A 72,089-nucleotide genomic window follows, 5' to 3' on the forward strand; every position below is an offset into this window, starting at 1 on the left:
TGCTATGTATCCACATATCCACAATCAATGAAGATATAGAATCTTTAGCTCTCTTTTTTCTCTTCTTTAACTCCTCTGATTTAATTCTGCCCTCTTTCACAATCTGGTCGTTGTCGACTCTCTCCAACCCGCAAATGTGATGGATGTTCAATTCACTAGGGATGTAGATAGTTATTTTAATTCTTAATGGTCACTGCTACACATGCAAGCAAAAACGGCCTACAAGTGTTACAAGTTGGCCCACCCCATAAAAAATACACGCGCACTCACTCACTTTGAATGGAGCGTCATTTACACGCGCACAACTCAACGGTTGCGCTTCGCAAAAAGCGCTCGTTATGGCGCACTCTTCCACTTCTCCTTCGAAGAAAATACAAACCGTCCATTTTCGTGCAACATTCCAAACTGAAGAGATAGAACTCGTCGCGAAGATTAGCAGAAACCATCAACACAGGATAGAGCTCTCCATCAACAATCTCCAGAAAAAACGAAGATATATTACTCAAGGTACGTTACTATTTTACTCATCTTGTAGATTTTCCACATTTCAAAATCGAAGAACTAGGTTTTACTGTTCTTCTACGTTTTACTGTTCTTCTTGTTCTAGCTCTCATTTTACTGTTTTTAATGTTCTTCTTGTTCTAGATTTTACTGTTCTTCTTGGTTCTAAGTTTTACTATTCTTCTTAGTTGTTCTAGGTTTTACTGTTCTTCTTGTTCTAGTTCTTCTCGTAACTGATGTTTGGGAGTATATTGCGTAATTTGGTGGGTGTATATGGAGTAATTTATTGGGTGTATATGGCATAATTTGTTGGGTGTATATTTCTGAACTGATATAATGTAATATAATCAACTGTTGCAAGTGTTCTAAATATTGCTTGTCCTTGGGTGTATATTGCTTGACCTTGTATATTTATGCATGTTTGAGTGAATTGGAACATCATTTTGAATTGATCTAATTAAATACTTATAAGAATCCATATTCTATGGGTGTATCTGACTGATATCTATGGGTGTATTTTTCATTTCAGAAAAAATGGCAGACAAAAATCAAGCTGGAAAAAATGTAAGAACAAATATATGTCTTTGATCAAATCAGTTTTTCATAATAGAAATATATCTGACTCTAATTTTGCTTTGTTTACAGCAAACCAAAGACCTTAAGTGTGCAACCCATTTATTAAGTGACAAATTCAGAAATATGAGCGAGGAAAAGAAAGAAATTGTTAGGAATTTGGAATTTGGTGGCCTGATGCACATCTCGCCGCTAAGGGTGCATCACCAAATATTAAGGGAGTTGGCTAACTCCTTTAAATTAGGGGAAAACAGACTCGAAACCGGCTACGGTTCTTTTAAAGTAAGACCAAAAAATAAGAGGCTGTGCTTGGCATCAACGCGTCAGGTAACTCGCTACAAACATAGGTGTATATGAGCCATATTCAGGTGTATTTCAACTGATGCTTGGGTGTATTTCAAGTGATTTTCATACTATGTTATTTTCCTTTTTGAAGGAGATCTATTTTCTCAGAAAGTCAATTATAAGGATCTTTCTGAAGACGACAAACAAATTTTTAGAAGATTTCAGGGGAAGACCCTCAAAAATCTGACAGATGAGATGATGGCTATTGGTGTTGATAATAAACAGGATCGCCTCATGTTCAAGAGGATTTTCATCCTCTATATACAGATGGCGTTCCTGTTACCAACAACAATAAACAAAATCTCCCCTGTGCGCATGGCACCAATTTTCAAGATGGACACAATAACAGAGCGGAACTGGGGAGCACATGTTTTGAATTTTATCATCAAGGGCATAACAGATTACAATCTGCAAAAGAAAAAGGCAATTGATGGCTGCCTGTTTGCCCTGATGATAGTTTACTTTCATCTATCAAAAAATAAAGACAAGAAGAGGGCAGAAAGACCTCCAGAACCCTGGATTGCCAACTGGACTAAAGAGCAGTTAGTTGAAAGAATGAGGGCAGAAATGGAGGAACATATGGTAAGTGAACAAAATATCTTGGGTGTATTTTATTTACCTGAATGCTGCTAACTAAAATTTCTAATGTTTCAGGGAATTGTAAAGATGGCCGAAACAAAGGAGAAAATGAAAGAAATAAAGAAAAAAGAAAAAAAAAAGAAAAACCAAAAAAATAAAAAAGAAAGGCAAGTTCATCATCATCATCTGAGACTGAAACAGCTGAAAGTGAGGTCCATTCTACCTCTGAGTCTGAAACTGAAGAAGACTCAGAGGATTCAACAAGGAAACAACCCACCTAAAAAGCCAAAAAGTAAGTAACATACTTGGATGTATTTTTGTTTATCCAATTGGGTGTATTTTGTTTATCCAGTTGGGTGTATTTTGTGCATTCATTTGGGTGTATTTTATGAATTCATTTGGGTGTATTTTATGAATTTATTTGGGTGTATTTGGTGCATTTATTTGGGTGTATTTTGTCCCTTTTAGTATGTTTATAAATAATAATTGTTTGCCTTCTAGAATGGAGTCCAAAAAAAGAAAGAAGATTAAGGAGGATTCTAATTCAGAATCTGAATCAAATGATGAGTAATGTTCTAAAATTATTACTGCTTTCCTTTGGGTTTATTATCAAGATTTTATGTATTAACAGAGCGTCTCTTATTAACTTTTAGAAGCGAAGAATCATCACCAGTAGAGAAGCAAAAAATAAAGAAAAAGACTTAGAGAACACCACAAAAGTAAGCACTTCTTTGGTTAGTATTTTGTGATCAAATTAATTTTGTATTTCTGATTCATACTTATTTTTTCCCCCAGGACACAATCCAAAAAGAAAAAGGTCATTGTTGAGGATTCATCTCCTGAGCAAGCTCAATCCTATCATGGGTACAGTACTTTGTAAGCTATATTACCATCTATCATCAAAATTATATTTGTTAACATGTTCTTTTATGCATGTACTGTCAGATCTGAAATTGGAACTAAAGAATTAAATGAATTCTTAAGGGAAAACAATGAAAAATCTGCTGCACAGGGGTATGTCTTGTCGGGGTGTATATTTTAGATTTTAAGGTGTTTTCATTGCTAATAATTGTTTGTTGTTTTCCAGGGAGAAGGAAGCTGACCTGCGATCGACGGAAGGTCACTATGTCTCATCTGAAACGTAAGAAGCTTTATTTGATAAAATATTCTTATCCTGATTTAATAGTATGGTATTTTTTATGAATAACATGTACTCTATTATGTTTAGAATACCGGATGTAAACTTAGAAAGTGATGATCCTTCATCTCAAGGACACATAGACCAAAGTAGCGTAAACAAACCAGCAGAAAGCATGTAATTTCTCTTTCAAATAACAGTTACTTTTATTCTTTTATTGCCTTCTACTTCTAATTCTGTATATATTTTTTTAGAAAAAAAAGTCCTTTAATGTTTTATTCGAGGAAAAAAAGGCAGGAAAAAAAGCAAAAATTGCAAGTATGTAAGTTCTCAAAAAACAAAACATGTCTTTCTTTTGAATGCTTCAGGTGTATTTTTTATTTTCTTAGGGTGTATTTTAGGTTGAGTCTGGTTGTAGAGTCAGCCAGTGAGCCAACTGAAGAGAACATGATGGTTGTGAGGGAAGAGACACAGTCCGAAGCGCTTGCAATGTGAGTTTTTCAAGAAAATTTCAACCTTATAACCTTTTTATTTTCGGAGGCTTTGTTAACCTTTTATTTTTCTTCTTGTTTAGAGTTCCGATTCAAGTTTGTCTACCACTGTCCCAAACAACCACTATGTCAGAAATTGAACAAACACCTGAGACAGAAAATGAACCAACCCCTGTGCTACAAATTGAAGGAACTAAAAAAGGTAAGAAATAGTCTTGGGTGTGTATTTGGTTACAATTTGGGTGTATATTGCCCCTGTTGGGGTGTATATTTTCACGATTGATCCCTGACTAGTTTTTTTATAACATGATTAATTTTATGTAACCCTGCAGCACTCCCAAACCCCCCCCCAACAACTTGAAGAAAGCACACCCACGCTTCCCCCAACTCCATCTAAAATGTAAGTTCATCAGAGTAAAATCAATGTTTGGTTATCATTCGTATATTCTTATTCTTATAATACGTTATACATGATCATGCAGTAATCCAGCCCCAGAAGACGCTGTTGCGCTGATGATGATGGCACGGACAGCATCGTATGTTCCTAAAACATATCCAATGCCATCATTCAGCCTTGGCTTGACTGATTCAAGCCAAGAAAAAGCAACAACACAGGAGGGAGCGTCAACGCAAGATGGAGGGAGGGCAAAAACTCCAGAAACTCCAAAACTGCTAGAACAATTAGGGGATCTGGTACAAAAAATTACAAGTGGTGGGGTGACAACAAAAGAAAAAAGTGGCGGAGAGAGTTTCGAGAAGTTTGAAACTCCTGCGAGGACGAATGAAGATACTTCTGACATGAAAGAGAAATGTTACCTCTGGACCATACGAGTGAAGACATACGCAGATGAACTAACTAATGAGTTTGACAAGATCTGCACACTCCAAGTCCAAGATAGATACACTTTGTCAAAACTCCACCTTGCATCACTCGCAGCTGAAATGCATATAGAAGCTGAGGTAATATTACAATAACATTAATGTTTTTATCACCAAAATTAACTGCAATGCTGATTGATGTAAAATTGATTTCGGCATCTTTTTCTAGATTGTCTCTGCCATGTGCTTCATCCTAAACCAGCAAAAGATTAAAAGATTTCAAGAAGAAGTATACTGTTTCTCCCCTGATATTGTGGTAAGGGTTGCTTCAACGAATTTTGGGTGTATTTTCTGCATTCCTTCGGGTGTATTTTCTGCATTCCTTCGGGTGTATTTTCTGTGTTAAATCGGGTGTATTTTATGTGTTCATTTGGGTGTATTTTCTATGTTAAATTAGGTATATTTTCTCTGGACCATACGAGTGAAGACATACGCAGATGAACTAACTAATGAGTTTGACAAGGTCTGCACACTCCAAGCCCAAGATAGATACACTTTGTCAAAACTCTACCTTGCATCACTCGCAGCTGAAACACATATAGAAGCTGAGGTAATATTACAATAATATTAATGTTTTTATCACCAAAATTAACTGCAATGCTGATTGATGTAAAATTTATTTCGACATCTTTTTCTAGATTGTCTCTGCCATGTGCTTCATCCTAAACCAGCAAAAGATTAAAAGGTTTCAAGAAGAAGTATACTGTCTCCCCCCTGATATTGTGGTAAGGGTTGCTTAAACGAATTTTGGGTGTATTTTCTGCATTCCTTAGGGTGTATTTTCTGTGTTAAATCAGGTGTATTTTATGTGTTCATTTGGGTGTATTTTCTGTGTTAAATTAGGTGTAAGCTGTGTATTCATTTGGGTGTATTTTCTAGATTCGTTTGGGTGTATTTTCTGTATTCATTTGGTGGTTCACAATTTTTGCAGAACATGGCCATTGCAAATCATCCATAAGGGGTATTCTTACGGCCTAAAACGAATAAGCCGTTCAAGGTGGAAGACTACTCAATGTTTATACCCTTCTTGGACCATAAAAAATTAGCATCGCATCGTTATGTAAGTTTTCATTTCTAAAACTTCTTATTACCATTTTTTACTTATGTGCCAAATAAACTAAAACATTGTTCAATCTGAACATATTTCAGATATTTGCACCTATTTGCCATTTACAACATTGGTGGTTATGGTTGGCTGATACAAGAAAGTGAAAATTTTATATAGTCAACCCATATCACATGAAATCTCCGTCCGATGAGAGAACTGCCCTGAATACATTCATTGTACGTTGGTTCTGTGTTCTGTATTTTAATAGTTGGGTGTATTTATGTTCAATATAAGGTGTAACTTTGTGCTCCTTTGGGTGTATCCCTTTATTGAATTTATTCATGTATTACTGATTTGTTTTGTGTTTTAAGGGATATGTAATTTCACGAATTAAAGTATATGCTGGGGGGCACCTCTGAAGACAAGGGACAAGGACAAGGAAATTGTACCACCATACCTTCACATCTCAGACCAAAAGACAAGGTATAAATCTTTCACTCTGAAAATGAAACTTTCCTATATGTAATTTGTAATTTATTTTCTTGGTTTTCAGCTATGACTGTGATATCTACGTAATGAAGTGGCTTGAGATATTTCAGTCCGCAAACATTAAAAGGAAAAAGTATGAGTGGGACAATTGGACCCAGGTAAATGTGTTTAAAACTAAATAACTTTGTATTACTTTACTCAATTAACATGGTTGGTTAAACAGAATATTCTTTTTAACTGTAGGACGAGGTGGACCACTTTAGAGTAGAATGTGCTTCCCGGATTCTATTCCATAAAATGAATCAAGATAAAGCTGAAGCCATTAGAGGAAGTAATGCAATAAGACTGTCCAAGCCATCCTCATTGTTATTGAGTCCATATTGTCATATAGATTCTAAGGATATTGACACTGATTAATGTAACTGTTATATATAGTCTTGTAACAAATTGAACACATGCTATAAAAATTTGCCAATTATGAGTAAAATTCTCTCTGCTGTATTCAAAATGTCTGAATTACAGGTACTATAATATGAAGGAAAATATCAAACCAAATATACACCCATGACCTGACATTTTTTACACCCAAAGAAAGTTGAATATACACCCAAAATTCTATCCCCCTGATGCTTTATCCCTAAAACCTTGAATCCTAAACCCTAAACCCTAAACACTAAACACTAAAACCTAAATCCTAAATACTAAACCCTAAACACTAAAACCTAAACTGTAAACCCTAAAACCCTAAAACCCTAAAACCCTAAACCCTAAACCTTAAAACCTAAAACCTAAAACCCTAAACCCTAAACCTTAAAACCCTAAACTCTAAACCCTAAAACCCTTAAACCGTAGTAAAAAAAAAACAAACAATATTTTATAACATAAACAATAGATTGTGAAATATATATATGTATATATATGTAAAATGTGAAACATAAGAAAATTCACAAAAATACACCCAAAAGAACAGTGCTTTTACACCCATATTCTGTAACTATACACCCAAAGAGTTATCCGCTGATGCTGGTACCCTGAACTGATAATTCATAACACATCATTGATATTGGCTGGAATTTGAATGCACCACTGATGCGGCATCAAAGAGGTTTAACTGAATATAACAAACTCACATATTAGCTAAACTATTAACGAGAAAATTAAACTTAATTACCACATATTTAAAGAACATCATTTTTACCTCATTTAAAGCTTTCGTTTTCTTCTTCTTTGTGCCATTTGCAATCTGTTTGTCCAACTTTGAACCTAGCTTATTTTTTGGACGTCCTCTTGTTCGAATCCTTGGAGGACTTTGAAGCTCGTTAACGGATTCCAAGTTGGCGTCTTCGTGAGATAAAGAAGATGTCCCCTTCCTTTGATTCCATCTCAACCATGACGTTATCGTACGCATGGTGCAGAATTGCAGTCAGCTCCTCCAATTCTGATGTAAATTCGCAAATATTTTGCGAACGAAAAACCAATTCGTCAAACCTCTTGCTTCTTGGCTCCAACAGTGGCTCGTCGTGGCTACTCTTGATGTGTGTGTGTCGCCTCTTTACCTTCTTGCTCCATCGTTCCAGTATATATCTAGGTGACACTTGGCTTACTCGTTCAAAGCTTAACACGCTTAGTGCGTGACGGCACAATATCCCTCTTGACTCGAATAATAAGCATTGACATTTTACCTCGACTGCTATTGAGTCGTAAGTAACCACAAACTTGTTGAATATTGAGCTGGAAACTTCTTCTCCAACTTCATATACTGAATAGCCTAGAGCGGAATTCGTTAATCTAGTGATGCAATTTGCCTTTCCTCTGAATTGTGCTTGGACTTCCCTAAACTTTTAATGAGTGTACACATCTTGAAACTGAGCTTCAATGGAGGATTTGGTTGCACACGGTATGACCGTATGAAAATCTGCAGCATCTGATTCTCTCTCTGCTTGCTCCCTGCTTCCGAGACAATTATCGTATTGTTTGACAAATTGAATAAGCGAGCTGTTTCGGGTAATAAACTTGTTAAAAAATGAATGCATGTTCTCGCTCCTTTGTGTGCTTCTCATCCCTACCCAAAAGTGGTGATCCAGATAGATTGGAACCCATATATGACGGTCTTCATAGAGATCTGCAGAATACACCCAAAAACAGACTATAAATACACCCGAAAAAAATTCAATTTACACCTCTGCTGTAGATTTTAAACAAACATTACCTGAAAGCCATTTGTTGTCCACAAGACCAAAATTCAGCAGAAAATCATTCCAATTCCTATCAAATGAGTCTTTACTATGAGAGTTCCAAACAACTTGGCTCATTTCTTGTTCAATTTCTGCATGTCCCTTGTACCCGTTTAATTTGCTTGGAATCTTCTTCATGATGTGCCAAATACACCAACGGTGAATTGTTGTTGGCATACAAGCCTCTAAAGCCCTTTTCATTGATGCGCATTGATCGGTGAGAAACCCTTTCGGAGCATTTCCTCCCATGCAACGAAGCCAACATTGAAATAACCATTTGAATGATTCAATTTCTTCGCTTTTCATCAAAGAGCATCCAAGAAGTGTTGACTGACCGTGGTGATTCACCCCGACAAAAGAACCACAAACCAAATTATACCTGAAACAAATTACCATAGTGCAGAATGAAAAATTATTACGTACACCCAAAAAATGATTTTATACACCCAATATACACTTCTGCGGCAGATTCATAAAAAAACATTAATTTAACATCATAAACAGGGACAGTTTATTACCTGTTTGTATTGTACATGGTGTCAAATGAAATAACATCTCCGAAATACTCAAAGGAAGCTCTACTTCTTGCATCAGCCTAAAAAGCCAACTTAATCGATTGATCCTCCTCGAGTTCAAGCTCAAAAAAGAAATTCTGATTCTTCTCTTTCATTCTTAACAAATATTTTCCGAATTCCTTCACATCTTCTTGTTCAGAAACATTTCGCACTTCTCTCGTAATGTAATTCCTCACATCCTTTTCAATAAAATTTAACTCGCGGTGACCCCCAGCTGCCACAACAAATGATTGGTAAGTTTTGCTTGGTCTAATACCAGCCTCCTCGTTATTCTCTATTGTACGATGAATGGACATGCTTAGTTCCCTGTGCTGTTTGAGCATCTCTGCTTTAATTGGACAGCAAGGGTGTGAATGATGCAGCACAACTTTTGAAATGATCCAAGCACCAACATCTTTCAATGTGTGTATATAAATTCTTGCTGGACAGTTTAAACCGGCTGTCGGATTTATCTTCTCGGTCGGAGATATTTTAGATTTCTATTTTTCTTCTCTGCTACATGTAATCAACTGATTCTTAATCTCGTTTCCCTTTCTATTTGTGCTCCGAACTCTTGTATAAAAACCTGCAGCCTTGGCGTAGTCCCTGTAAAATTTTCCAGCATCTTCAATGGTGGTAAAGGTCATTCCAACCTTCGGAACAAACTGGTCATCAACAACACAGAGAGGCTGCAGAATACACTATGTCAAAAACAAAAAATACACCCAATAATGTCTGATCTACACCCGAACAACAACTCAACTAAAATAAAAAAAAGCGATAAACTGTAAATACACCCAAGCTTCCCCTAAAATACACCCAAAAAATTCTTATCTACACCCGAGCATCTGCTATAAATTGCAGATAATTAATCAAAACTAATACATTAGATTCAATCCACAGATTTATGTTCACGCATTAATTTCACAGTCAATGATCACCAATTATTCATCTAGACAATCATAGACGAATAACTGCATCAAAATTCAGAGTAATCGTAATTAGCTGAATGTAAATCAAACCTCAGAAACTTCGTTAAATTGAAATTCATAATCCACTTCGCCCTGATTCAGCTGACAATCTAAGGTTGAATCATCCATTATCTTCAAAACGAGTTCAAAATTTGATTTCAGAAACCAGAAAATCGAAAAAAATGAAGCTAGAGTTACAGAGAGAGGAACTCACATCAATGACGAAGAACAAACCAGTGATAAATGAGGGAAAAGAACGATAAAAAAGGCAAGGAAAGACACGCGAGAAGGAGAACGAAGAAATTTGGCAAGAAGGAGAACGAAGAAGAAAACGAAATCTTTTAAAATTGGAAGTTATATATTCGCACGTTTTGTTATATAGCGCGTGAAACCTACGTAATAGTAGCAGCACGTTTTGAGCGTTAGTTTTAATTGGACTTGTAAGGCATACAAGCCTTAATCGCTTGTGTGCGAAGAATTTCTATTATTTTAATAACGACGTGGATGGTTGTTTGTTGACGATCTCACAATGGTGATGGAGGAGGGGATACAGGGTGGCTGCTTATTGGGGAGAAAGAGCGATGTCAGGGTGAAAACGGTTACTGAATGAGAGTTTTTGGATTTAGGGTAATTTGTGGAGTGGTTTTTATTTTTTACTCCTATTTGGCTTAATAACCAGTCTATTGTACACATTGTCAAGATTTCTCATTATCTCTCTAGCAGAGTTCAATTAATATTTTATCATATTAAAAAAAATCAAATTTCACAAATCCTTCTCCAAATAAAATTAGGATCATGTACAATATTTTGCATATTTTATTTAGGGCAAGTTACCAAAATAAATTATTCGCAAACTAATATTACCAAATTACAACTTTTAAATATTGCATACAGAAATGCAACTTTTACATATTTATGGAAACTGCGAGAGGAGTTGGGTGGATTAGGAATTACACGTAAACTGCTAGAGAGTATAGTGGTTTACATTAGAACACAGACAAGAAGAAACCGCGACAACCCTCGAGTGATTTCTTCACGAATGCCAAAACTGAATAAATTGTGAGAAGGGTACAGCGATTTACGATGTTCCAATCTTAACCGTTATACCCCTTTAACGGTTTACGTGTAATTCCTAATCTGTCCAATTTCTCTTGTGATTTCTATAGTTCTTCTATCACATTTATTAATAATAAAAAATAAAATCAATAACGAATTAGATCTTCCATTAATCGTAATAATCTTTTTGTCGATCCTAATCTATTAAAATTTTATCTTTGATCCACTACATCCCTATAAAATTGTGAAATCGTGTTTCTTAGAAAAATCAATCGATTGGATTCACAAAACAATTGATTGAATTTCAGGTTTTCCATAATTCAATCGATTGAAATTCTGGTTTCCCACAAAACAATCGATTAAATGTTAAATGATAGTATGATTTTTTCAAAAATCAATCAATTGTAACTTTTACACAATCGATTAAATGATGTTTAGAATGTAGATTTTTTTCTAATTCAATCGATTATTCATGTTAAAAGCAATATGAAGAAACACGAATGTTTTGTGAATATTTTATCTTTTTTACTTCTCCTTGAGAATTAAAAATATATGCATCTTGATTTATCTCTTTATCTTTTTTTTACTTCTCCTTTTAAGAATTATATATATATATATATATATATATATATATATATATTTAGGATAATTTGAGTATTTTATCATCCTTTCAGAGATTGTAATTTAGGTAAAGTTATTACTTAAATATATATTCACTGTTGATTGAAGCAGGATGCACTTTTGATTGAAATACTTTTTCCTGCAACAAAAAATAATTTATCAATGGATTAACCATCAAAAACGCTCCCGAATTATTCAAACGCTGACAAAAATATATCTAAATTTTACTATCTATAAAAATGCCTTCAAATAATTTAAAAACACAACAACAATACTCAATAGTAAATATATATTTTAAAAAAATATCTTAAAGATTGAATTTTGATGCAATTTTTTGCAAGCATGATTATAAAAATAATATATTATTATACATAAAAATTGGTAATTTTTTGTTAAGTATATAATTTTTTATAATTATTTTTGTTAACAACCAATAATACTTTTAAAAAATTACAAAATAATATATACTTAACAAAAAATTACCAAATTTTAAGAATAATAATATCTCATTTTTTTAATTATGCTTACAAAAAATTGCATCAAAATTAAATCTCTAATGTATATTTTGAGAAATACATATTTAATGTTAGTTTTTTTGCAAGATTATCTAACATTAAATATGTATTTCTCAAAAAATATATTAGAGATTGAATTTTGATACAATTTTTTGCAAGCATGATTAAGAAAATGAGATATTAGTATCCTTAAAATTTGGTGATTTTTCGTTGTGTATATATTTTTTTGTTAACAACTAATAATACTTTTAAAAAATCACAAAAAAATATATGCTTAGAAAAAAATTATCAAATTTTAAGAATAATAATATCTCATTTTTTTAATTATTTTTGGAAAAAATCACATCAAAATTCAATTTCTAAGGCATTTTTTAAAAATATATATTTACCGTTGGGTATTGTTGTTATGTTTTTAAATTATTTAAAGGTATTTTTGTCGATAGTAAAATTCGGGTTCATTTCTGTCAGCGTTTAAATAATTCGGAGACGTTTTTGGTGGTTATTAAGCATCAATGGGTGATTCTAAATGAAAAAATAGATATGCATGCGGAAGTTTTATTTGCATTGATAGTCTCAAGCTTGCGCTATGTTCCCAAACTTAAGGCCACATCCAATACTCCTGCTACAACCTTTTCTTTTCCATATTTTCATCTAATTGGGACACTGCTCGAATGTTGAGAGTGACTTGAGACAATGAGATAAAATTTTTCAACCGGTTTGTCTCTTTTGGCGGGGTGTTTGTGAGTTGAGTTTTTACAGCAAAAGTAAGTGAATGAAAAATCTCAGTTATTCTTCAAACCCTTTTCATTCCTTCCTTTTCCTTCTAAAATCTCAACTCAGATTCACACCCTTTGCGAATAACACAGCTTACGGAAAACAGTGAATATATATTAATCCCATGTTCAATCGGTTGAATTATGAGAACGTGAAATTCAATGGATTGTTTTGTGAATCAAATTCATTGATTTTTTAACAAATATGATCTTACAATTCTATACGAATGTAACGGATCAAAGATAAAATTTTAATCGATTCGAATTACCAAAAAATTATTACGATTAATGGAAGATCTCATTAGTTATTGTTTTTGTTTTTGATTATGGAAAAGTATAGGGTACCAATATACTATCTGCCAACTTATTGCCAACAATAATTAATTATTATATTTTAAACACATGTGTAAAGAGACACATCCAAAAAATATATATATAAAGACACTTCCATTAGACACAGCCATAAAAAAGATATTTTTGTTAGACACATGCACAAAGACACTTCCGTTAAATACAGTCATAAATAAGAGTTGGCCAGAAGTTGGCAGAAACGCTGTTGGTAACGTAGCGGGATGAATAATAAAATAATAATTTATAAAATCAAAAATAGATTTTATAATTAAATAATATGTAAAGGATTAATTTATAATTAAAATTAGATAAAGACTATTTAGTAATTATTAAAAAATAAAAAAAACATGTTTTATTATCATACCATTTAATAATCCAAACGTTACAAGATCATCAAATCCTTTGCCGTGTTACATATCTAGTTAATCTGTTTTAAAAAAAAAAGCTAATAAAAAAATAGAAAAATTAGTATTTGTTTGTCAAAACCTTTTTTCACATCATTTATATTTTAAATATTTTATGTATTTATCTTTCATATGTTCATATGTATGATAGGGTAGGTTATGTTAGATAATCTATATTGTATGACTCTAATTTATATATATGTATATATGCATATATATGTCATATTTTATTACTAACCAAATTCGAACCAAATAGAAAATAGAGTTAAATATTTATATTAATGTTTATCATATCTGGATGATATTTTAATTGTTCTTGCAAAAGAAAAAGAAGTTTAATAAAAAAATTCATATAAAAAAATATTGATATAATTTTTAATTGTATAAATTTTTTATTAAAATATGTTACTTTATTATATTTTAAATAATATATACAATTTAAAAGAATATTTAACATTTATTATTTTGTATTAATAATATTATTAAAAATATATTATTAGTTTTTTAAAATAACATTTTCTTTTCTTTGGTTCATTAAATAATATGATAACAAAAATATTTTACATAACTAGGTCTACTAAATAAATATTATATTCATTTATTTCTATATTGCATGCAAAAAAAATAATTAATGTTTAAAAAAGTTAATTACGTAATTTTATCTTAATAAATTATAATAAGTAAATAAAATATAATGTTGCATATATTTCTTTTTCATACAACAAAAAATATTTTTAATTATATATTAAATAGAATAATTATTTATTAGGTTCGTTCTTGTACAAATAAGAATTTCTCTTAGTTTTATATTTGTAATATTTTATACCAATTAGTTTCAAATTTTAATTACTTTTTGAATAAATTAATAAGACAGTAATACCAATAATTGTATAAAAATAATGACAATAATAAATAAATTTAATTTATCTAAACACGAAGATTGCTGCCACTAAGAAGCACAAATGGCCAAACTCTCTTCTCAAGGAAGCGTGTGACTTCAGGAACTTGCTATCTTCCCTTTGTAATAAGGTAGTGCGAGGGTTATCTTTGTTATGTCCGAAAGAATTCTTCAATGGTCCATATTCTGCTTCACCATCATCGCTGTTGATGTCATTTGGAGTATTCCAAATCTGGTATCCCCTTCGCTTCAAGAGGAAGACATTGAAGTAGTAACTCAATAAATCTTCCCTGATCTTTGTAGGAAATGATTTGAAAATTTGTTCCCAAAAACATGTCTATGTGAAAGAGGGTTTGCTTTCACCACATCCTTAAACTTCTTCTCTCGCCTAACATCTTCCCCTGTCTTGTGTAAATTCCACATGTAAAATGCATCACCCAATTCTAGCTTAAGTTTAGCCCTTTTCTGAGCAACATGAAATTGGATACACTCAACAGAACCTTGAAATTGGCAGCCACATGAATCTTTTCTTCCAGCTCCAATGGGATCCCTTTCGATAAGATTGGTATTCACCTTTGCTGCTGGCCATATTTGGTTTCCAAACCATTTTGAATCACTCTCAACAGCCATGCCAGTCCATTCAGGAACTTCAGCTTGATGGGCCGGGCCAATAGGAATGGGCACGGTGGCAGGTTCATCAAGTGACCATTTCTCAGCACTAGAGCCTCCCTTTGTTCCTCCAGCATGTGAAGAGCCATCACCAGATGTAGTTTTTAATCTCTCCCTAAGATTGTAGTTTGCCCCGACCTGATCATCATACATGCAAGGATGCATCCTTTGACCCTGCAAACTACGGTGATCGATTTTGAGAAATACAGCTTCCCGGAACAACAAAGCCTGCTTCCAGATCTCTTCACTACCATATGACTTCCACTTTGACTTTTTGGGCATTGAACCCATTGCAGGATCACAAGGATTCTCAGCCCTATCAAGAATCCAGTGCAGCATTTCTGACATAGACTCTCTCTTCCTCTTACGACCAGAGCTCCCCTTATTAATACTATCTTCATCGCCACTATCACACCTCTTGCCACCATCCGAAACTCTAGTCATGCTGTTTACTGCATCAGATATATCCGCTATTGATGTTTTACTTCCATTCAAATGGTTGAGTCTATCCATTGCATAATTACGGCTGCATAAGTTTCCAACACTAGCCACAATTTTTTTGGAACCACTGAGCTCATTCAAGCACCTAACTCTAGTAGTTCTACACAACTTTCTCCGATCTAGTAAGACGCATACACTCTTAACCATGATAAAATTGTGAAAGAATAGGAAAAGAAAAGAGGAAGAAATTTTATTGATTGTTAATTGAATTGAATTGAATTATGAAGGTAAAACTAAATATATATAGAGCATTAGCCTATGAAAGATAAAAGCAAATAAAGATAAAGATCTTCTAAGAAAAGATCTTTTTTTCGAGTTATCTTTTTTTAAAAGATCTTATGGAAAAGTAAAAGTAATTTTATCTTTGGGTATCTCATGCAAAAAGATCTTTTTATCTATCAATTATGTTTAGATATAACGATATAAAAGTACTTTTTGTTTATTTATTAGATGAAAAACATCTTTTTTTAAGAGAAAAAGATCTTTTAAAAAAAGATATAAATTACAGCTTCTCAAAAAAGATATTTTTTTTTTCTAGTGCTTTTATTTTTACTACTAGAAATTTGCCAAACACGCTAAAAATAAGAACAATTAAAGATAAGATAAAGATAAGATAAGATAATAAATACTAAAATTGTAATTGAATTTATATATTCAGTTGGATTCAAGGTTCTGAGAACCGGACTGGTCACCAAACCGCTCTAGTCACTGGTTCAACTAGAAAAAATCATTTTAAAATAAAATAATAAATAAATTATAAAGAAACATCCTAAAATATAATTATAATCTAATATAAATCTTAAAATATCTTCAAAATTTAAAACACTACATGAAATATCATCAACCAAAACCATATGATCTTGTCAAAATACAAACTAGAAAGTTAAATAGTAAAAAGAAATATCTAAATATTAAATGCCAACATGAAAATTTGTCATCAATTATCAAAATTCCCAAAAATTTGTTAAGTACTCAACATTAGAAGCCATTAGTTTCAACTTTAACAGAATACAAGTTCATGAACAATTAGGGTAACTCCTGGTCTGGGGCTGCACGGCACATTCTTCGCTTTAGTAAATGGTTTATCAATGATGACTTTCCAACATTAGGATATCCAACTATTCCAGCTCGAACCTTTATACAGTGACATGAATAATTCATGTCAACTTAGTTATATTCATTTGAAACAAGTACTAAAGAGTGAGAACTAGTGTAAAACTTAAAAAGAAAAATAAACTTATTTTTGTAAAATGAAAAACACAAGAAATAGCCTAAAGATTATAGGCAGCAATCAGATAGATTATTTTGGTTATGCAATTTACTGATCCAAACTTTCACTCATACAATGTGTTTCACTATATTTATATCATTTAGGAGTTATAAGAATGCTGCAACAGAGAAAGAAGCACAAAATTACTACTCATGTACTCATACGGTTTAAATTATGTTTTCTTTGTATGGATATTAGATAAGGTAAGGAATTCTTTTGAGCAATAAGAGAAATTCTTTTGCCAAATAATTACTAAAGGAATGACACAACTAAAATTGACACTTAATTGTTACATAACCCATTGGACGAGGAAGCAGTCCTTTGGCTTTGTGTTTAATATTTACATCGGCTGCTAATTCCTTTGCTAACCGGCCTAGTTTTATTGTACCCTTTGCAATACATACAACACAGAATTAAGTATGTGGCATGTGAAACTTCCTAACAAGAGGTTAAGAGCTAGAAAGAAATTAATTTATAGCAGTAGCAGCATAACAAATCCATTTTTAGCAATAATTTCAACAACAACACTTACCTATTCCATAGTCAAGTGCAAAACCTGTTCACAAAGCAGAACCTGTTCGATTCATATCAATTTATATTTTTTTATTCATTAGAACAATAGATACTTAGTAATGCAATGCAGCAAACTGAATTACCCATGACATTATCAATCTACAACTTCTATGTATATATCATCTGCAATAAAAGGAAAAAGTGAAAAACCCAGTAAGCAGTGAAAAATCAAGAATGAACCAAGAAGTTCGCATAACATACTTGTCATTCTCATTCCAGCCAAGGTAACATTACTGAACAGATAAACGACCTCCCTCACCTCATCATCCCCGCACTCGCGACGGCGACAATACACAAGCCACCAGATCTGGCACGGCGATCCATCTCTGTAGCGAATATCGCCGGGAATAGCGCCTCGTCGAGCCTTGCAGAGAATGCGAAGTCGAACGCACCGTCAAAGAACGGCGGGTTGTGAGGGTCAGAGCGCTGGACGAACGGCGGCGAACTAGCGGCTGGCGCCGGCGAAAACGCAGGGAACCTTGGAGTAGTTGGATGCGGCGCCACTGTTGTTGGAGAGGAGAAGCAGCAGTTGGAGGCAGGGGAAGAAGGTGAGGCTGCTGACATCTAGGGTGAAAATTGAAAAATGAGGGTGTTTGGCAAAACGGCATCGTTTAGTAAGAACCGGCCAGTTCAACGGTTTTTCGCCGATTCTTCAATTACCGGTTTTCGATATACGACCGGACCGTTGACGTTGCTGGTTCCCAATTGAACCGGTTGGACTAGCCGGTCCGGTCTGATTTTTAGAACCATATTTGAGTTGTATTTGTGGGCCATGAGACTTTTTTATTGTTGTCATGAGCTAAGGTAGAAGAGTAATTTAATAAAAGTGTACATTGGTAACTGTAACTTTCGCTTTTGAGCGTAATTTTGTAATTGGTTCATGTGCAAGTGAGTCATACGTACTTGATTACTGGCAGCGGTTGAAAAAAGGGTTAGAAATTTGAATAGAGAGAAAAAGTTTAAAATTTGAGTTAAATAAGGAAAGAAAAGTAAGAGGTTAAGGAGGAGTGGATGGGGAACACGAGATGTGTGATAGGTAGAGTTATAGCCTGCACCGGCCCAATTGAGGAGAAGGATGCACTGGTGACCACTGACACAAGTTTCTGCTTTGGTGTCAGGTCTTTAGGTATTTTACAACATTGCCTATATACTTCTGCATATAGTATTATGACACCTAAATTTATACATATTTTCATTCGCACCCCTCTGTATGAATGGGTTGTTGTCTGGGTTTTAGCTCATTTGGGAGAGCGACGAGATGCACCTCGACGACCATAAACCAGCGTCTTAAGTGACGGCGAAACCCTAAATGTAATGGATCTAGGCTGAGTGGTTTCTGTGGCTGTTGGCGGTGATATTGTTTTAGAATCTAATTTCTGGGTGGTAAACAAGTTAGGACGGAGCATGGTAGAGTTTTGCTAATTTTTTGTTACAGAGTATTATTTCTAATGTAAAAACATGTTAATCTGTGAACGCCATTTCTGCACAGGCCTGCATGGAGGGAGAATCCGCGGCGGACGAATGTTATCGGCCGTTGTCTGCTGAAGAAGAGGGAGGCGATGGAAGCAATGCCTTTGGTCCTGGTGGCGACGAATTCGGTGATGAAGTTGAGGATGGGGAATTAGGGGTGGAGTCGGATGCACATGAGAATTTCGGGGACAGCTTCTTTGACAACTGGGAAGAGAGAGCAGTCGACGGTATTGCAGAGCTGTGTATCAATTTCAAGGAAATAACTACAAAGGAGATTATGATGTGCCATTTTTCATATCGATCGGTGGCATTCTTGTTTTATAGTTTGTATACGAAGATGAATGGTTTCGCTATGAAGAAGAATAAGATTCAGCGAAATGTGAGGAATGAGGTTACGCAACAAGAATTTGTATGTTTTCGACAGGGGTTCAGAGAAATGGGGTCCGTTCACGACGGCATGCGACGGAAACGTGAGCCAAAGGCGGAGACCAAATGCGGCTGTGAGGCATAAATGCGCATCCACGTGCACTCGAAAAGTGGTAGATGGATAATATCGTACTTTCAGGACGTTCACAACCACGAGTTGTTGGACGATAGACTGACTTTCATGCTACCGGAGCAAAGGAAAATGAATGCAGCCGCCCTGGAACAAATGAACATGATGCTTAGAGTTGGGATTAAAACGCCACAGATTTATTCATCTTTTGTGCACACTGCCGGGGGATACCAAAACCTTTCGTTTCTAAAGAGGGATATGTATAACCAGATAGGCAAGCAACGGAGGCTCATTGGCAGGGATGCCACGACTTGCCTTAAGTTCTTGGAATCAACGGCGCAGGCGAATCCAGGAATGTTTGTGCATTATTTGGCGGACAAGGACGGTCGTTTGGTCCACCTGTTTTGGTTGGATAATTGCAGTTAGCTGGATTATGGTTTGTTTGGGGATGTCGTGGCATTTGATGCGACATATTGGAAGAATAAGTATATGTGTCCACTGGTTGTGTTTTCTGGAGTCAATCACCATAACCAAACAATTGTGTTTGCCGCTGCGCTAATTGCAAATGAGAATGAGCAAACTTACACTTGGTTGCTATAACAGTTCCTGGACACCATGAGGGGTAAAGCACCTGGGTGTGTGATAACAGATGGACATGGAACGATGAAAAAGGCAATTGAAGCGGTGTTTCCTGGGGCCTAGCACCGTTTGTGTGTGTGACATCTGCTGAGGAATGCCACTTCTAACCTAAGCAACCCCACATTTACTTCTGAATTTAAGAAATGCATGCTGTTCGATTATGAAGTTTCGGAGTTTGAAGATCATTGGCATTATATGGTTTATGCGCTAAAAGATTAATTTGTAATTAAAATTAGATATGGACTATTAAGCAATTATTAAAAACTTAAAAAACATATTTTGTTATGGGATCATTTAATGGTCCAAACATCTTGGGACCATCAAATCTGATGCCTAAAAAGCACCAACACCTCCTCAAAAGCTCTACCAAACCAAGCCTAAGTCAGGAAAGCAAGAGGCTCAAACGTGTTTTTCAAGTCTAGTAAAAGACACAAATTTAATATTAATTTTCGAAATTATTATTAGATCTATATTTTAGTTTGTTTTGTTGTTAGGATTTGTTAGAAAATTTGATTTAGTTTTGATTTGTTTAGTAGTATTTTTAAAAAATTTAAATTAAAATTAAATATAATCTAATCTAATAAGATCAACCCTGATTTAAATTAGTTATGATATCTTTAGGATTTTAAATTTAAATTAAATATGATATAATCCAATTAGATCAAATCTACTTTAAATTAGTTATCTTATCTTTCGGACATTTAAATTAAGTTATCTTATCATATATTATTTTTTAATTAGTTTGTTAGGAGTCTATTTAAATACTTTGTGAGACAATTTACACAATTTTTTATGAATAAATTCTATGGGTGTCACTATGCATGTTTAGGCCTATATTTTAGTTTGCTTTATTGTTAAGGTTTATTAGAAGATTTGATTTAGTTCTGTTTTGTTTAGTAGTATTTTTAGGAATATTAATTTTAAATTAAATATGATCTACTCCAATAAAATCAAATCTGATTTAAATTAGTTATCTTATACTTAGGAGATTTAAATTAAATTATCTTATCTTATCTTTTAGCTAATCTATTAAGAGTCTATTTAAAATCTTTTTATGAAACAATTTAGAGAACTTTTGATCAATAAAATTTTTAATTATTTTATGCACATTTTATTGTGTGATTAAGAGAGGTGAGTGATTTATTTCAGTTGTTGTATGAAGAAGATTGAAGGATCCAACTTAAGGTGATTTTGCATAGTAATTTTTTCAACTTCAACCCTCTAATATAAGTTGTTAAGGACAAATCCTTTCAAGGTATAGTAAAAAAATCTATCTGTTTTTAATAATTCAGTTTTTTCACTAAAATTTTCATCTATCATTCTTAGTTCATGACTTCATTCCACTGGTTTTACTGTAAGACTCAGAAATTTCAGAAAAATCTTATTAAGAGCTAATTTCGATTTATTAATTCGTTAAGTACTTTAATCTCAGAAATTATTTTATTAAAGATAATTAAAGCAAATTTTGATTAATAGAGTTTAAAGTAATTTAAGGTTTAATTTAATTTTATAATTATCGAATTATTTTTTATATTTAAAATTTAAAGTTTAGCAAATGTAAAATAATAAGAATTTTATATGATTTGGTTTAAATAATTGAGATTTTGAAATTTAATACTAATATTTTTATAAATGAAGAAAATTAATTTTATTATCTTATAATTTCAATTAGAGTATTTGATTTCAAATCAATTAGTATTTTGATACAATAAATAATATTTTAGAGTAATTTTAGAGATTTAATTAGATTTCAGATTAATCCAAAATCTCCAATTTCATACACAAAACCCTAATCCCCAAATCAAAGCCTAACTAAACAAAATTTTAATTTTTTTACCTTGATAAAATGACCGATACCAAAATTGTTTTCTTCTATATATTTATATAAATTTTGAATATTAATTCCCTACTTTAACTTTAACATTACCTTTTCTTTATTGTTATTTCTTTCTATTCACCGCCACCAATCCTCTTTCCTCAACCTTCCCCAAAACCCAACATTTAGCAGTTTCAGAAAAACCAAAGAAAAGAAAGAAACGAAGGAAAGAAAGAGGGAAACGGGGAAGAAAAAATCAGAGACGGAGGAAGAGAGCGCCGGGGAGGAGCCGCTGCCACACCACTGCCGCGCTGCTCAGGACCGTGTCCCGCTCGTAGGGCTGTCAAACGGGCTAGCCTGACCCGTTTAAGCTCGGCCCGTTAGGCCCGCAGGTTAAATGGGCTAGCCCGTTTAAGCCCGCTTTAGTCACGGGTCATAATTTTTTAGCCCGGCCCGTTTATGGCCAGCCCAATGGGTTAAACGGGCCAATCCATTTATCCTTTTATTTTATTTTTTGAAAAATATTTTGACAAAAAATATCACTTTTAGGTCAAAAACCTTTTAAAAATAATATTTTTTTAGTTGATGGGTCGGATTTTCGGGTCGGATCAAGATAAATATCGGCTAAAAGTGTTACTTTTTTGAAAAAAAAAACGTAAAAAAATAAACGGGCCACCCGTTTAGCCTGCGGGCTAGCCCGTTTAACCCGTCATTTTTTTTGGGTTAATCGGGCTCAGCCCGTTTAGCCCGAAATTTAAACGGGTTAATTTTTAGAGGCAAAGCCCGCCCATTTAAATGGGTAAACGGGGTTGCCCTGATGGGTTTAGCCCATTTTGACGGCCCTACCCGCTGGCTGCTGCGCCGTGCGCAGTGTCGTCGTCGCCGTCCGCTGCTGCACCACGCCTCGTCGTCGCAGCCGGAAGCGTGACATTCTGGTAGTGAGGGTGTTAAAATATGGTATCAGAGCAGTTCATCCTGATTAGAGCCTTGGGAATGGACTGACTATGCTTCATTATACTCTCTGAATGTCTGTCATGTTGTAGATCTTGTCCAAATAACAAGAATTAGAGTTTTATGCACATGACTGCCTATTAATTAACACTATTAGCTTACCGTTACATATCTGTTGATGTTAAGTCTGGCCAACTTAATGTTGATGACTTATGTGAACGGGAAAGTTAATAGGTTACTGTGGGCGAATTGGGATTGATAAGTAATAGGTAACGTTTATCGCGCGGCTTGCGGACGTTAGGAATTAATTCTCGAGGATATTCTTTTATGTGTCTTGAAAATTCTACTGATAACTTGTAACTTGTTCTTTCATAGTATGCCTTAAAAACCTTTATTTGAGGTTTCTTTTTGAAAAGTAGTTTGATTATTTCTTAACCTTATCTCTTGTTAAAATGCATCCTCGTTTAATTCTAACTGCCTACATTTACTTAAATTCTTTGGAGGATTTGTTTTTGTTTGTTCAAACTCTTTTTGATTCATGTACTCTTTTATGTGACCTTAAAATTGTTTAATGCATAGAAAAAAAAGTCTTTGAAATCTTTAAGAAATTGCTATTGATTGGGTTGTTTTTCTTTAAGAATTTTGTATTTCTTCAAATTAGCTGAGAACTTATTCGATTTGTCGTGTCTTGTAAATTCTGTTCGAGTTCCTTGATTAAGTTTCTTTCTCAAAATGTGAGAGGGTTTCCTTTCTTATATCTTTTAATCTTCTTGAATATCTTTATGAGATTGTGATTTCAAAAAAAAATTAATAATAATGTACTTGGAATTTTAGTTTTAAACTTTTTAAAAGAGATTTTCGATTCTGTTAGAAAAAATTTCAACTTAATCCTTTCTTACTTGATTGTACCTATAATTATTCTTTAAATTTGATAAAGATGTTTTGAATTTGACATGTCTTTATTCATATGTATTTTTGAAAACATACCTCAAAATTTTCTTTTTAAACAAAATTTGAAATTCCTTTCAATATTACCGTGATTTCACTATATACTCCTAATTGACTAAATAGAGTATCTTTTGAGATTTTTGAGGAATTACTTTTGATCCTTAGCCAAATTAAATTTCATCTTTCTAATTTCACAAATTTTGTCTTTACCTTAAAAATAGTTTTGGCGAAAAACAACTTGATTTTCTACCAATCTTACTTTGTTTTTATGCAAATTCTTAATTGATAAATATCTTTCAAAGTTGTTGAGAAAACATTTCATCCTTAGCCTAACTAATTTTCATTTCACAAATCTTGCATAGTTTAATTTGACTTGAATTTGTTTTAATATGACATAATATTTACGTTTTTGATGATTCTCTTGAATTTTGTAAAACAATTGCCCTTTTCTCCTCCATGGTTTCTATTGGAGTTCTTTGAAATAAAAATTCTTTCCTATTTGCATTTTGATTCTTCCTTCCGGCATATTTTATTATTTTTTACCATTCTTATTTGTTGGTGATTTAAACCATATCTTCATATTCTTGTGAACCTTGTGCTCCTCTGATTTGATTTTAGTTTATTTTGATCTAATTTATCACTACCCTTTTCTTATTTTCTTTGGAGTTTCTAAATTCAATATTTCTTGTTAGGATGCGAAATAACTCTTTTTGAAACGTTTTATCGTGCCTGTACATTACTGTTTAGTTGTAATCCTACGCCTCCTTCTGAATTCATGTGAATCTTATCTTTGTCACTTATTCTTCTCTTACTGAGATTTGTATCTCTTTGAACATACTTGCGCCTATCTCTTTGAAAATTATTTTGGTACAACACGGATCCTTGAATCTTTGAAAATGTTAAGTGCTCCTTCTAATTGGGTGGTATAGGCTTAAGCATTCTAATCGTGCCGTGTAATTTGACATGTCATTTATCCTTTTTCTTTTTTTTTTAAGATGTAATTTATTTATTTTTTTTGTTTCATAATCTTCACCCTATGCATATCTTGATATGTTTATACTTCTAACTATGTTAAGACTCTTACAACACGGTTATTAATCTTATATTCTATCACAAGCCATGAAACCCTTATAGTAATCTGAAGTTGTTCCGTTGCGATGCGTCATTATTGTCTTTAATCATTCTTCTTCTATAAAATCTCATACTTTTTTTTCCAACTCAACTTGAATTTGTTTCAAAACAATGTGTTGTTTTTCTTCTTATTGATTCTATCGAAATTCTCTTTTTCAAGAGTTATCCTTGTAGTTGCTAATTGATTCCTTTCTAGCATATTCCGTTGCTTGTGTAATCTTGTTTACCTGCAATTTCATTCATTCTTTCAAATCATTATGAGTAATGTCCTCGTCGCTTTTCTTTCTTTTCTAAGGTCTACTATCCTTCTGAGTATACTCGAAAATAATTTTGATATCTTGTGCGACCGTTAGACTTAGTAAACGACACATTAATCTTTTAGGACATATTTAGTGGATGTAAAAGGTAAAACTTGTAAGTGTACGACGTCACAAGGAGTTGTGGAGCCTTGTGTTACGTGAAAGAGTTTTGTTGATGTGGGACTTATGACCAGTAATAAGGTTTGTAAAGTGTTTGATGAGGTTGAAAACTCTCGGATGAGTTGTTCGATGAAGTACGGTTGAAAATAATAGAGATAAGTTATGTTAAAGTTTAAATAGTTGAATATCTGAAGTTGGTGCGAAATCAGTGTGCGAATGTTAAGCACGTCGTTTTAACTCCAGCCTGTTTTATAAACTTTCACCGCGTTGCTTTACCATTACATATTTGAACCATAACATCATTTGCATAAAGTTTGCTTTGTAATTTCTGTCTTGCAGTCACACTCCTATCCTTATATCTTTATGCTATGTGATAATCAAAGTATTTGAAACTATATAAATATGAATAATAAGGTTCTTTGCTTTTTACTTAAAAGTGTTAAAACCATGTAATATTTTCTGTAATATACTAATTTTCGAGGACAAAAATTTTTATAAGTGGAGTAGGATGCAAGACCTAGAAATTTCAAAAAAATCTTATTAAGAGTTAATTTCGATTTATTAATTCATTAAGTACTTTAATCTCAGAAATTATTTTATTAAAGATAATTAAAGCAAATTTTGATTAATTGAGTTTAAAGCAATTTAAGGTTTTATTTGATTTTATAATTATCGAATTATTTTCTATATTTAAATTATAAAGTTTAACAAATGTAAAATAATAAGAATTTTATATGATTTAGTTTAAATAATTAAGATTTCGAAATTTAATACTAATATTTTTATAAATAAAGAAAATTAATTATATTATCTTATAATTTCAATTAGAGTATTTGATTTCAAATCAATTAGTATTTTGATACAATAAATAATATTTTAGAATAATTTTAGAGATTTAATTAAATTTTAAATTAATCTAAAATCTCTAATTTCATACACAAAATCCTAATCCCCAAATCAAACCCTAACTACACAAAATCCTAATTTTTCCACTTTAATAAAAAGACCATACCAAAATTATTTTCTTCTATATATTTATATAAATTTTGAATATTAATTCTCTACTAACATTACCTTTTCTTTATTGTTATTTCTTTCTATTCACCGCCATCAATCCTCTTTCCCCAACCTTCCCCAAAACCCAACAAAACCCAACATTTAGCAGTTTCAGAAAAACCAAAGAAAAGAAAGAAACGAAAGAAAGAAAGAGGGAAACAGGGAAGGGGAAATCAGAGAGGGAGGAAGAGAGCGCCGGGGAGGAGCCGCCGCCACACTACTGCCGCGCTGCTCAGTACCGTGTCCCGCTCGCTGCCGCGCCGTGCTCAGTGTCGTCGTCGCCGTGCGCTGCTGCACCACGCCTCGCCGTCGGAGCCGGAAACGTGACATTCTGATAGTGAGGGTGTTACAATTATTACCTTCTCTATCTTTTATTTTCGTAGTAATCTTTCTTATTCTTCTCCTTTCCACCCTTCCAATCTCTTGGCTGGGAGTCTAATGCTTTGTGTTTATTAAACCCATTAACTTCTTATCATTCATTCTGCTTATTGTATTCAGAACCTGTAGAAGAAGTGAAATTCAACAGCAGCATGAAACAACCACCAGCAATACCCTATAATCTCAGATGTCATGGTCGTGTAGTCGGCGAGCGCTATTTGAGGCCCAGACAAGTCTTGGTTGATCATAGCTCCAACAAACCAGTCTCGGTCAATCATAGCTCCAAGAAACGTCGACCCAGACGCAGGTCATTCTTGTTACTTTTTATGACCTTCATGCTTTCTTTTACATACTTATTCTTCACCTAACAAGAATACGCAGCAAATTATCAATATATTGATTTCTTTTTAATATTCTTTTTCTCGCAAATCAATTTTGTTTGAAATCAAAGACAAAAGCCTTGTGATCCCCCTTTACCTGAATGTGATAAAGACGAAGAGCCCTCTTTACCTGAAGGTGGTAATGATGAAAAAAAGTAAGTCAGCATGATTTTATTCATTTAACTTTTTTCGATTATAGTTTATGGCATTACATTATTACATTATTATTATTATTATTGCTTAAATTTCCTTGTTCTTACTAATCAAATTCTTTGTGACATCAAAGGGAAAGGAACATGTTTGTTCTAGGCGCTAAGAGAGGCACTGAACCTGTAGAAGAGTGGGTATTATTGACTCTTTTTCCCCCAATTATGACTTGTATCCGTATATCAATTTGTTAATAATACTGTTTTTGGGCATTCTTCCAGATATCGCAGGAAAGCGAGAAGGTATTTTATGGAGACTATGTTTCCTTATCCATTAGCTGCAATGAAACACTACAACCATGGACTAAAAGAGGTAAATTAACTTGTTAGTCCTAGTTTATTGATTTCTTTTGATTATAGTACCTTAATTAAACAATAAAAACAAAAATTCTTCCCTGTTATTTGTTTTTCAGGAAGAGCAATACGAGGTTATTGATACTCGTGATAGGCTGTGCTGTTATTTCAAGAAACTTGGCTATATACGGCTACTGCACTTTATAGCTGAGCCTAAATATACTAAAAACATGCCCAATGCATCAGAGGATACCGCTAAGCAATTTTATGCCCGGATGCATCAAATGCCTAATCGTGAAACTCATGTGGATTACTGTAAACTGTATGAAGGACCCCCACAACCTGGTATCATTACTACAATTTATCTTTCGTGCTTTCTAATTTTTTGGCCCCGCTTAATGATGCGGCTTGTTCGGAATGTGTTGTAGGTTTCCAGGCTAGCCAAGAAGTCATTCCCTTGTGCTGTGAAACTTGTGGTCTTAAGGATCTGGAAGCCCTTGAGTCAAAATCATTGGAATTGAGGTTTATTCTCTCTTTAGTGATAGTGATTTATATTTATAAGAGTTTATATTGACTTGTTTTTATTTTGGAATTGAAGTGCTGAAGGTGAAGGAGGAGAGGAGGAGTATTGGAAGTAAGAGTCAGTGTTTCTCTTTTTATAATATGTTTATCTCCTGTATATGGATTATGATTTTTAATTGAAAATTGTTTCTATTTGTTTTTGTATGCTTTCTGCAGTGGTTATCACACCGGCACTCCTCCAAAAATTATTGTGGCACGCAGAGACCCAGAGGTCATAGCGAGACATGCCAAGCTGAGAAAGAAAAAACGTTGAATGGATCTTAGAAGAATTGAACAACTAATGTCCAGTCTGTTCCTTTGGCAAGATTTCCTTGTTAACCAATGTTGTTTACTGAGAATACTGTCTAACTTGATTACATTTATATAAACTGTGATTTTGATGATGCAGGGTTGCTGATTGGCAAGTTTCTTGTTCTTTTGATAGATATATCATTCTATATGGTATACAACTGATTCATTTCTTTTTGAGCCACTTTGTGGAGACACCCTTTTCTTGTCTCCAAAAAATGTTGTACATATAAGTTGATAGACTTGGAAGAAAGTTGTGTAACATTGTTACATCATAAGGGAAATAGGGTCCTTGTTTTTACTTTTGGGAGAGTAAAAAAAGAAAGGGGAGGGTTATACTTATTTTTATGTCTTTGCCAAATTTGAACAATAAGAGTGAGAATCATTTTGTCACCTTTTCATGTGCCCAATTGATTTATCATTGATGTCATGCCAAATTGCATATGAGAAATATAAAGTATAGGAACCATAGAATTAAACTAGAAGCTCTTCTATGCCAATAGAATGAGAATTAGGAACAAATCCTCTAAAAATGGCTACAATGTTTCAAGCTTGACATATAATTTCGTTACTCAAACTTTAAGAAAACTCTTACAAAAATAAAATATTATTAATATGAGAAAGTATTGGGACTTGGGAGACCATGAGTTTAATGTACAATGTGTACAATAGGGTAAAAAGAAAATTAAGAGTAGATGATAATTAATTTAATTAATTTTTAATAATTTTTCATTTTGAATTCAAAAAAATAAGTATTTGCAATAAGTGGTAGTTACATGTACTGCAACTCCCCTTTTTCGTATGTGATTTCACTTCTTCAGAGTCTTCTTCTCGCCTCATCTCTTCCCTTCTCATCGATTCGTCGCCGCCCAGAGCACCCGCCGATGCCGTCCTGCTCACCGCGGACGTCCGAACACCCCCTTCGCGCACAATGAGCGATTCGCGCAGCCCCCGGCAGCTGGCGGGTTTCACGTCGCAGCATCTTCATCCACAACATATAGGGGATAAACGAGGCGGTCGTTTCATACGTGCATCACCCCGTGCTATACATCCACAATCAATGAAGATACATAATCAATGGCAGAGATGGCAAAAAATTAGTTGGTCCATAGCTTTGGTTGCTATGTATCCACATATCCACAATCAATGAAGATATAGAATCTTTAGCTCTCTTTTCTCTCTTCTTTAACTCCTCTGATTTAATTCTGCTCTCTTTCACAATCTAGTCGTTGTCGACTCTCTCCAACCTGCAAATGTGCTGGATGTTCAATTCACTAGGGATGTAGATAGTTATTTTAATTCTTAATCGTCACTGCTACACATACAAGCAAAAACGGCCTACAAGTGTTACAAGTTGGCCCAGCCCATCAAAAATACACGCGCACTCACTCACTTTGAATGGAGCGTCATTTACACGCGCGCAACTCAACGGTTGCGCTTCGCAAAAAGCGCTCGTTATGGCGCACTCTTTCACTTCTCCTTCTTCGAAGAAAACACAAACCGTCCATTTTTGAGCAACATTCCAAACTGAAGAGATAGAACTCGTCGGGAAGATTAGCAGAAACCATCAACACAGGATAGAGCTCTCCATCAACAATCTCCAGAAAAACGAAGATATATTACTCAAGGTACGTTACTATTTTACTCATCTTGTAGATTTTTCACATTTCGAAATCGAAGAACTAGGTTTTACTGTTCTTCTACGTTCTACGTTTTACTGTTCTTCTTGTTCTAGCTCTCATTTTACTATTTTTAATGTTCTTCTTGTTCTAGGTTTTACTGTTCTTCTTGGTTCTAGGTTTTACTATTCTTCTTAGTTGTTCTAGGTTTTACTATTCTTCTTGTTCTAGTTCTTCTCGTAACTAATGTTTGGAAGTATATTGCGTAATTTGGTGGGTGTATATGGAGTAATTTGTTGGGTGTATATGGCATAATTCGTTGGGTGTATATTTCTGAACTGATATAATATAATATAATCAATTGTTGCAAGTGTTCTAAATATTGCTTGTCCTTGGGTGTACATTGCTTGACCTTATAATGTTGCTTGACCTTGTATATTTATGCATGTTTGAGTGAATTAAAACATCATTTGAACTGATCTAATTAAATACTTATGAGAATCCGTATTCTATGGGTGTATCTGACTGATATCTATGGGTGTATTTTTCATTTCAGAAAAAATAGCAGGCAAAAATCAAGTTGGAAAAAATGTAAGAACAAATATATGTCTTTGATCAAATCAGTTTTTCATAATAGAAATATATCTGACTCTAATTTTGCTTTGTTTACAGCAAACCAAAGACCTTAAATGTGCAACCCATTTGTTGAGTGACAAATTCAGAAATATGAGCGAGGAGAAGAAAGAAATTGTTAGGGATTTGGGATTTGGTGGCCTGATGCACATCCCGCCGCTAAGGGTGCATCACCAAATATTAAGGGAGTTGGCTAACTCCTTTAAATTAGGGAAAAACAGACTCGAAACCGGCTACGGTTCTTTTAAAGTAAGACAAAAAATAATAGGGGCTGCGCTTGGCATCAACGCATCAGGTAACTCGCTACAAACATAGGTGTATATGAGCCAAATTCAGGTGTATTTCAACTGATGCTTGGGTGTATTTCAAGTGATTTTCATACTATGTTGTTTTCCTTTTTGTAGGAGATCTATTTCCTCAGAAAGTCAATTATAAGGATCTTTTTGAAGACGACAAACAAATTTTTAGAAGATTCCAGGGAAAGACCCTCAAAAATCTGACAGATGAGATGATGGCTATTGGTGTTGATAATGAACAGGATCGCCTCATGTTCAAGAGAATTTTCATCCTCTATATATAGATGGCGTTCCTGTTACCAACAATAATAAACAAAATCTCCCCTGTGCACCTGGCACCAATTTTCAAGATGGACACAATAACAGAGCGGAACTAGGGAGCACATGTTTTGAATTTTATCATCAAGGGCATAACAGATTACAATCTGCAAAAGAAAAAGGCAATTGATGGCTGTCTGTTTGCCCTGATGATAGTTTACTTTTATCTATCAAAAAATAAAGACAAGAAGAAGGTAGAAAGACCTCCAGAACCCTGGATTGCCAACTGGACTAGAGAGCAGTTGGTTGAAAGAATGAGGACAGAAATGGAGGAACATATGGTAAGTGAACAAAATATCTTGAGTGTATTTTATTTACCTGAATGCTGCTAACTAAAATTTCTAATGTTTTAGGGAATTGTAAAGATGGCCGAAACAAATGATAAAATGAAAGAAATAAAGAAAAAAGAAAAAAAAGAAGAAACCAAAAAAATAAAAAATGGAAGGCAAGTTCATCATCATCATCTGAGACTGAAACAATTGAAAGTGAGGTCCATTCTACCTCTGAGTCTGAGACTGAAGAAGACTCAGAGGATTCAACAAGGAAACAACCCACCCGAAAAGCCAAAAAGTAAGTAACATACTTGGGTGTATTTTGTTTATCCAGTTGGGTGTATTTTGTGCATTCATTTGGGTATATTTTATGAATTCATTTGGGTGTATTTGGTGCATTTATTTGGATGTATTTTGTCCCTTTTAGTATGTTTATAAATAATGATTATTTGCCTTCCAGAATGGAGTCCAAATAAAGAAAGAAGATCCAGGAGGATTCTAATTCAGAATCTGAATCAAATGATGAGTAATGTTCTGAAATTATTACTGCTTTCCTTTGGGTTTATTATCAAGATTTCATGTATTAACAGAGCGTCTCTTATTAACTTTTAGAAGCGAAGAATCATCACCAGTAGAGAAGCAAAAAATAAAGAAAAAGACTCAGAGAACACCACAAAAGTAAGCACTTCTTTGGTTAGTGTTTTGTGATCAAATTAATTTTGTATTTTTTATTCATACTTGTTTTTTCCCCCAGGACACAATCCAAAAAGAAAAAGGTCATTGTTGAGGATTCATCTCCTAAGCAAGCTCAATCCTATCATGGGTACAGTACTTTGTAAGCTATATTACCATCTATCATCAAAATTATATTTGTTAACATGTTCTTTTATGCATGTACTGTCAGATCTGAAATTGGAACTGAATAATTAAATGAATTCTTAAGGGAAAACAATAAAAAATCTGTTGCACAGGGGTATGTCTTGTTGGGGTGTATATTTCAGATTTTAAGGTATTTTCATTGCTAATAATTGTTTGTTGTTTTTCAGGGAGAAGGAAGCTGACCTGCGATCGACGAAAGGCCACTATGTCTCATCTGAAACGTAAGAAGCTTTATTTGATAAAATATTCTTATCCTGATTTAACAGTATGGTATTTTTTATGAATAACATGTACTCTATTATGTTTAGAATACCGGACGTAAACTTAGAAGTGGTGATCCTTCATCTCAAGGACACACAGACCAAAGTAGCGTAAACAAACCGACAGAGAGCATGTAATTTCTCTTTCAAATAACAGTTGCTTTTATTCTTTTATTACCTTCTACTTCTAATTATGTATATATATTTTTTTAGAAAAAAGCCCTTTAATGTTTTATTCGAGAAAAAAAAGGCAGGAAAAAAAGCAAAAACTGCAAGTATGTAAGTTCTCAAAAAACAAAGCCTGTCTTTCTTTTGAATGCTTCGGGTGTATTTTTAATTTTCTTAGGGTGTATTTTAGGTTGAGTCTGGTTGTAGAGTCAGCCAGTGAGCCAGCTGAAGAGAACATGATGGTTGTGAGGGAAGAGACACAGTCCGAAGCGCTTGCAATGTGAGTTTTTCAAGAAAATTTCAACCTTATAACCTTTTTATTTTCGGAGGCTTTGTTAACCTTTTATTTTTCTTCTTGTTTAGAGTTCCGATTCAAGTTTGTCTACTACTGTTCCAAATAACTACTATGCCGGAAATTGAACAAACACCTGAGACAGAAAATGAACCAATCCCTGTGCTACAAATTGAAGGAACTACAAAAAGGTAAGAAATAGTCTTGGGTGTGTATTTGGTTACAGTTTGGGTGTATATTGCCCCTGTTGGGGTGTATATTTTCATGATTGATCTCTGACTAGTTTTTTTTATAACATGATTAATTTTATGTAACCCACGCTTCCCCCAGCTCCATCTAAAATGTAAGTTCATCAAAGTAAAATCAATGTTTGGTTATCATTCGTATATTCTTATTCTTATAATACGTTATACATGATTACGCAGTAATCCAGCTCCAGAAGATGCTACTGCGCTGATGATGATGGCACGGACAGCATCGTATGTTCCTAAAATAGATCCAATGCCATCATTCAACATTGGCTTGACTAATTCAAGCCAAGAAGAAGCAGTAACGCAGGAGGGAGCGTCAACGCAAGATGGAGGGAGGGCAAAAACTACAGAAACTCCAAAACTGCTAGAACAATTAGGGGATCTGGTACAAAAAATTTCAAGTGGTGGGGTGACAAAAAAGAAAAAAGTGGCGGAGAGAGTTTCGAGAAGTTTGAAACTCCTGTGATGATGAATGAAGATACTTCTGACATGAAAGAGAAATGCTACCTCTGGACCATACGAGTGAAGACATACGCAGATGGACTAACTAATGAGTTTGACAAGGTCTGCACACTCCAAGCCCAAGATAGATATACTTTGTCAAAACTCCACCTTGCATCACTCGCAGCTGAAACACATATAGAAGTTGAGGTAATATTACAATAACATTAATATTTTTATCACCAAAATTAACTGCAATGCTAATTGATGTAAAATTGATTTCGACATCTTTTTCTAGATTGTCTCTACCATGTGCTTCATCTTAAACCAGCAAAAGATTAAAAGGTTTCAAGAAGAAGTATACTATCTCTCCCCTAATATTGTGGTAAGGGTTGCTTCAACAAATTTTGGGTGTATTTTCTGCATTCCTTCGGGTGTATTTTATGTGTTCATTTGGGTGTATTTTCTGTGTTAAATTAGGTGTAAGTTGTGTATTCATTTGGGTGTATTTTCTGGATTCGTTTGGGTGTATTTTCTGTATTCATTTGGTGGTTCACAATTTTTACAGAACATGGCCATTGCAAATCATCCACAAGGGGTATTCTTACGGCCTAAAACGAATAAGCCGTTCAGGGTGGAAGACTACCTAATGTTTATACCCTTCTTGGACCTTAAAAAATTAGCATTGCATCATTATATAAGTTTTCATTTCTAAAACTTCTTATTACCATTTTTTACTTATGTGCCAAATAAACTAAAACATTGTTCAATCTGAACATATTTAAGATATTTGCACCTGTTTGCCATTCACAACATTAGTGGTTATGGTTGGCTGATACAAGAAAGTGAAAATTTTATATAGTTGACCCATATCACACGAAATCTCCGTCCGATGAGAGAACTGCCCTGAATACATTCATTGTAATTTGGTTCTGTGTTCTGTATTTTAATAGTTGGGTGTATTTATGTTCAATATAAGGTGTAACTTTGTGCTCCTTTGGGTGTATCCCTTTATTGAATTTATTCATGTATTACTGATTTGTTTTGTGTTTTAAGGGATATGTAATTTCACGAATTAAAGTATATGCTGGGGGGCACCTCTGAAGACAAGGGACAAGGAAAAGGAAAATGTACCATCATACCTTCACATCTCAGGCCAAAAGACAAGGTATAAATCTTTCACTCTGAAAATGAAATTTTTCTATATGTAATTTGTAATTTATTTTCTTGGTTTTCAGCTATGACTGTGCTATCTACGTAATGAAGTGGCTTAAGATATTTCAGCCCGCAAACATTAAAAGAAAAAAGTATGAGTGGGACAATTGGACCCAGGTAAATATGTTTAAAACTAAATAACTCTGTATTACTTTACTCAATTAACATGGTTGATTAAATAGAATATTCTTTTTAACTGTAGGACGAGGTGGACCACTTTAGAGTAGAATATGCTTCCCGGATTCTATTCCATGAAATGAATCAAGACAAAGCTGAAGCCATTAGGGGAAGTAATGCAATAAGACTGTCCAAGCCATCATCATTGTTATTGAGTCCATATTGTCAGATAGATTCTAAGAATATTGACACTGATTAATGTAACTGTTATATAGTCTTGTAACAAATTGAACACATGCTATAAAAATTTGCCAATTATGAGTAAAATTCTCTCTGCTGTATTCAAAATATCTGAATTACAGGTACTATAATATGAAGGAAAACATCAAACCAAATATACACCCATGACCTGACATTTTTTACACCCAAAGAAAGTTGAATATACATCCAAAATTCTATCCCCCTGATGCTTTATCTCTAAAACCCTGAATCCTAAACCCTAAACCCTAAACCCTAAACCCTAAACCCTAAAATCCTAAACCCTAAAACCCTTAAACTGTAGTAAAAAAAACAAACAATATTTTATAACATAAACAGCAGATTGTGAAATATATATATGTATATATATGTAAAATATGAAACATAAGAAAATTCACAAAAATACACAAAAAAAAGTGCTTTTACACCCATATTCTGTAACTATACACCCAAAGAGCTATCCGCTGCTGCCGGTACCCTGAACTGATAATTCATAACATGTCCTTGATATTGGCTGGAATTTGAATGCATCACTGATGCAGCATCAAAGAGGTTTAACTGAATATAACAAACTCACATATTAGCTAAACTATTAATGAGAAAATTAAACTCAATCACCACATATTTAAAGAACATCACTTTTACCTCGTTTAAAGCTTTCATTTTCTTCTTCTTTGTGGCATTTGCAATCTGTTTGTCCAACTTTGAACCTAGCTTATTTTTTGGACATCCTCTTGTTCGAATCCTTGGAGGGCTTTGAAGCTCGTTAACGGATTCCAAGTTGACGTCTTCGTGAGATAAAGAAGATGTCCCATTCCTTTTAGCTTTCAATGATTCCATCTCAACCATGACGTTATCGCACGCACGGTGCAGAATTGTAGTCAGCTCCTCCGATTCTGATGCAAATTCACAAATATTTTGCGAACGAAAAACTAATTCGTCAAACCTCTTGCTTCTTGGCTCCAACAGTGGCTCGTCATGGCTGCTCTTGATGTGTGTGTGTCGCCTCTTTACCTTCTTGCTCCATCATTCCAGTATATATCTAGGTGACACTTGGCTTACTCGTTCAAAGCTTAACACGCTTAGTGCGTGACGGCACAATATCCCTCTTGACTCAAATAATAAGCATTGACATTTTACCTCAGCTGCTACTGAGTCGTAAGTAACCACAAACTTGTTGAATATTGAGCTGAAAACTTGTTCTCCGACTTCGTATACTGAATAGCCTAGAGCGGAATTCGTTAATTTGGTGATGCAATTCGCCTTTCCTCTGAATTGCGCTTGGACTTTCCTAAACTTTTGATGAGTGTACACATCTTGAAACTGAGCTTCAATGGAGGATTTGGTTGCACACGGTATGACCGTATGAAAATCTGCATCATTTGATTTTCTCTCTGCTTGCTCCCTGCTTCCGAGGCAATTATCGTGTTGTTTGACAAATTGAATAAGCGAGCTGTTCTGGGTAATAAACTTGTTAAAAAATGAATGCATGCTCTCGCTCCTTTGTGTGCTTCTCATCCCTGCCCAGAAGTGGTGATCCAGATAGATTGAAACCTATATATGACGGTCTTCATAGAGATCTGCAGAATACACCCAAAAACAGACTATAAATACACCCGAAAAAATTCAATTTACACCTCTGCTGCAGATTTTAAACAAACATTACCTAAAAGCCACTTGTTGTCCACAAGACCAAAATTCAGCAGAAAATCATTCCAATTCCTATCAAATGAGTCTTTACTATGAGAGTTCTAAACAACTTGGCTCATTTCTTGTTCAATTTCTGCATGTCCTTTGTACCTGTTTAATTTGCTTGGAATCTTCTTCATGATGTGCCAAATACACCAACGATGAATTATTGTTGGCATACAAGCCTCTAAAGCCCTTTTCATTGATGCGCATTGATCGGTGAAAAACCTTTTCGGAGTATTTCCTCCCATGCAACGAAGCCAACATTGAAATAACCATTTGAATGATTCAATTTCTTCGTTTTTCATCAAAGAGCATCCAAGAAGTGTTGACTGACCGTGGTGATTCACCTCGACAAAAGAACCACAAACCAAATTATATCTGAAATAAATTACCATAGTGCAGAATGAAAAATCATTACGTACACCCAAAAAATGATTTTATACACCCAAAAACACCCAATATACACCTCTGCGACAGATTCATAAAAAAACATTTAATTTAGCATCATAAACAGGGACACTTTATTACCTGTTTGTATTGTATGTGGTGTCAAATGAAATAACATCTCCGAAATACTCAAAGGTAGCTCTACTTCTTGCATCAGCCTAAAAAGCCAACTTAATCGATTGATCATCCTCGAGTTCAAGCTCAAAAAAGAAATTCTGATTCTTCTCTTTCATTCTTAACAAATATTTCCCGAATTCCTTTGCATCTTCTTGTTTAGAAACATTCCGCACTTCTCTCGTAATGTAATTCCTCACATCCTTTTCATAAAATTTAACTCGCGGTGACCCCCAGCTGCCGCAACAAATGATTGGTAAGTTTTACTTGGTCTAATACCAACCTCCTCGTTATTATCTATTGTACGACGAATGGACATGCTTAGTTTCCTGTGCTGTTTGAGCATCTCTGCTTTAATTGGACAGCAAGGGTGTGAATGATGCAGCACGACCTTTGAAATGATCCAAGCACCAACATCCTTCAATGTGTGTATATAAATTCTTGCTGGACAGTTTAAACCGGTTGTCTAATTTGTCTTCTCGGTCGGAGATATTTTAGATTTCCATTTTCCCTCTCTGCTACAGGTAATCAGCTGATTCTTAATCTCGTTTCCCTCCCTATTTGTACTCTGAACTCTTGTAGAAACACCTGCAGCCTTGGCGTAGTCCCTGTAAAATTTTCCAGCATCTTCAAGGGTGGTAAAGGTCATTCCAACCTTCGGAACAAACTGGTCATCAACAACACAGAGAGGCTGCAGAATACACCATGTCAAAAACTAAAAAATACACCCAATAATGTCTGATTTACACCCGAACGACAACAACTCAACTAAAATAAAAAAGCCATAAACTATAAATACACCCAAGCTTCCCCTAAAATACACCCAAAAAATTCTTATCTACACCCGAGCGTCTGCTATAAATTACAGATAATTAATCAAAACTAATACATTAGATTCAATCCACAGATTTATGTTCACGCATTAATTTTACAGTCAATGATCACCAATTATTCAGCTAGACAATCATAGACGAATAACTGCATCAAAATTCAGAGTAATCGTAATTAGCTGAATGTAAATCAAACCTCAGGAACTTCGTTAGATTGAAATTCATAATCCACTTAGCCCTGATTCAGCTGACAATCTGAGGTTGAATCATCCATTATCTTCAAAACGAGTTCAAAATTTGATTTCAGAAATCAGAAAATAAAAAAATGAAGCTAGAGTTACAGAGAGAGGAACTCACGTCAATGACGAAGAACAAACCAGTGATAAAGGAGGGGAAAAGAACGATAAAAAAGGCAGGGAAAGACGCGCGAGAAGGAGAACGAAGAAATTTGGTAAGAAGGAGAACGAAGAAGGAAACGAAATCTTTTAAAGTTGGAAGTTATATATTCGCACGTTCTGTTATATATCACGTGAAACCTACGTAACAGTAGCAGCGCGTTTTGAGCGTTAGTTTTAATTGAACTTGTAAGGCTTACAAGCCTTAATCGCTTGTATGCGAAGAATTTCTGTTATTTTAATAATGACGTGGATGGTTGTTTGATGACGATCTCATGATGGTGATGGAGGAGGGGGATACATGGTGGCTGCTTATTGGGGAGAAAGAGTGATGTCAGGGTGAAAACGGTTACTGAATGAGAGTTTTTGGATTTAGGGTAATTTGTGGAGTGGTTTTTATTTTTTACTCTTATTGGGCTTAATAACCAGTCCATTGTACACATTGTCAAGATTTCTCATTATCTCTCTAGCAAAGTTCAATTAATATTTTATCATATTAAAAAAAATCAAATTTCACAAATCCTTCTCCAAATAAAATTAGGATCATGTATAATATTTTGCATATTTTATTTAGGGCAAGTTACCAAAATAAATTATTCGCAAACTAATATTACCAAATTACAACTTTTAAATATTGCATATGGAAATACAACATTTACATATTTATGGAAACTGCGAGAGGGGTTGGGTGGATTAGGAATTACACGTAAACTGTTAGAGGGTATAGCGGTTTACATTAGAACACAGACAAGAAGAAACCGCGACAACCCTCTAGTGATTTCTTCACGAATGCCAAAACTGAATAAATTGTGAGAGGGGTACATCGATTTACGATGTTCCAACCTTAACCGTTATACCCCTTTAACGGTTTACGTGTAATTTCTAATTTGTCCAATTTCTCTCGTGATTTCTATAGTTCTTCTATCATATTTATTAATAATAAAAAAATAAAACCAATAACGAATTAGATCTTCCATTAATCGTAATAATCTTTTTGTCGATTCTAATCCATTAAAATTTTATCTTTGATCCACTACATCCCTATAGAATTGTGAAATCGTGTTTCTTAGAAAAATCAATCGATTGGATTCACAAAACAATCGATTGAATTTCAGGTTTTCCATAATTCAATTGATTGAAATTCTGGTTTCCCACAAAACAATCGATTAAATGTTAAATGATAATATAGTTTTTTCAAAAATCAATTAATTGTAACTTTTACACAATCAATTAAATGATGTGTAGAATGTAGATTTTTTTCTAATTCAATCGATTATTCATGTTAAAAGCAATATGAAGAAATACGAATGTTTTGTGAATATTTTATCTTTTTTACTTCTCCTTGAGAATTAAAAATATATGCATCTTGATTTATCTCTTTATCTTTTTTTACTTCTCCTTGAGAATTAAATATATATATATATGAAATTTAGGATAATTTGAGTATTTTATCGTCCTTTCAGAGATTATAATTTAGGTAAAGTTATTACTTAAATATATATTCACTGTTGATTGAAGCAGGATGCACTTTTGATTGAAATACTCCTTCCTTCAACAAAAAATAATTTATCAATGAGTTAACTACCAAAAACGCTCCCGAATTATTCAAATGCTGACAAAAATACACTCGAATTTTACTATCGATAAAAATGCCTTCAAATAATTTAAAAACACAACAACAATATCCAATAGTAAATGTATATTTTCAAAAAATACCTTAGAGATTGAATTTCGATGCAATTTTTTGCAATCATGATTATAAAATAATATATTATTATACATAAAAATTGGTAATTTTTTGTTAAGTATATAATTTTTTTATAATTATTTTTGTTAACAACCAATAATACTTTTAAAAAATTACAAAATAATATATACTTAACAAAAAATCACCAAATTTTAAGAATAATAATATCTCATTTTTTTAATTATGATTGCAAAAAATTGCATCAAAATTCAATCTCTAATGTATATTTTGAGAAATACATATTTAATGTTAGTTTTTTTACAAGATTATCTAACATTAAATATGTATTTCTCAAAAAAATATATTAGAGATTGAATTTTAATACAATTTTTTACAAGCATGATTAAGAAAATGAGATATTAGTATCCTTAAAATTTGGTGATTTTTGGTTGTGTATATATTTTTTGTAATTTTTTGTTAACAACTAATAATACTTTTAAAAAATCACAAAAAATATATACTTAGAAAAAAATTATCAAATTTTAAGAATAATAATATCTCATTTTTTTAATTATTCTTGTAAAAAAGCACATCAAAATTCAATCTCTAAGATATTTTTTGAAAATATATATTTACCGTTGGGTATATTGTAATATTTTTAAATTATTTAAAGGTATTTTTGTCGATAGTAAAATTTGGGTGCATTTCTGTCAATGTTTGAATAATTCGAGAGCATTTTTTGTGGCTATTAGGCATCAGTGGGTAATTCAAAATGAAAAGATAGATATGCATGCGGAAGTTTTATTTGCATTGATAGTCTCAAGCTTGCGCTATGTTCCCAAACTTAAGGCCACATCCAATACTCCTGCTACAAGCTTTTCTTTTCCATATTTTCATCTAATTGGGACACTGCCCGAGTGTTGAGAGTGACTTGAGACAATGAGATAAATTTCTTCAACCGGTTTGTCTCTTTTGGCGGGTGTTTGTGAGTTGAGTTTTTGCAGCAAAAGTAAGTGAATGGAAAAGTTTGACGATTAAATAGACTCTCAATTACTTTTCAAACCCTTCTCATCCCTTTCTTTTCCTTCTAAAATATCAACTCAGATTCACACTCTTTGTGAATAACACAGCTTACGGAAAACAGTGAATATATATTAATCCCATGTTTAATCGATTGAATTATGAGAACGTGAAATTCAATCGATTATTTTGTGAATCAAATTCATTGATTTTTTAAGAAATATGATCTTACAATTCTATACGAATGTAACGGATCAAAGATAAAATTTTAATCGATTCGAATTACTAAAAAATTATTACAATTAATAGAAGATCTCATTAGTTGTTATTTTTGTTTTTGATTATTAATAAACATGATAGATGAATGATAAAATAATAATTTATAAAATCAAAAATAGATTTTATAATTAAATAATATATAAAGGATTAATTTATAATTAAAATTAAATAAAAACTATTTAGTAATTATTAAAAAATTTAAAAAACATGTTTTATTATCGTACCATTTAATAGTCCAAACGTTCCAAGACTATCAAATCCTTTGCCGTGTTACATATCTAGTTAATCTATTAAAAAAAAACTAATAAAAAAATAGAAAAATTAGTATTAATTTTTTTAACACAATATATTTGTTTGTCAAAACCGTTTTTCATAGAATTTATATTTTAAATATTTTATGTATTAATCTTTCATATGCTCATATGTATGATAAGGTAGGTTATATTAGATAATCTATATTGTATGACTCTAATTTATATATATGTATATATGTCATATTTTATTACTGACCAAATTCGAACCAAATAGAAAATAAAGTTAAATATTTATGTTAATGTTTATCATATCTCGATGATATTTTAATTGTTCTTGCAAAAGAAAAAGAAGTTTAATAAACAAATTCATATAAAAAAATATTGATATAATTTTTAATTGTATAAATTTTTTATTAAAATATGTTAGTTTATTATATTTTAAATATATTATTTTAAATAATATATACAATTTAAAAGAACATTTAACATTTATTATTTTGTATTAATAATATGAAAAATACTACTTGTACAAAAAAATTCAGCCTTTATTCTGCTTTTAAATTTAATATTTTATTATTTTAATTCTTTAATTAATCATATTTCCTATTTTTAAGGAACCACTTTTATTTTGAATATACTTATCACCGTAAAATTTGTAACCACTTGCAATACATTAATTTTTTGCAAACTAAACCATAAAACTCGTAACAACTTTTCGTGTACTAATTTTAAAAAAATCAAGTGAAGTTTTCAAAATCAATTAAACTCACTTTAATTATTTTTTTATTCAAAACATTTAAAACTCATGTCAAAAACACATCTAAAATTAAATAAACAACATAAACACATTTAAATTATGTATTAACACATTTAAATTATTCTCATTGTAGTTCTAAATTACATATTGAACACAGCAAAAATTAAACTCAAATATACATCTAAAATTATAAGAATGCACTCTAAATATTTTATCAACACATCCAAAACTCATGTAAAAAAACTTATATATGTACATAAGAACATAATGAACAACATAAACACATCCAAAATTAAGTATTGACACATCCAAATTAGGTTAACATTACAACTCCCAAATCAAACATATGAGTGCAAAAAAAATTATAATCACAAATACATTTAAAATAAAACACAGACACTTCCAATGTTATACATAAATTTAAAAAAATAGAACTTTTTATTAAGCGAAAAAAAAGGATAACATATCTTTATGAATGAACTCAACCAAATTTTTTTAGAATTTTGCAAGCAGAAATACCAGAGAAAGAAGGAATGCGACGTGGGGGAAAAGACAAGGGGAGGCGCGGGAGAAGGGGGCGGTTGTGCGTGGCGCGAGGGAGGAGACCAGGGACGGAGAGGAGCCCATCAATGGAGGCGCGGGGGTGTACGCAGGGGAAGTGTGCGTCGCGGGGAGGAACGCGTCGCCGAAGGAGGAGATCGTCGCAGAGGAGTGCCCAACGCAGGAGAAGACGAAAACGGCCACAGATGAGGAGGGAGAGGCGATGCAGCTCTGGATCTTTACGGAGTGAAGATTTTACTAGTGATTTAAGATGGTTTAAGATTTATTTTAAAATTTTAAATTCAAAATTTTGAATTCTAACTAATTTGATTTTTGGGTGTGTATTTAAATTGTAATATATTAATAATTAAATATGATATGGTCGTCATTATCTTGTAATATGATCGTCATTATTGCACGTTATAACTCGGCCCCATAGCCGTTATCAACGTATGATATAGCTCGTCATTTTCCGTTACTATTCGGAACTTATGAGCCATAGCTCGGCGACATTAATATTTCTATCGTAACCGACGTTCCAAACGGCAAAATAAGGTCGGTTACGATATCAATTACTCGAAGATTATTGCCGAGAATGTAACAGACAAGGAACTCATCATATAAAAGGGAAGTAGAACATTTCTAGATTCCTAAGTTTTTCCAAAAAAGCTAGAATACACACTGACTTAAGCTTCGGAGTTCCTTTGCAGGTACACTCCACCCTCTTTGTATTGCTCGTGCTCTCGCACAAACAACGAACACAAGAAACTCGGGTTTCAGGAGACGGACGTTCAACATTGTAGCACATAGCTCGGCCGATTTCGAGGAATTGAAGCCGATCTATTTCACAGGCAAGATCAATTGGCGCCCACCGTGGGGCCGAGAAAATCATATTTTTTTTCTTTTGGTCCCATCACCTCCATCTGCATCCATGGCTGACGTGCTGCCTCCTCCACTATCCGAACTCATGCGAATGGTAGCTGAGCTACAACAAGCCAATCAACGAATGGCCGACGAGAACCAAATAATGGCTGCCCAAATCGCTGAACTAAATCATGCTCGGATTGAGCACAACGATACTCACCGCCAGCAGGCAGAAGACGAGGAACATCAGTCCCAACCCTCTCATGTCTCGGAGACTGCCCGATCCGAAGAACCCCAACCCGAAGATGGAAAGGAAGAGGCCGACGACCTTGTAGGACCCTTCACAGAAGAAGTAATGAACTTCGAATTGCCAAAGAGGTTCACTCTGCCGCTGACCCTCACACCTTATGATGGACTCGGAGACCCAAGGAAGTTTCTCAAGAAGTTCCGATCAATAATGATCGTCAATGGTGCATCAGATACAGTTTTATGTCGTTGTTTTCTGAATTATTTAGACGGCCCTGCACTTGATTGGTTGTGTGCTTTGCCTGCAGGTTCCATTTCGCGGTTTCAGCAGTTGGCGAAGTTATTTGAAGAGCATTTCGCCGGGTCCGCAATTTACTTGCACGACTCCGATTACTTGAATACTATCAAGCAGGGACCAAATGAAAGCTTGAAGGACTACATGACCCGCTTCACCAAGGTCGCAATCAGTATACCAGACCTCCACCCCGAGGTCTATCTACACGAAATTAAAAGCGGCCTTCGACCCGGAAAGTTCCAGGAGACAATCGCAGTAGCCAAGCCGAAGACTCTAGCAGAATTTTGCGAGAAGGCAAAGGGACAAATTGATATCGAGGAGCTCAGACAAGCTCAGAAGTCTGACAAGTCACATTTCCGCGAAGACGATAAGAGCTCAAGTACTAAGAAAAGTTTTAAACTAACACCTCGATTTGATTCTTATACGCAGTTTAACACTAAGAGAGAAGACATAATCAAAGAGATCTTGAATTCAAAACTGATCAAGCCACCAAGAAAAGCTGGTACCTACCAAGATGCAAAGAACGTGGACAAATCCAAGTACTGCGCTTTCTACCAGAACAACAGCCACAATACTGATGACTGCGTGGTCGCCAAAGACCTTTTAGAATGGCTAGCAAGGCAAGGACACCTCGACAAATACATTGGGGGTCACATCCAAAAGCGCGGCCCCAGCTCCACAACAAACGAGCTCTCCGAACAACAAAACTGAGGAAAAGAGAAGGCATCTTCAAACCAATACGAAAGACCACGAGGTATAATCAATTGCATTTCAGGAGGATACACTAGTGGCAGATACTCGAATTCGGCAAGGAAAAGATCGTTCCGGGCAATATGCTCGGTAAACGGACCACAGCAAGATGCAGAAATAACTAATCAACAACCAGAAGTTACTTTCACACACGCCGACTTCAACTCCAGTATACAAAATTTGGACGACCCTGTGGTAGTCACCCGTCAGCTAGGGGATCTGCTGGTAAAAAAAGTACTCTTGGATCCCGGGAGCAGTGCCGATGTTCTGTTCTATTCCACATTTCAAAAAATGAAGCTCAGCGACAACATGCTACAATCCACAGGAGGAGACTTGGTCGGGTTCTCAGGAGAACGAGTTCCAATACTCGGGTCAGTGTGGTTACAAACCACACTGGGTGAGCATCCTCTTTCAAAAACTAATGATATTCAATACTTAGTAGTTGATTGTTTCAATCCATATAACCTTATCCTTGGCCGACCTTTTTTGAACAAGTTCGGCGCCATTGTTTCTACAGTTCATCTGTGTGTTAAGTTTCCACTGCAGGACGATCAGGTTGTAACAATCCACGGAGATCATAGAGAAGCACGGCAATGTTACAACATCAGCATGAAATTCCAGAATCGCCTTAGACAACAAATCAACAATGTCGACCTCAAGCAAAACGACCACGCACTGGCCGACCTTGACCCAAGAGCTGATTTTCTCGAACGTCCAAAACCTTCCGACGACCTACAAAAAGTGTATTTTAATAATGACCCTAACAAATTTACTTACGTAGGTACATCAATCAACACATCAGAGCTACAAGCCATAACGACCTTTCTGCAAAAACAAGCTGACCTTTTTGCGTGGACACCTTCAGACATGCCCGGCATTGACCCACAAATCATCAGTCATAAACTAGCAATAAACTCGGCAGTCCGACCAGTACAACAGAAGAAAAGAAAACTTGGAGAGGAAAAAAAAAAGAGCGTCACTAGAAGAAACCTAAAAGCTCATCAACGCAGAATTTATCAAAGAAATCAGATTTACTACCTGGTTAGCCAATGTGGTAATGGTAAGAAAACAAAACGGTAAGTGGCACATGTGCGTCGACTTCTCTGATTTAAACAAAGCATGCCCAAAGGATTCTTACCCTCTACCATCCATAGACTCTTTAGTAGACAACGCATCAGGTTATGCTACTTTAAGTTTTATGGATGCGTATTCAGGGTATAATCAAATACTCATGCACCCCTCCGATCAAAATAAAACGGCTTTTATCACTGATTTTGGTAACTATTGTTATAAAGTTATGCCATTTGGATTGAAGAACGCAGGTGCAACTTACCAACATCTTATGGACAAAGTTTTCACCAAACAGATCGGCAAAAATATCGAAGTCTATGTCGATGATATGATCACCAAAACACAAATCGGACATAGTCACGTCAGCGACCTTACAGAAATCTTCGGCCAGATTCGCCAATACAACATGCGCCTCAACCTCGAGAAATATGCCTTCGCCGTTCAAGGGGGTAAGTTTTTAGTTTTTTTACTAACACGCAGGGGAATAGAAGCAAATCTAGACAAATGCCGAGCAGTACTGGACATGGCCAGCCCTAAAACAGTCAAAGAAGTTCAGCACCTCACAGGAAGATTTATTTCTATATCTGTCAGTTACTGATTGGGCGATAAGCTCGGCCCTTGTTACAGAAAGAAACAAAGTCCAGCATCCGATATATTTTTTCAGTAAGACTCTCCAGCACGCCGAGCTCAATTATCCAAGGATAGAGAAGCTCGCACTAGCACTGGTATTTTCGGCCCGGCGTCTCCGACCTTACTTCCAGAGCCACGTTATACACGTCAGAACCGATCACCCACTAAGACAAGTATTACACAAACCAGAAATTGCAGGACGACTTATAAAATGGGCGGTCAAATTGTCTGAGTTCAATATCAGATACCAATCCAGAGGACCAATCAAGTCCCAATTCCTGGCAGATTTCATCGCCGAGCTTACAATACCATCAGAGGAAGACCATACAAAACAATGGACTTTATATGTAAACGGATCTTCAAATAATGGGGGCTGTGGAGCAGGAATCCGTCTGGAGGCCGAGGACGGATTCATATTGGAACATTCAATACACCTAGCTTTCAAAGCCAGCAACAACCAATCCGAATACGAAGCACTGGTCGCCGGACTCCGACTTTGTCTAGATCTCCAAATCTCGGCGATCAAAGTATATTGTGATTCTCTATTAGTGGTACAGCAAGTAAATGACCTTTTTCAGGTAAAAGATCCTCTCCTCTCTAAATATCTACTATTAGTAAAGAAATTATCTACAAAATTTGCCAAATTTGAAATACAACATATACCACGCGAACAAAATCAAAGGGCAGACATCTTATCTAAGCTCGGTAGTACACAGACCGAGTTATCTACACTACAACAGTTTACCATAACATCCCCCACTGTTACTCTGACAAACGTGTTAAGTGTTACACAGGGAAAGGATTGGAGAGACGACTTTATACACTATCTGCAAACAGGTGCTATACCAGAAGAGGTCGAGAACAATAAAAAGTTCCGACGACAAGCATCTTCCTTCACAATATTCAACGGAACACTGTATCGACGAGGATATACTCGCCCTCTACTCAAATGTCTTAACAAGTCGGAAGCTGACATAGCATTAGCCGAGGCACATGAAGGAATCTGTGGAACACATACAGGTGCTCGGAGCTTAGCATCAAAGGTCCTCCGAGCTAGGTTCTTCTGGCCAACTTTGAAACAGGACAGCCAACAAAATATCCGATCCTGCAACAATTGCCAAAGACACGCACCACTGATACACATACCCGCCGAGCAATTGCATCACTCAGACATCAGTTGGCCATTTAACCAATGGGGTTTAGATATACTCGGTCCGTTCCCCACGGCACCGGGCCAGGTAAAATTCCTCATCGTCGGCATTGATTATTTCTCCAAATGGGTGGAAGCCCAACCTTTGGCAAAAATAACATCTCAGAAAATGATTTCATTCCTTTGGAAAAACATTATTTGCCGTTTCGGCATACCTTAACATATCATAACTGACAATGGTCGCCAGTTCGCCGATCAGAAATTTCAATCTTTTTTGTAGAATCTCAAAATTAAGCAGCATTTCGCCTCTGTTGAACATCCTCAAACGAATGGACTAGCTGAGGCCGCAAATAAGGTCATCCTACATGCACTAAAGAAGAAGCTAGATGACGCCAAAGGGCTCTGGACCGAACTAATACCTGAAGTCCTTTGGGGGTATAACACCACCCCACAATCATCAACAAAAGAAACACCATTCAGGCTCGTATATGGCTCGGAGGCTATGATACCACTGGAAATCTCCCAAAGCTCATTCAAAACACAACTCAGCAATCAGGAAGAAGCTCGGAGAGCCGAACTCGATACCATAGAAGAAATAAGAAACCTCGCTACATTACGTCAAAGAGCGGCATAACACGCACTAGCTCGCCAACACAACAAAACGGTCAAGAGTAGATCATTTGCAAAAGGAGACTTGATACTTCGGAAAACAGAAACTACTCGGAAACTACCAGCACATGGAAAGCTCGCAGCTAACTAGGACGGTCCATACCGAGTATCAGAAGTACTCGGCCAAGGAGCATACAAACTAGAATCAATAGATGGTAAACTCTTGCCTAATACATGGAATGTGTCTTCCCTAAAGAAATTTTATAGTTAAAAAGTAGGGACAGGCTTGTACTCTTTTTCCTACTATCAAGATTTTATCCCAAGGGATTTTGCTTGGAGAGGTTTTAACGAGGCTAGCCTACCTGCACCTTTGTATTTAAAGGTTCAAAAAGACTCCGAATATATAGGAGACAAATTTATCTTATTATCTATCATATAACTGTGCGAATGATATTCTCAATCAAATATAACCCTATCCATACAGCTCAGACAAACGAGAATACTCGTCTAGCTACAAACTGCCAATAACAGACAATCATATCAACCGCAAAGACAATATACTCGGAACACTTTCCGAACAATCAAACACAGCTTTTTCTTAAATAAAAAGCACCACATTTAAATTCAAACAAACAAGTCCATTAAAAGGTTCTACACCACCACTAGCTATTACATATGCCAAAACAAATTCAAAAAGTTTCTAAAACAGCACATTAAGCATTATCCGCTTCATCTTCCACGTCACCATCATCCTCGATTAGCTGACCATCTCGCACTATCTTTCCGGGGTCCATGCCAGAGAGATCAGCATCCGGTGCCAAGAACTTTACCTGCAACCTTGCCCTTTCAAAACCTTCAACAAAAGAATCCAAAATCTCATCAGCCTTTTTCTTCTCCATATCCTTAAATTGAGCAGTAACCTCAATAAGACGAGATTGCATGCTCGCCAGATCACTCTCCTTCTTCTTCAAATCTTCGACATCTCTGACATAATTTTCTTTTGTCTCTTTTAATAACTTCTCGGTATCAGTTAACCGACTCTGAAGCTCGGCAGCAGCAGCTTTGGTCTTGCTCAGCTCTTCTTTTAACAAAGAAATCTCACCCTTCTCTACTGAAACCTTCTTATACTTCAACTCTTGGCTCCACCCAAGACTGGCAAGACGCAGTCCGACAACCTAAGACAAAATGAACGAAAAATAAACCTTACACCAAATCCAAACAAAAATGAAAACACAAACAAATTCGGCAATTACCTGCATATACTGCCCAATAGCCATATCACCAACTTCCTTTGCAAGAGACACATCAGCGGAAGACTGGCAATACTCGTCAACCACAGCCATATACGGATACTCCTTTCCCCACACAGAGAAGCACTCACTATGCTCGGATATCTCATGAAGTTTTTTATGGTTACCCATGGAAGCTTGTATTTCTTCTAAAGGCACTACATGTTCCTTTTCGTCCGAATTCTCAGAAAGCTCGACAACATCCGACTTCCTCTTTTTCACAATTACCTTAGTCCGACCATGTGGAGGTTGAGTAACCTCTCCAGTTCCAGCTCCTTTTCCAGCATTTGAGGAAGACACTTCTTTCTCCAAATACTTGTTCTTAAAACGCGACCTTAAAGATGCAGCTGACACACCGAGATATTTGCCACCTGCCAAAAACAAATCATGTTAGACATCTTTAACAGAATAACATACACATCGGCATAAACCCTAACACTCACCCAAATACTCTAAAACAGCATCTTTATCCTCCTCCCACTTCAGCAACTCATACATCGACATTAGATTTCTATGATCAATATTTTCCACCAAAAACTCTATCAAACATTCATTCCTCGGGGATATCACCTTTGGGCCGAGTATATTTTGGGGCTCCGAGCACCAAAACAGTGGAAATTTCTCAGCGAGATTTTCATCAATGAAAAAGGGGAAATCCTTCTCCAATCATCTGACTTTAAAATACATCTCCTTAAAGTCTTTAAATGAAGATTTATATAGCTTGAAAATCCCAAAATCCGGAGTACTATTAAAGTTTATCCAACCCCTTCCACACCCCCTTTAGCCTGGAATAAGGAAAAGAACAGATCAACGGATGACACCTCCTCAAGGAATTCTATCAGAATCTCAAAGTATCGAAGGAATGCCCACCCATTGGGATGAAGCTGTGATGGAGCGCAGTTTAACTGCTTCAGAATCTGACACTCAAACTCCGTAAACGGTAGCCTCACCCGCAACTCTTCAAGCACACAACTATGCATGTAGAAAAATCCAAACCCCCATTCCCGGTGGTAGACTCTATCATCAACACTGCATGGTAACAACTCAACCTTAACTCCAGAACCTACCCTCACTATCTTAGTTACATCAACCTCCTTCACCACCGCTTCATCAGAGAACAGTGACACCCGCGATTTCACATCCTCCCCTACCCAATCATAGGACCAGTCCACCTTATCCTTTTTCTCTTTATCGAACCCCATCAGCCCACCAAACAGAATACAAACCAAAGAAAGAAAAATGAAGAGGGAGAAGGATGAAGAAATAGATCAGAAATGAAGAAACAAAATCATACCTCTCTTACTCATTCTTCAAAAGCAAGCAGATAACCAATCGCCAAAAATAGCCAACAAAAACTCCAAACATCAAAGCTATTAAAGCCACAAACGTTCCAAATGATAACACCCACTCCCAAAGCCACATCAAACAGCGAACCCAACATTAAGAACCAACAAAAATTAAATAAAACCATTACTCTTTCTCTCACCTCAGAAACTAATGGACACGACTTCCCACGTACAAAATAAAAAATATAAAACAAACTACCCCTTTTTTAATGAAGTATATTGATCTGGGGGCTCACCCACTAACCCACGTAAGCCGAGTTATAACTCATTAAAAAGCTCAACCTGCTTCATTAAAATTCTCCTCAGGCTAAGCTTGGGGGCTGTAATATGGTCGTCATTATCTTGTAATATGATCGTCATTATTGCACGTTATAACTCGGCCCCATAGCCGTTATCAACGTATGATATAGCTCGTCATTTTCCGTTACTATTCGGAACTTATGAACCATAGCTCGGCGACATTAATATTTCTATCGTAACCGACGTTCCAAACGGCAAAATAAGGTCGGTTACGATATCAATTACTCGAAGATTATTGCCGAGAATGTAACAGACAAGGAACTCATCATATAAAAGGGAAGTAGAACATTTCTAGATTCCTAAGTTTTTCCAAAAAAAGCTAGAATACACACTGACTTAAGTTTCGGAGTGTCTTTGCAAGTACACTCCACCCTCTTTGTATTGCTCGTGCTCTCGCACAAACAACGAACACAAGAAACTCGGGTTTCAGGAGACGAACGTTCAACATTGTAGCACATAGCTCGGCCGATTTCGAGGAATTGAAGCCGATCTATTTTCCAGGCAAGATCAAAATATATTAAATCTGAAACAGAAATTTAAAATTAAAATTAAAATTTTAAATTTTAGTTTTATTTAGTTTGTATTTTGAATGTGTATTTAATTTTAAAAAGACACTAAATCTATTTATAGTTTTTAGATGCGTTTGTTTTACTTTTTTTTTTAAATCATTGTAATAAAAGACTGAATATTGTACAACTTTTAAAGGATACCTAGTTGAATTATAATAATATTATTAAAAATATATTATTAGTTTTTCTTAAAATAACATTTTCTTTTCTTTGGTTCATTAAATAATATGATAACAAAAATATTTTACATAACTAGGTCTACTAAATAAATATTATATTTATTTATTTCTATATTGCATGCAAAAATAATAATTAATGTTTAAAAAAATTAATTACGTAATTTTATCTTAATAAATTATAATAAATAAATAAAATATAATGTTGCATATATTTCTTTTTCATACAACAAAAAATATTTTTAATTATATATTAAATAGAATAATTATTTATTAGGTTCGTTTTTATACAAATAAGAATTTCTCTTAGTTTTATATCTGTAATATTTTATACTAATTAGTTTCAAATTTTAATTACTTTTTGAATAAATTAATAAGACAGTAATACGAATAATTGTATAAAAATAATAACAATAATAAATAAATTTAATTTATCTAATAACTTTTGATAATAAATTAATTTTTAACGAGTACTGTACTCTCTGTTGTAAAACAACTAAATAAATAAGGAAGATGTAAATATAATATGTAAATAGAAGACTCTAGCATTAATATAATTAGCTCAATAATAATTTATATATATACATTAATATTATATGTTATAATATGTATATATATGTAAAGATAGAAAGAAGTATTAAAAGTAAAGAGAGAGAGAATTGTATTTGATTTATTACTGTAAATAGAGAGAGAGAGGAGAATATTTGTAATTGTGTGTATTGTACGTAAAGCTATGAAGCCTTATTTATAGCTGTACAAATTCAACCTCTATTAAAGATTGGTCTTTAAATTTCTCTCTTGAAAACTTCAGCCTTGTGGAAAAATGGGCATCCACCTAGGCTATCTTATCACAACACTCCCATTGGATGACCATTTAGGATTATTGCCTCGTTAAAACCTTACTAAAGAAAAACCCAGTGGGAAAAAACCTTAGTGAAAGAAAAAGAGTACAATATCCTTTAGATATGGGGACTACCTCATTAAAAACCTTGTCAAGAAAAACCCAATGGAAAAAAACCTGACCAAGGAAAAAAAAGTACAGTCTCCCCCTCTTGCCGACATCAAATCAGTACAGTCTCCCCCTCTTGCCATCATTTAATGTCTCGAAATCGGCGCATCCCAATCTCATGTACCAATCTTTCAAAGGAGGATTTTGGGAGTGACTTTGTAAACAAATCTGCCAGATTATCACTTGAGCAGATCTGTTGGACATCAATTGCCCCTTGATTTTGAAGATCATGAGTGAAGAAGAATTTGGGAGAAATATGCTTTGTTCTATCACCTTTGATATATCCGCCTTTAAGTTGAGCAATGCATGCTGTATTATCTTCAAACAGGACAGTTGGAGCTATCTTATGATCAATCAGTCCACATGATGACAGAATATATTGAATCAGACTCCTCAGCCAAAAACACTCGCGACTAGCTTCATGAATCGCCAGTATTTCAGCATGATTAGAGGAGGTTGCTGTTATCGTTTGTTTCGTGGACCTCCATGATATAGCTGTACCTCCATATGTAAACAGATATCCAATTTAAGATCTCCCTTTATGTGGATCAGACAAGTATCCAACATCTGCATAGCCAACTAATTGTGACTCGGATCCATAGGGATAAAATAATCCCATATCAACCGTCCCATGAAGATATCGAAAGATTTGCTTGATTCCACTCCAATGTCTTCTGGTTGGAGAGGAACTATACCTTGCTAGTAAATTCACAGCAAATGATATATCGGGTCTTGTATTATTAGCAAGATACATTAGCGCTCCAATGGCACTAAGATATGGTACTTCAGGACCAAGGATATCTTCATTTCCTTCTTTAGGACAGAATTGATCCTTCTCCACATCCAAAGATCTTACGATCATTGGGTACTCAAGGGATGTGACTTATCCATATGAAATCTTTTCAAGATCTTCTCTGTGTATGTTGTTTGATGAATAAAGATCCCATTTTTCATATGCTCGATCTGCAGGCCGAGACAAAATTTAGTCTTTCCAAGATCTTTCATCTCAAACTCTTCTTTTAGAGTTTTTATAATTGTTGGAATCTCTTCAGGAGTCCCAATGATATTTAAATCATCAACGTACACAGCAATTATAATGAATCCAGATGTAGTTTTCTTTATGAAAACACATGGGCAGATATCATCATTCTTGAATCCGTTTTTGGCCAGATACTCAGTAAGACGATTATACCACATTCGTTCAGATTGCTTTAGACCATATAAAGATTTTTGCAATTTGACTGAGTATAACCCTTGCGAAGATTCATTAGATGGTTTAGATATCTTTAATCCTTCAGGGACTTTCATATAGATATCACGATCTAACGAGCCGTATAAATAGGCTGTTACCACATCCATTAAATGCATATGCAGTTTATGATATGCAGATAAACTGACTAAATAACGCAATGTTATCGCATCCACTACAGGGGAATATGTTTCTTCATAATCTATACCGGGCCTTTGTGAAAAACCTTGTGCCACAAGTCGGGCTTTACAACGCACAACTTCATTTTTTTCATTTCGCTTTCTCACAAATACCCACCGGTATCCAACAGGTTTTACATCTTCTGGTGTACGGACTACAGGTCCGAAGACTTCACGTTTTGCAAGTGAGTCTAATTCAGCCTTCATGGCTTCTTTCCATTTTGGCCAATCATTCCTTTGTCGACATTCTTCGACTGATCTTGGCTCAAGATCCTTACTTTTATGCATAATATTCAATGCCACATTATATGCAAATATTTTATTGACAATTGTCTTATTTCGGTCCCATTTCTCTCCTGTAAAGACATAATTTATTGAGATCTCATCATTTTCACCATTTTCAGGTACCTGAACGTCTTCTGGCATTAACACTATATCAGAATTTTGGACAACTGCAGGTGTCTTTACTATGTCTTTTTCAACAGGAATCGTTTTTACCTCTTTTCTCTTTCGAGGATTTTTATCTTTGGAACCGACAGGCCTGCCACGCTTCTGGCGTGTATTTGCTTCAGTGGCTATTTGTCCTACTGGGACATCAATTCGAATTGGGGCATTTTCCGCCCTGCCACGCTTCTGGCGTGAATTTACTTCAGTGGCTACTTGTCCTACTGGGACATCAATTCGAATTGGGGCATTTTCCGCTGGTATATAAGATTTGGTTATCCTCTTTGTATCGGAAAATGCATCAGGTAATTCATTTGCTATTCTTTGCAAATGTATAATCTTTTGAACTTCTAGTTCACATTGCCCTGATCAAGGATCTAAATGCATCAACGATGATGCATTCTAATTAAGTTCCTTTTCAGGAAGCTTATTCTCTCCCCCTAATGTTGGAAATTTTGATTCATCAAAATGACAATCTGCAAACCGGGCTTTAAATACATCTCCAGTTTTTATCTCAAGATACCTCACTATAGAGGAAGAATCATATCCAACATATATCCCCAATTTTCTTTGGAGTTCCATTTTGGTGCGATTAGGTGGTACAATGGGAACATATATCGCACACCCAAATATTCTTAAATGGGAAACATTTGGCTGCTGGCCAAAAGCTAATTGCATGGGAGAGAACTGATGGTAACTTGTTGGCCTCAAACGAATAAGTGCTGCAGCATGTAAAATAGCATGCCCCCAAACCGAAGTTGGGAGATTTGTTCTCATAAGTAAGGGTCTAGCAATCAATTGGAGGCGTTTAATAAGTGATTCTGCTAACCCATTTTGTGTGTGAACATAAGCTACTGGATGTTCAACACTTATTCCATTAGCCATACAATAAGCATCAAATGCTTGGAAAGTAAATTCACCAGCATTATCAAGACGAATTGCTTTGATTGGATTTTCTGAAAATTGTGCTTTTAATCGAATAATTTGAGCCAGTAATCTCGCAAACGCTAGGTTGCGAGAAGATAATAAGCACACATGTGACCATCTCGAAGATGCGTCTATTAGGACCATAAAATATCTAAAAGATCCACATGGTGGATGAATAGGTCCACATATATCACCTTGAATCCTTTCTAGGAATTCAGGGGACTTAAATCCAATCTTTACTGGTGATGGCTTTAAAATTAACTTCCCTTGAGAACATGCAGCACAACAAAATTCACTAGACTTAAGAATCTTCTGGTTCTTTAGTGAATGTCCATGAGAGTTTTCAATAATTCTCCTCATCATGGTTGTTTTCGGATGACCCAATCTATCATGCCAAGTTATGAATTCATTTGGGCTAGTAAACTTCTGGTTTACAATGGCATGTGATTCAATTGTACTAATCTTGGTATAATACAATCCAGATGAAAGTGAGGGTAATTTTTCTAATATAACTTTCTTATTTGAATCATGAGTTGTGATACATAAATACTCATGATTTTTCTCATTCACCATTTCAATATGGTATCCATTTCGGCGAATATCTTTGAAACTCAACAAGTTCCTCAGGGACTTGGTAGATAATAGTGCATTATTTATTATAAATTTTGTTCCTCCAGGAAACAAAATTATAGCTCTTCCGGAGCCTTCTATCACATTGCCCGAGCCAATAATAGTATTAACATATTCATCTTTTGGCACAAGATAGGTAAAATATATATTACTTTTAAGAATAGTGTGCAAACTTGCACTATCCGCAAGGCAAATATCTTCAGAATATGTCCTTGCCATTTTTCTTCAAAAACAAATGATAATTATAAAATGAGTAGAAGTACATGCACAATAATAAATACTTAACAAACACATACACATATCAAACTATTCCATCATTGATCAAATAGCCAATATTTCCTTCAAAATACTTAAAGAAATTAGATACATTATAATGAGTGGTGGAATTTTCATCATTTGAAACAAAATTTATTTCCTTTCCTTTGTCATCCTTTTTCAAGGATGCTTGATAAAGATCAACTAGGTGCCTTGGGGTACGACAGGTACGTGACCAATGGCCCTTTCCACCACAACGGAAGTATTTATCCTCAATTGATTTACTTTGTCAATTGTTTCTTTCTCTATCCCACTTCTGGTGAGATCTTCTATTTTGAACATAATTTCTTTTCCTTCCATGATTTTTCTTGTTATTAAAACCTTGCCATTTACCTCTTATGGAGTTATAATTTGCCGCATTTGCTTCAGGAAATGGGGCGGCGCCAGCTGGGCGCGCTTCATGATTTCTTAAGAGCAACTCATTGTTGGCGTTCAGCAACAAGAAAGCAAGAAATTAACTCAGAACATTTTTAAATTTTTTTTTCTCGATACTGCTGCTGCAGGAGCACAATCGAGGTATGGAAGGTCGAGAAAATTTTCTCTAACATATCGGGCTTGAGGAATTATCACCGTCTTTTGATTATTGTATCTTTCTTCAAGGCCTTTCCACAGATCTGCAAGATATTTTAATGTGGGATATTCATTTTTCAATCATACGTCAATATGACGACAAAGAAAAACCATGGCTTTGGCTTTATCCTTCTGGGATGCATTATTTTCAGCCTTAATGGTATCTTCAAGATCCATTAAATCAAGATGGATTTTAACATCTAGTATCCATGATGAATAATTATTTCCAGATATATCAAGAGCATTAAATTCAAGATGAGGGAGTTTCAACATAATAAAAATTTGTTACCTGAGTCTTCCTAAAAATTTGATCAGAGTCTCGTGCTGATAACGTGTTGTAAAACAACTAAATAAATAAGGAAGATGTAAATATAATATGTAAATAGAAGACTCTAGCATTAATATAATTAGCTCAATAATAATTTATATATATACATTAATATTATATGTTGTAATATGTATATATATGTAAAGATAGAAAGAAGTATTAAAAGTAAAGAGAGAGAGAATTGCATTTGATTTATTACTGTAAATAGAGAGAGAGAGAGAGGGGAATATTTGTAATTGTGTGTATTGTACGTAAGGCTCTGAAGCCTTATTTATAGCTGTACAAATTCAACCTCTATTAAAAATTGGTCTTCAAATTTCTCTCTTGAAAACTTCAGCCTTGTGAAAAAATGGACATCCACCTAGGCTATCTTATCACAACACTCTCTACTTTGTCTAGAGTGTACTAATTTTCGCCGAATTTTAGCTGTTTAAATGTTGTAGTTTGCTGCTTCCACCACCAGATATCATTTCACAGAGACCCTGCACCAAAACCAAACCAATCAATTGAATCCCAATCTTGTACACCAAGAAAGCAAGGTGACAACAAACCATAGACACCAAACCAATCAATTGAATCCAAATCTTGTACACCAAGAAAGTAAGGTGACAACAAACCATAAACGCAGAAATAAATGATTTCACATCTTAAGCAATGAGATAAAGATTAATTTTGAAGATTGCTCTGAAGATTGCTGCACCAAAGATGTGCAAAGATGATTTGATATTTTAGGCAAGGAGAAGAGATAAATTGACATGGAAGATTGCTGCCACGAAGAGGCACAAATGGCCAAAACTGACCAAATTCAAACTAAATAGAAAATAGGTTCTGAAGATTGCCGCACCAAAGATGTGCAAAGATGATTTGATATTCTAAGTAAGGAGAAGAGATAAATTGACATGGAAGATTGCTGCCACGAAGAAGCACAAATGGCCAAAATTGACCAAATTCAAACTAAATAGAAAATAAAGTTAAATATTTATCTTAACGTTTATCATATTTTGATGATATTTTAATTGTTCTTGCAAAAGAAAAAGAAGTTGTCACCAAAAAAAAAGAAAAAGAAGTTTAATAAAAAAATTCATATAAAAAAATATTGATATAATTTTTTAATTGTACAAATTTTTTATTAAAATGTTACTTTATTATATTTTAAATATATTATTTAAATAATATATACTATTTAAAAGAACATTTAAAATTTATTATTTTGTATTAATAATATTATTAAAAATATATTATTAATTTTTCTTAAAATAACATTTTCTTTTCTTTGGTTTATCAAATAATATGACAACAAAAATATTTTACATAACTAGGTCTACTAAATAAATATTATATTCATTTATTTCTATATTGCATGAAAAAAATAACTAATGTTTAAAAAAGTTAATTACATAATTTTATCTTAATAAATGATAATAAGTAAATAAAATGCAATGTTGTATATATTTTTTTTTCATACAATAAAAAATACTTTTAATTATATATTAAATAAAATAATTATTTATTAGGTTCGTTCTTATATAAATAAGAATTTCTGTTAGTTTTATATCTGTAATATTTTATATCAATTAGTTTCAAATGTTAACTCACTAAATCTTTCCTGATCTTTGTAGGAAACGATTTGAAAATTTGTTCCCAAAAACATGTCTATGTGAAAGAGGGTTTGCTTTCACCACATCCTTAAACTTCTTCTCTCGCCTAACATCTTCCCCTGTCTTGTGTAAATTCCACATGTAAAATGCATCACCCAATTCTAGCTTAAGTTTAGCCCTTTTCTGAGCAACATGAAATTGGATACACTCAACAGAACCTTGAAATTGGCAGCCACATGAATCTTTTCTTCCAGCTCCAATGGGATCCCTTTCGATAAGATTGGTATTCACCTTTGCTGCTGGCCATATTTGGTTTCCAAACCATTTTGAATCACTCTCAACAGCCATGCCAGTCCATTCAGGAACTTCAGCTTGATGGGCCGGGCCAATAGGAATGGGCACGGTGGCAGGTTCATCAAGTGACCATTTCTCAGCACTAGAGCCTCCCTTTGTTCCTCCAGCATGTGAAGAGCCATCACCAGATGTAGTTTTTAATCTCTCCCTAAGATTGTAGTTTGCCCCGACCTGATCATCATACATGCAAGGATGCATCCTTTGACCCTGCAAACTACGGTGATCGATTTTGAGAAATACAGCTTCCCGGAACAACAAAGCCTGCTTCCAGATCTCTTCACTACCATATGACTTCCACTTTGACTTTTTGGGCATTGAACCCATTGCAGGATCACAAGGATTCTCAGCCCTATCAAGAATCCAGTGCAGCATTTCTAACGTAGACTCTCTCTTCCTCTTTCGACCAGAGCTCCCCTTATTAATACTATCTTCATCGCCACTATCACACCTCTTGCCACCATCCGAAACTCCAGTCATGCTGTTTACTGCATCAGATATATCCGTTATTGATGTTTTACTTCCATTCAAATGGTTGAGTCTATCCATTGCATAATTGCGGCTGCATAAGTTTCCAACACTAGCCACAATTTTTTTGGAACCACTGAGCTCTGGATTCAAGCACCTAACTCTAGTAGTTCTACACAACTTTCTCCTATCTAGTAAGACGCATACACTCTTCACCATGATAAAATTGTGAAAGAATAGGAAAAGAAAAGAAGAATAAATTTAATTGATTGTTAATTGAATTGAATTGAATTATGAAGGTAAAATTAAATATATAAGCATTAGCCTACGAAAGATAAAAGCAAATAAAGATAAAAGATCTTTTTTCGAGTTATTTTTTTTAAAGATCTTATGGAAAAGTAAAAGTAATTTTATGTTTGGGTATCTCATACAAAAAGATCTTTTTATTTATCAATTATGGGCTTGTTTGGGTGAGCTTTTAAGAAAAGATCTTTTTTCGAGTTATCTTTTTTTAAAAGATCTTATAGAGAAGTAAAAGTAATTTTATGTTTGGATATCTCATGTAAAAAGGTCTTTTTATCTATCAATTATGTTTGGGTATAACAATATAAAAGTACTTTTTTGTTTATTTATTACATGAAAAACATTTTTTTAAACAAAAAAGATCTTTTAAAAAAAGATGTAAATTACAGCTTCTCAAAAAAGATTTTTTTTTATTTTACTAGTGCTTTTACTTTTACTACTAGAAATTTGTTAAACATGTTAAAAAATAAAAAAAGATCTTTTTTCATTGAAAAAAGATCTTTTTTTAACAAAATAATGGCGCCCAAACATGCACTATATTTAGGTATAATGATATAAAAGTAGTTTTTGTTTATTTATTAGATGAAAAACATCTTTTTTTAAGAGAAAAAGATCTTTTAAAAAAAGATATAAATTACAGCTTCTCAAAAAAGATTTTTTTTATTGTTCTAGTGCTTTTATTTTTACTACTAGAAATTTGCCAAACACACTAAAAAATAAAAAAAGATCTTTTTTCATTGAAAAAATATCTTTTTTTATCAAAATAATGGCGCCCAAACAAGCACAAAATAAGAACAAATAAATATAAGATAAAGATAAGATAAGATAATAAATACTAAAATTGTAATTGAATTTATATATTCTGTTGGGTTCAAGGTTCTGAGAACCGGACTGGTCACCAAACCGCTCTAGTCACTGGTTCAACTAGAAAAATCATTTTAAAATAAAATAATAAATAAATTATAAAGAAACATCCTAAAATATAATTATAACCTAATATAAATCTTAAAATATCTTCAAAATTTAAAACACTACATGAAATATCATCAACCAAAACCATATGATCTTATCAAAATACAAACTAGAAAGTTAAATAGTAAAAAGAAATATCTAAATATTAAATGCCAACATGAAAATTTGTCATCAATCATCAAAATTCCCAAAAATTTGTTAAGTACTCAACATTAGAAGCCATTAGTTTCAACTTTAACAGAATACAAGTTCATGAACAATTAGGGTAACTCCTGGTCTGGGACTGCAGGGCACATTCTTCACTTTAGTAAACGGTTTATCAATGATGACTTTCCAACATTAAGGTATCCAACTATTCCAACTCGAACCTTTATACAGTGACATGAATAATTCACTTCAACTTAGTTATATTCATTTGAAACAAGTACTAAAGAGTAAGAACTAGTGTAAAACTTAAAAAGAAAAATAAACTTATTTTTGTAAAATGAAAAACACAAGAAATAGCCTAAAGATTATAGGCAGCAATCAGATAGATTATTTTGGTTATGCAATTTACTGATCCAAACTTTCACTCAAACAATGTGTTTCACTATATTTATATCATTTAGGAGTTATAAGAATGCTGCAACAGAGAAAGAAGCACAAAATTACTACTCATGTACTCATACGGTTTAAATTATGTTTTCTTTGTATGGATATTAGATAAGGTAAGGAATTCTTTTGAGCAATAAGAGAAATTCTTTTGCCAAATAATTACTAAAGGAATGACGCAACTAAAATTGACACTTAATTGTTACATAACCCATTGGACGAGGAAGCAGTCATTTGGCTTTGTGTTTAATATTTACATCGGCTGCTAATTCTTTTGCTAATCGGCCTAGTTTTATTGTACCCTTTGCAATAAGTATGTGGCATGTGAAACTTCCTAACAAGAGGTTAAGAGCTAGAAAGAAATTAATTTATAATAGTAGCAGCATAACAAATCCATTTTTAACAATAATTTCAACAACAACACTTACCTATTCCATAGTCAAGTGCAAAACCTGTTCACAGAGCAGAACCTGTTCAATTCATATCAATTTATATTTTTTTATTCATTAGAACAATAGATACTTAATAATGCAATGCAGTAAACTGAATTACCCATGACATTATCAATCTACAACTTCTATGTATATATCATCTGCAATAAAAGGAAAAAGTGAAAAACCCAATAAGCAGTGAAAAATCAAGAATGAACCAAAAAGTTCGCATAACATACTTGTCATTCTCATTCCAGCCAAGGTAATATTACTGAACAGATAAACGACCTCCCTCACCTCATCATCCCCGCACTCGCGACGGCAACAATACACGAGCCACCAGATCTGGCACGGCGATCCATCTCTGTAGCGAATCTCACCGGGAATAGCGCCTCGTCGAGCCTTGTAGAGAATGCGAAGTCGAACGCACCGTCGAAGAACGGCGGGTTGTGAGGTCAGCGCACTGGACGAATTATTCAAGAGTTATCCTTGTAGTTGCTAATTGATTCCTTTCTGGCATATTCTGTTGCTTGTGTAATCTTGTTTACCTGCAATTTCATTCATTCTTTCAAATCATTATGAGTATTGTCCTCCTCGCTTTTCTTTCTTTTCTAAAGTCTACTATCCTTCTGAGTATACTCGAAAATAATTTTGGTATCTTGTGCGACCGTTAGACAACGACACATTAATCTTTTAGGACATGTTTAGTGGACGTAAAAGGTAAAACTTGTAAGTGTACGACGTCACAGGGAGTTATGGAGCCTTGTGTCACGTGAAAGAGTTTTGTTGATGTGGGACTTATGACCAGTAGTAAGGTTTGTAAAGTGTTTGATGAGGTTGAAAACTCTCGGATGAGTTGTTCGATGAAGTACGGTTGAGAATAATAGAGATAAGTTATGTTGAAGTTTGAATAGTTGAATATTTGAAGTTGGTGCGAAATCAGTGTGCGAATGTTAACCATGTCATTTTAACTCCAGCCTGTTTTATAACCTTTCACCGCCTTGCTTTACCATTACATATTTGAACCATGACCTCATTTGCATCAAGTTTGCTTTGTAATTTCTGTCTTGCAGTCACACTCCTATCCTTATATCTTTATGCTATGTGATAATCAAAGTATTTGAAACTTATAAATATAAATAGTAAGGTTCTTTGCTTTTTATTTAAAGAGTTAAAATCATGTAATATTTTCTATAATATCCTAATTTTCGAGGACGAAAATTTTTATAAGTGGGGTAGGATGTAAGACCCAGAAATTTCAGAAAAATCTTATTAAGAGTTAATTTTGATTTATTAATTCATTAAGTACTTTAATCTCAGAAATTATTTTATTAAAGATAATTAAAGCAAATTTTGATTAATTGAGTTTAAAGTAAGGGATAAGTATGATTTTGGTCCCAACGTAGAGGCTGAAAATTTATTTCGTCCCCTACCTTTTTTTTACTCTAAAATGGTTCCCAAAATTTTAGTTTGTTTTAAAATCGTCCTTTTTTACCAATTTTTTTTATTACCAAATTATCTTCATTAAAAAAATTATAAAATAAAATAAATATAAAATAAAAAATAAAAAGAAGAAAGAAAGGGATACGAGAAGGAAGGGGGGCACAGAAGGGGGCGCAGAAAAGGAGGGGGAGGACGGGGGAGGAAGAAGGGAGAGAGAAAGGGGACCGCCGCTGCACCGCCGCCGTTGCACCACCGTCCCGCCGTCCTGCCGCCCTGCACCACCGCACCACCACCAGAAGAAAGAAAGGGATACAGAGAAGTGGGGAGAGAAAGAAAGGGGGGCGCAGAAAGACGGGGGGCGCAGAAAAGGGGGAGGGGAGGAGGGGGGAGGAGGGGGAGAGAAGGGGGACCGCCGCTGCACTACCGCCGTCGCACCACCGCACCACCACCATTTCCATTTCTTCTTCTTCTTCTTCTTCTTCCCCGCCGCCCCGCCGCCTCGCCGCCCTGCACTACCGCACCACCACCATTTCTTCTTCTTCTTCTTCTTCTTCCTCCTCTTCTTCTTCTTTCTCGCCGCCACGCTGCCCTGCCTCCCTGCACTAGCACCACCACCATTTCTTCTTCTTCTTCTGAACTGGATTTTTTGTGTTGTTGATTATTGTTTAAAGTGCATGTTGCTTGATTTTTCTGCTGATGATGATGATGATGACTATGATGATACTGGTGGTGGTGGTGGTGGTTCTAGTTGGGGTAGGTTTCTGTTCTGGTGGGTGGTGGTGGTGGTGAACTGGATTTGTTTGTGAAATTTATGGATTTTGTGAAATTTGTTGTAGAATATTGTTGTTGCTGAAATTTGTTGTGAAATATTATTGTGGATTTCTGATGATGATGATGATGATGATGATGATGATGATGATGATGATGATGATGATGATGATGACTATGATGATTTTAAAATTGGTGGTGGTGGTGGTGGGTTCTGGTGGTGGTGGTGGTTCTGTTCTGGTGGTGGTGGTTCTGTTATGATGATGATGATGATGATGATGATGATAATGTGGTGGTGGTGGTGGTGGTGGTTGATTTTGGGGTGAAGGGAGAAGGGTATTTTCGTCCGAAGGACGATTTTAAAACAAATTGAAACTTTGGGGGACCATTTTAGAGCGAAAAAAAGGTCGAGGACGAAATAAATTTTCAGCCTCTACGTTTGGGACCAAAATCATACTTATCCCTTAAAGTAATATAATGTTTTATCTGATTTTATAATTATCGAATAATTTTTATATTTAAATTATAAAGTTTAGCAAATATAAAATAATAAGAATTTTATATAATTTGATTTAAATAATTGAAATTTCAGAATTTAATACTAATATTTTTATAAATAAAAAATTAATTATATTATCTTATAATTTCAATTAGAATATTTGATTTCAAATCAATTATTATTTTGATACAATAAATAATATTTTAGAATAATTTTAGAGATTTAATTAGATTTTAGATTAATCCAAAATTCCCAATTTCATACACAAAACCCTAATCCCCAAATCAAACCCTAACTAAACAAAATCCTAATTTTTCAACCTTAATAAAATGACGGATACCAAAATTGTTTTCTTCTATGTATTTATATAAATTTTGAATATTAATTCTCTACTTCGAACTTAACATTACCTTTTCTTTCTATTCACCGCCACCAATCCTCTTTCCCCAACCTTCCCCAAAACCCAACATTTAGCAGTTTCAGAAAAACCAAAGAAAAGAAAGAAGGGAATGTCTTTGGTGGGGAAAGAATAATCAAGAGCTTTAAAGACCACATAAAAAGATTCTATATCAAGGGTTGGGAGAGCCGCTGTACAATAATTGTTGATAATGTTAGTTTTGACCCAATATTATATGTATTTACAAATTGATATAACATGGTTTGGTTAGACCAATCATTTAATAACCGGTTTTTTTAGATAAATTGGTTTACAATTTTTTTTTTGTTGGACTTTACCATATGGGTCATACGCCATACCCATAAGGCCATAATCCACACAAACATCTATCAAACAATAGATAGCCGTGGTTTCATCTCCGACTTGGCCGCCTCTCCGCGTTTCAGTAACCCTATTTTCCTGGGACTTTGGTTCGTCGCCGTTCATCCAGCTTAACCATCTTCTAGTGGACGCACAAATGGAAGATCTTCGATCCATCAATCAGGTGCATTCAAATGTTTTTTCCTCTTCATCCTTTTTCTTTCGCTTCATTGTGTACTTTTTTCTGATCAATCTTGGTTACTGTTGCAGGGTTAACCCAGATTCAATTGTCTAGGGTTTGAAAAATTTCAAATTGTGCAAAATGTGATCATTTTTTATATCTGTTCCATGGTTATCCAAAATTCTATTGTCTAGGGTTTCTGAAATTTATAATTGTGCAAATTCTGATCATGTTTGGTGTCTGTTCGATGGTTAGGCGAGATTTTATTGTGTATGATTTTCTGAGATTTCTAATTTTTCAAATTTGGATCCTTTTTGTTATCTGTTTCAGTGTTATTCCAGATATTATTGTGTAGGGTTTCTGAAAATTGTAATTTCGAAGTTGTGTATGTGACTTGGTTTGTGTGTGGGTTCATGTTTTTGGTTACATTTCTTTTCCACTTGTTGTTAACGTTGAGTATGGTCTATGAATGTTTTTCATCTTCTTTATTTCCTTCTTTAGAATCTCATGTGATTATCAATTCTGCTATTCCTAATCCCTTTGAATTGTTTGCCATGAATGTAGCAATTTATAAGTTCTTCTGCATTCAGATTAAAAATTCTGTTACTTATGTTTTATGTAAAATTTTATGAAGAACTTAAATAATTATAATGAACAAATCTATTGAGTTTTTATACTATTTTCTCTATTCAGATTCATCTTCTGTTATATGTATTTGATTTTAAATTTTATGAAGCACTCTTATAATTATATTGAGAGTTGACCCATTGAATGGGATATTCAAATTTCATGAATCTATTTGTATTCTTTAATTTTGTGTATATTCAGTGAATCTATTAACTTTAGATAAAGTGATTTGGTGGTTAGTTGTGGGCTGTGTGAATCATGATGAGGGAATTGGTTTTCTACCTAATCTGTTCTATTGGTAGTGACGTGATTGCAAGAATTGATGTATAGCTTGCTGGTTGTACCTTTATATAGTTTGATTTGATTTTCCATTCCCATTAAATTTTTTTGCACTCCGAATTGCAGCTTCTACTGTTCAAGTCTTGCTTTCCCATTTCAATTCTGATTAAATAATCCCATTGATGGATTTTCCCCTTTTTTTAGGTATGTCCATCAAATCCATTAAATTTACCTATTATGAATTGCTGGTTGCATGTGGGTTGTGAGAATCATTATCAAGTAATTGGTTTTATAGCTAATGTATTATATTGGTGGTTATGTGATTGACAGTTTTTCATTCTTCTTTGTGTATATTTTTTTTCCAGTTTATTTATAAACTTTTTTTCCAATTCATTTGCTGTTTCCGATGTATTCCTAACTAAGACATTTACCAACTCTCAATGTCATCAATACAATGATTGTTTGGGGTAGTTGATCACTGCCTTCCCTATGGTGAAATGAGATATAGGTTCACTGCGGCTGGTATGGTGTGATTTGGTTCCTATCTCTTGATTTGTTGGAATTTTCAGTTGTTCTTGCTGTTTTTGTCTTTGTTCATGTTTTGCGCTTCTCATTAATTGTGATGCATTTGTGTGCTTGATTTAATTATATGCAAAGTAGACCCATTAAATCCTATATATCAACTGATGAATCTATTTTTAATCTTTTAGTTTGTATATATTCAACAAATCCATTTAGTTTTTATACTGTTCTCTGTATTCAAGATCATGTTCTTTCATTTTATATTTGATTTAAAATTCTATGAAGCACTCTCATAATTATATTGAGAGTAGATCCATTGAATGCAACATTAAAATTTCATCAATCTATTTTTATTTTTTTATTTGCTGTATATTCAACAAATCCATGAAGTTTACATCAGCTGAATTGGTGGTTGCATGTGGGTTCTGTGAATCATGATGAGGGAATGGGTTTTGTACCTAATATTTTCTATTGGTAGTCATGTCATTCACAGAAATTGATGTATAGCTGGCTGGTAGTTCCTTTATACAGTTTGCTTTGATTTTAGGTCAATTTCATTCCATTCTTTTGTTGTTTGTATAAAAGAACATTTTTGACTAACAAGAAATTCCCTGCTCCAAGTAGTTATACGTTGATTAGGTTATCTTCCCTTGAAGATCTGTTCTGCACAGAAAATTATGTTTTGCCATACATTGTTCACTGAAAATGTGTGTATCCGTATCAAGGTATGGGGTTTGTATCTATTTGGTCAGTGGTGATGTGATTGATAAGAAGGAAGAGGCTTTCTCACAATCAGATGCCATTGCTCCATTGTTTGTGTTACTAGGGAATTCTCTTCTAGGTAGTGTATTTGATGAGTGTTGATGTGATTGATAGATTTTTATTGATGGTTGTGTATACTTTCTTTTTCCATTGATTTGCTGTTTCCAATGTATCCCTACCTAGGACATTTACCAACTCTCATTGCCATGAGTAGAATCATTGTTTGGGGTAGTTGATGATTGTTTTCCCTATGGTGTAATGATATTTAGGTGCACTGTAGTAGGTATGGTGTCATATCTCATTTTTTGCTTCCTATTTCTTGATTTCTTGAAACTTTCACTTGTTTTTCCTTTTTTTGTGTTGATTCAGGTTTTGCTCCTATGATTAGTTGTCTCTATGCCATTGAATGGAGATGCATGTGGACTCAGATTTCGTTTTCCCTCCATTTCCATCCTCAACTTGAATTCAAAAAAGTGAGCTTGTGTCTTGGTTTTTTTCTATAAAAGGATTGTTGGTGGACCACATTCAATGCACAAACATTCTGCTCTGTTCTATTTCCTCCTAAGCTCTATCTATTTTAGAATTTTTCTGTTTCCATTTTGATCTATTTCATCAACTGTGTTTATCTGCTTTTTTTTTTACTGCAATGCCTCCTCCATTTGATATGATTTCTAAGATGCATCCTCCTAGAGAGGCTTGGAGGTTGAAAGTTAGGGTTCTAAGGCTTTGGGTTGTACCCTCTTTTGGTAACAATGAGGTTCCTAACTCAATGGAGATGATTCTCCTTGATGAGCATGTTAGTCCCTATTAAGTTCTCTTTTAAATATGGTGTTACCTGTTTTTTAAATTTACAAGTTTAAATTATGTGTTTCACTAATCTAATTTTGTTCTTTTGTTGGATTTCTAGTGTGGAAAAATACAAGCTACAGTTAAAAAACCACTCCTTAATAGGTTTAGGGATCTTATAGTTGAGGGTCAGGTTTATAGAATGGCATACTTTACTGTTGTTTCAAATCATGATAGTTATAGAGCAACTTCTCATGAATTCAAATTGGTTTTCCTTCACCAAACCACTGTTGTAGCTGTTGATGAAGATGTTATCCCTAAGACTTATTTCAACATGTTTCCTTTTTCTGATTTGCTGAATATGATCGAAGATTATGATTTTTTAGTTGGTGAGTCTATCTTCTTTGTTTGCTGTTATTTAAGTTTTTTTAACAGATGCTTTGAATATTTAATAGGTTTTGTTTGTTTGGAATAGATGTTATTGGTCTTTTAACTTCAGTGGGAGAAGAGAAAGAATATGCAAAAGAGGGCAAAATTGTGAAAATGATTGTGCTGGAATTAACTTCCAAAGAGTATGTTGATTGAGTCATTCCTGCTGGTTTATCTTTATGTTTTAATCACTCTCTCTCTCTCCTTATTTTGTTATGTTTTGAGTTTCAGTCTTACCTTGCGATGTGCATTGTTTGGGGACTATGTTAATCAAGTAAATCATTTTCTTGCGTCTGGCTATGTGGAGCAGCCTGTTGTAGTCATTCAACTTGCAAAAGTCAAGTTCTTTAGGGGTACATTGTTTGTTTTTTGTACATCTCATTACTGCTCTAGGTGTTGTCTCCAATAAACTTTTGCTTGACTCTTTCTGTGTTCCTGTGTAGGTCAAGTAGGCCTTCAAAATGTGATGTATGCCACTCAAATGTTATTTAATCCTGATCTTCCTGAGGTTGTTGAGTTCAGGCAGAGGTTATGATGGTTTATTTTGTTGATTTTTTATTCTGTTCTTTATTTACAGCCAATCTGGGCTAACAAGTACAAGTATTATCAAATTTTTTTTCTTTTAGTATGATTGAGCAAGGGGTGAATGGTACTCAGCCACTGTTTATTGAAAATGAGGGTAAAGTTGTGTCGTTAGAAGATGATTTCATGCGTTTAACTAGAAAATGCACAATTGAAGAGCTTCAAGATAAGAATCAGGTTGTCTTCATTTGAGTTAGTTTTGTTTATGTTTATTTTATGTACAAATGAACTGAAAAATAGAATCAAACAACATTTTCGAGATCTGATTTTTCATTCATATTGTTAACAAATTCTGAAATGCTGTTTGGATAGGAGGGTTCTTTTATCATCTTTGGTACAATCCAAGGTATTGTTGAGGATGGAGGTTGGTGGTATTCTGCTTGTGTGTGTGGAAAGGGTATCTATCCTCAGAATGGTGCATATTACTGTGATTTCTGTTTGAAGCACATAACCAATGTCACTCCAAGGTCAGAAATTTTGTTGAAAGTGTATTTTTATTTTGTCTTCTAGATTGTTTGTAAGAATGATGTTTCTTGGTATTATTTTTTCTGAATCATTGTGTTCCTTTTTTTTCCCTCTCTTCAGATTTAAAGTTAAAATAATAGTTGAAGATCATAGTGGGGAGGGTATTTTCCTTCTCTTTGATCGTGAGACATCTTATTTGCTTAAGAAATTATGTGCTGACTTGTTTAGTGAGGTTCAAAGAGATGCAAGTGTATGTACTTACTTTGTGTTTTCTGTTTTGTTCAGTTTATGGGATGTGATATTTGTTACTTAAACTCTGTGTTTCCTATGTATTACTTTCAAAATAGCTTGTATGTGGGGATACTTATCCTCCCATTTTCCAAGGGCTCCTTGGAAAGAAGTTACCGCTTAAGGTTGATACCAAAGGTGTCCCACATGATACATTTTATGGCACTTTCCGAGTTAGGAGAATATGTGATGATCCCACCATTATTACCATGTTTGAACTTCCCAATTATGATGCTGATGACGAGTCTACTCCAAAAAAGGTTACATGTTCTTATAATTATCCTTAGATTGTGTAAATTCATGTTTTGTTCTTTCTTTCTTTTTATATTCTGTTTTGGTGAATTTTTCTTATGGTGTAATGTGTCTTTAAACTCTTATGCCATGTGAATAGGAGCCTGATTTACACAAATCTGTCCTGTTTGGAAAAGCGGATATTGGTATTAAGGAGGAGTCATCAAAGACTTGTATCAAAAGTAAAAAAGTTGATGGTGAGTGTTTTGGGATTTTATGTAAATCTCCA

The 72,089-nt window shown here is 34.3% G+C and overlaps 6 protein-coding genes across 13 annotated transcripts in view; 4 read left to right on the forward strand and 2 right to left on the reverse strand.

Moving 5' to 3' along the window:
* The first annotated feature begins 3,525 nt into the window (after window positions 1–3,525).
* Window positions 3,526–6,201, forward strand: LOC140181093 (uncharacterized). Its single transcript, XM_072223821.1, has 11 exons — window positions 3,526–3,627; window positions 3,711–3,829; window positions 3,960–4,027; window positions 4,110–4,587; window positions 4,676–4,762; window positions 4,904–5,056; window positions 5,145–5,231; window positions 5,438–5,566; window positions 5,656–5,790; window positions 5,926–6,037; window positions 6,108–6,201. Exons 2-8 carry the CDS (start codon window positions 3,788–3,790, stop codon window positions 5,462–5,464), a joined length of 942 nt encoding a protein of 313 aa, XP_072079922.1. The 5' UTR covers window positions 3,526–3,627; window positions 3,711–3,787; the 3' UTR covers window positions 5,465–5,566; window positions 5,656–5,790; window positions 5,926–6,037; window positions 6,108–6,201.
* Window positions 6,202–16,501: 10,300 nt separating this feature from the next.
* LOC112766474 (uncharacterized) lies at window positions 16,502–17,997 on the reverse strand. Its single transcript, XM_025812371.3, has 2 exons — window positions 17,693–17,997; window positions 16,502–16,724 (listed from the first exon to the last, which is right to left on the reverse strand). Exons 1-2 carry the CDS (start codon window positions 17,995–17,997, stop codon window positions 16,709–16,711), a joined length of 321 nt encoding a protein of 106 aa, XP_025668156.1. The 3' UTR covers window positions 16,502–16,708.
* Window positions 17,998–26,364: 8,367 nt separating this feature from the next.
* LOC112764716 (uncharacterized) lies at window positions 26,365–28,880 on the forward strand. 8 transcript variants are annotated; one of them, XM_025810470.3, is made up of 10 exons: window positions 26,365–26,741; window positions 26,858–27,044; window positions 27,189–27,272; window positions 27,404–27,457; window positions 27,546–27,636; window positions 27,737–27,962; window positions 28,046–28,139; window positions 28,216–28,251; window positions 28,356–28,499; window positions 28,588–28,880. In XM_025810470.3, the coding sequence occupies exons 2-9, from the start codon at window positions 26,890–26,892 to the stop codon at window positions 28,450–28,452; spliced, it is 837 nt and encodes a 278-aa protein (XP_025666255.1). In that variant the 5' UTR covers window positions 26,365–26,741; window positions 26,858–26,889; the 3' UTR covers window positions 28,453–28,499; window positions 28,588–28,880. The 8 variants fall into 8 exon arrangements, with proteins under 8 accessions (XP_025666255.1, XP_072078314.1, XP_072078315.1 ...); XM_072222213.1 differs by having other exon boundaries at window positions 26,365–26,696; XM_072222214.1 differs by having other exon boundaries at window positions 26,365–26,696; window positions 28,356–28,486.
* Window positions 28,881–44,452: 15,572 nt separating this feature from the next.
* Window positions 44,453–45,637, forward strand: LOC140180460 (uncharacterized). The gene has a single exon (XM_072221634.1). The coding sequence runs from the start codon at window positions 44,453–44,455 to the stop codon at window positions 45,635–45,637; it is 1,185 nt and encodes a 394-aa protein (XP_072077735.1).
* Window positions 45,638–60,062: 14,425 nt separating this feature from the next.
* On the reverse strand, window positions 60,063–61,103 carry LOC112762669 (AT-rich interactive domain-containing protein 1-like). The gene has a single exon (XM_025808534.1). The coding sequence runs from the start codon at window positions 61,101–61,103 to the stop codon at window positions 60,063–60,065; it is 1,041 nt and encodes a 346-aa protein (XP_025664319.1).
* Window positions 61,104–69,665: 8,562 nt separating this feature from the next.
* The window catches only part of LOC112762673 (uncharacterized), a 6,800-nt gene continuing 4,376 nt past the window's right edge, over window positions 69,666–72,089 (forward strand). The window contains exons 1-10 of the mRNA XM_072221636.1: window positions 69,666–69,815; window positions 69,927–70,194; window positions 70,281–70,377; window positions 70,466–70,587; window positions 70,678–70,762; window positions 70,861–70,993; window positions 71,129–71,283; window positions 71,402–71,531; window positions 71,629–71,829; window positions 71,961–72,057. Of these exons, the coding sequence (XP_072077737.1) occupies window positions 69,666–69,815; window positions 69,927–70,194; window positions 70,281–70,377; window positions 70,466–70,587; window positions 70,678–70,762; window positions 70,861–70,993; window positions 71,129–71,283; window positions 71,402–71,531; window positions 71,629–71,829; window positions 71,961–72,057 (1,438 nt within the window). The remainder of the gene's footprint in view (window positions 69,816–69,926; window positions 70,195–70,280; window positions 70,378–70,465; window positions 70,588–70,677; window positions 70,763–70,860; window positions 70,994–71,128; window positions 71,284–71,401; window positions 71,532–71,628; window positions 71,830–71,960; window positions 72,058–72,089) is intronic.

Source organism: Arachis hypogaea, chromosome 17, assembly GCF_003086295.3.
Source record: "Arachis hypogaea cultivar Tifrunner chromosome 17, arahy.Tifrunner.gnm2.J5K5, whole genome shotgun sequence".
Taxonomy (NCBI): Eukaryota; Viridiplantae; Streptophyta; class Magnoliopsida; order Fabales; family Fabaceae; genus Arachis; species Arachis hypogaea.

Bases quoted from the DNA above. Each gene is read 5' to 3' on its own strand.
- LOC140181093 (XM_072223821.1), top strand. From the start codon at position 3,788: ATGAACCAACCCCTGTGCTACAAATTGAAGGAACTAAAAAAG. The intron at 3,830-3,959 runs GTAAGAAATAGT...GTAACCCTGCAG, and splicing joins AATTGAAGGAACTAAAAAAG to CACTCCCAAACCCCCCCCCA. The intron at 5,057-5,144 runs GTAATATTACAA...ATCTTTTTCTAG, and splicing joins AAACACATATAGAAGCTGAG to ATTGTCTCTGCCATGTGCTT.
- LOC112766474 (XM_025812371.3), bottom strand. From the start codon at position 17,997: ATGTCAGCAGCCTCACCTTCTTCCCCTGCCTCCAACTGCTGCTTCTCC.
- LOC112764716 (XM_029294459.2), top strand. From the start codon at position 26,890: ATGAAACAACCACCAGCAATACCCTATAATCTCAGATGTCATGGTCGT. The intron at 27,273-27,403 runs GTAAGTCAGCAT...GTGACATCAAAG, and splicing joins GGTGGTAATGATGAAAAAAA to GGAAAGGAACATGTTTGTTC. The intron at 28,252-28,355 runs GTAAGAGTCAGT...TGCTTTCTGCAG, and splicing joins GGAGAGGAGGAGTATTGGAA to TGGTTATCACACCGGCACTC.
- LOC140180460 (XM_072221634.1), top strand. From the start codon at position 44,453: ATGGCTGACGTGCTGCCTCCTCCACTATCCGAACTCATGCGAATGGTA.
- LOC112762669 (XM_025808534.1), bottom strand. From the start codon at position 61,103: ATGGTGAAGAGTGTATGCGTCTTACTAGATAGGAGAAAGTTGTGTAGA.